This window comes from Ictalurus punctatus, chromosome 18 (assembly GCF_001660625.3).
Source record: "Ictalurus punctatus breed USDA103 chromosome 18, Coco_2.0, whole genome shotgun sequence".
NCBI classification, from domain to species: Eukaryota; Metazoa; Chordata; class Actinopteri; order Siluriformes; family Ictaluridae; genus Ictalurus; species Ictalurus punctatus.
In genome coordinates, this window is record NC_030433.2 from 4,260,732 (window position 1) to 4,325,000 (window position 64,269).

The window sequence follows — 64,269 nt, forward strand, 5'->3', positions numbered from 1 at the left end:
AAGAAGAAGAAGAAAAAGAAGTGGAATTAGAAGAAGAAGAAGAAGAAGAAGAAGAAGAAGAAGAAGAAGAAGAAGAAGAAGAAGAAGAAGAAAAAGAAGTATTAGAAGAAAAGAAGAAGAAAAAGAAGAATTTGACGAAAAAGAAGAATTTAAGAAAAAGAAGAAGAAAAAGAAGAATTATAAGAAAAAGAAGAATTATAAGAAGAAGAAGAAGAAGAAGAAAAAGAAGAATTTGACGAAAAAGAAGAATTTAAGAAAAAGAAGAAGAAAAAGAAGAATTATAAGAAAAAGAAGAATTATAAGAAGAAGAAGAAGAAGAAGAAGAAGAAAAAGAAGAATTAGAAGAAAAGAAGAAGAAGAAGTATTATAAGAAAAGAAGAAGAAGCAGAAGAATTATAAGAAAAGAAGAAGAATTAGAAGAAGAATTAGAAGAAAAAGAAGACGAAGAAAAAGAAAAAGAAGATGAACAATAACAACAACAACAACAATATCAACAACAACACCAACAAAGCTGAGAACAACAACAACAACAACAATCTGCTTTAGGCATAGCAGTTTCTGGGCGTGGTTTATGAATTATTCATTAATGCGTAAGGTGGGCGGGGTTTGTGTATCCGGAAGTGAAATGTTGGCGTTACGCTATTCCCCTACACCCGTATTCTGACGAATCCCGGCTACTGCGTTTAGGATCAGTTAGGAGCATTCCGCCTACGATGCGATGCTTGGGTAACAGCTGATTGGCTGATACAGAGCAACTGGTCAGCTGACAGGTTGCGTAAACGACCAATCCTAGAGAAGGAGGCAGGATTTCACGGAATACGGGTTGACTAAAAAAAAAGAACGCGCTGACGTTGAGTCACCTCTGACCAGTACACCCAGCATAACCGTTAGATAGCTAACAACAAACTGAAATGACACCGGATATTTCCGACTGATTAAATGCGTTTTCCCAGTTACCATTTCAGCTTAAACCTCGGATATATATTGTGTCAGAAGACCGTGTTGCCAAAATGATGGAAGAAATGGACAGATTTCAGGTCCCACCAGTGAACTCGGAGATGCAGCCGCTGGTGAGTAGCATTTCCACTAACGCACCGGCGCATAAACAGCAGTAAAACAGCCTGGCTCGCTGAGTTCTTTACAAAGCCTAGGACAGAATCATAAATAGTCCAGGAACATTGGCGATAGAGGCTAGCAAGAAATCCCAGTATTCTGGGGGGGAAAAAAAGAAAAAAGACTGGACTGGTCAATAGGCTGAGAATGATATGAGTATTGCAGGACTGATTTTATTGTTTACAAATGATAACCTAACGCCAATTCTTCCCCAGCTGTGTCTCGTCTACCTCCGTGTCCCATCGATATTACATGTACAAACATTACACACATTTAAAATCTCTATTAAGTGTCCTTCACAACATTCTAAATAACTTAAAACCTTTATGAAACCTAAAAACAACATCTACAGCATGTTTTCTTGTCTACTATTATACCAGCCCACTATAACTACACTTTACCTCCAAACAGAATCATTAAAACACATGAAACATCTTATTTTATGACTAACGTGTGACATCTCATGCGCGAACCATCCTCCTCCATGAGTCAGCCATTATAGGTAATTAATGAAAAAAACTTAGATTTTAGTCTGACAACATTCCCCCCTGGGAAATATTTGGAATATTCCACAAGTCACATGATCATCAGGAAGTAGTGAGGTCAGAATTTTCTGTCGATCCTGAGAAGAAGAAAATCAAGTTCTGATCTGGTGATATTGATTGATGAGGTCACGCAGTAGTTGATTTAATTAGTTTTTAAATGGTTTGCATTTCTTACTTGTACAAATAACCTGCAGAATACTTAGTACAGGACTTGACGACAAATGTATAATATAACGTGGTCAGGGCAGTATAATGTGGCTGAGAAAACCCATTCGGAAAACTGATTTCCGGTCCTTAATGCTTGTTTGTGTTTACGGTAATCATTTCGTAGACACTCTACTCTATGGGCCACTGTCGAGCCTTGCTACGGCAGCACGTATGCTAAAATTGGAACGATACAGAGAAGATTAGCACGGCCCCTGCGCAAGGACGGCACGCAAAATCGTGTAGGTCCTGGGGGTAGAGCTTTGTGAACGTGGGCAGGAATGGAGGTTGGGGGTTGGTCGGCTGAAGGGGTTTTAAAAAAAAAAAACGTTCAAATGTCTAACCTACCTATGTAACTGTTAAACCTAAGAGCTAAGCTTGAAAAAAAATTGATTGACTAATCGTATCTAATGCACCTTTAATTACATTATTAGAACTAGAGGTGGACCGATCGATCGGTTTTGCTGATTAATCTGCACCGACATCTGAATCGCTGGATCTATCACTTATCGGCAAAAATCCACTGATAGTTTTCCCCGGTTAGATCCGTTGCAGGAGCAGTTGAGAAGGGTCTGCTGTCATTAGGCTATGTAGCATGATAGCGGCCTCTAGAGGCGAAATAAAAACTATCACTGTCCAGTTTTGTTGTGTTATTTGAAGTGTTTTTGATTCATTTTGCATGTCTCTATTTTTATTTGTTTTTTTTTGGAGGGTTACTTTTTGGTTCAGTTTATATATATATATATATATATATATATATATATATATATATATATATAATCATTAAAAAAAAGTACAGTAGATTTTCATGATACAGTCAGTACTGTTTATTTTTGTAATAAAGTTCAGCAATATTTTACTTTGAGTGTTATGTTTTCATTGTTTTCAATCGGTTGATTAATCGGTTATCCGCAGGTACTGCCCAACTTGGTTATCGGTATCGGTACATTACTCGATCATTCGACTTCTAATTGTCGAATGAATGTCCCGAAGGTTCTAGTTGCTAGTAAACCACAGTTACTAAGTCTGTTGGTGTTGATTAATTGTCTATAACAGCAGCTCTGACATGAGTTCCAGCTGCAAAGCAACACACCTTCTAATTGTCATTATAATATGCTTTCATTTCTGTGCTGCATTCAGCTTACCTTGGAAGTGGGAAATCGAAGCTCAGAATTGTATCAATTTCAAGCTACAAATTGGGGGAAAAACATGTTCATCTCTTGTAAGCAACAAGCACAACATACGTTGTACGTGATAACAATAACTTGTACGTAATAACTTCTTTTGCGGACATTTCACAACAGTAAAAGTAACTATAAACAGATAAAAAGTATGATCTATCACTAGAGCGCGTTGTCCACTAATCGTAGGGTTGGTGGTTGGATTCCTGGCGCACATGACTCCACATGCTGAAGTGTCCTTGGGAAAGACACTGACCCCCAAATTGCTCCCGATGGCAAGTTAGCGCCTTGCATGGCAGCTCTGCTACCATTGGTGTGTGAGTGTGTGTGTGAATGGGTGAATGAGACACAGTGTAAAGCGCTTTGGATAAAAGCGCTATATAAGTGCGCCATTTACCATTTATTCGTGGTGTTTGCGTAATTTCCACTGAAACAGGAAGTCAAGGCATGGCTCCTCCTTCTTTTAAAAATAGCCAATCTTGTTTAGCTTACTTCACAGCCTGGGCTAAGTCATACTTGACAGTTAGTACCGTGTATATTTATAATGTTGGGGGCGGGACACTTCAGATTCTAGCGAGCATTTGATTGGACAGAAAATCTGATGAGAAGCTGAAGTGCAGAATGATGTCATCAAAATTGTTGATCCGTACCGGTGGTAGAGAAAGACTGTACATTTTGAAAGCATATATCTTCCAAATGCGAATTTTGTCATTGTTTTTTTAACCTATTCATACTAAAAGCCACAAAACTTTTTTTTTGTTTTCCCGGGCACTTTAATAAGTTATAATTGGTTGGTGTTGGCAAATTGCTGTAGTATAAAAGCAATGAAACGTGTTAACAAAAAAACAAAAAGTCCTTTCCTCAGTGAGATAAAACGCCCCAAATGGATAATAAGCTAGCACAGTCGGTCCAGCTCTGAGCTTTCGATCGTGTAAGCGTTTCCTGGCTGAGATACGTTAAGAAGGATTTTTCACTCGGTTAATAGGCTTATCCTATGCTGAAGTGGGAAATAGAAATTCTTAATTACAGATGAAAGTAATTACGTTTTCTAACAGCTGACTTACAGAGAGTCATTTCTCAGACTACTGCAAAATTTTATTCACACTATTGAGCACGCTGAAACTGACAGGGCGAAATAATACACCGGATGAATTTGCAAATAGATTTCACGTTTGCCGAATATGGATGAAGACGAGTAGTCTGGCTGGAATTGGACTAATCTACATGAGGAGAACGACCGGCAGCAAATATATTTCACAGCTTACAATTGTGAAATTGGAAACGTTCGGGCTGTAACCATATAGCGTACCATATCTTGTCATTTGATACATCTGCGTATCGAGCGGTACGCTTACCAGTCCGCAGGCTAAAGTAGGTTATTTGTTGTAACATACCTCTTATTGTAATAAGTGGTAATAAACACTTAATAAACACTTCAGCTTGCTTAAACCCACATGCCCAAAGTACTGTTTCATTAGACATCTTTCGTTTTTGTTGCATTCTAATGCACAGGTTTTGTTTCGTTATATGCTGTTTTTAATCCATTGAAAATGGAAACCATTTCCAGTTTTGTTGTTGTTGTTTTTTCATCATTTCGAGACACCACCGTAAATTTTGTGTATCGTAGCAGCCTGGTGCAATATGTCCCCAATGATCGAGAGAATTAAACTCCCCATGAAGTCAAAATGGAAGTTTTTAGTTGGCTTTTAGTATGAACATGTTAGCCTTAAGTTTCTCTGTAAGCTAGTGCGCTCTAAAAACAATGACCAAATTCGCATTTAGACTCAAGTACAAAATTTACACTCTCTGTCTATGACTAATACGGATCAACAGTTTCGATGACATCGTTCGGCATTTCAGGTTCTCATCCGATTTTCTGTCTAATCAAATACTCTCTAGAATCTGACGTGTCCCGCCGCCCAACACGATAAAAATCACCTTACCGACGTGGTCGGCGTTGAGCGAGAGAACTCATGTCAGCGAGCATGGGTCGTGAATGCGTCTTTGGCTGTTCGAACGTGCGTTTTATTCCGTTTTCCAACTGTAAGTTGGTTAAGAAGGAAATGGCTTGAATTCATTCACTTTCAATTTTTTTGTCGCATACGACTTAGCCTGGGCCGTGAGGTAAGCTGAACACTATTGGCTATGTAAACAGGGGGAGGGGCTACTTGATATGTCCTGCCCTGACTTCCTGTTTCAGTGGAAATTTCATCAACACATCGAATAACACTGCGCATTTCAAGGCACTTCACAGGGACTTGAAGTCCTAAAGAAGTATAATGTAATGGTGTTTTTTTTTTCCAAATAATATAAAAAGTCTGACATAGACTGATTAAGTCTGATTAGTGAGCTAGCATGCTCAAGAAAGACCAGAGACTAGGCTTAATCTATAAATCATATTCTTATGCATGGAGACAAAACTATCTTTTATTACTTTTATATACATTTTATACATATATAGCAGTTAAAGGATAGCCAATAGGGTATTCAGATTATTATTTTTTTCTTCAGTAATTGACCTAAAAGCTAAGCAGACTAAACACAGTGTGTTATGTCTGATCCAATACGCATCCACTTCACTCCATCTTCAGACTTCCACTTCCATAGTGATCAATCTTGCACTTGACATGAGTGTGTGTAGTGTGTTGAGCTCAGCTTCGACATTTGCTCATTGAACTGGAGCTGGGATGAGATGACACAGCCTGGGGTGATATTGTGCCTCTTTTTCATCCTGTCCTGCTATTCAGAGCGCCAGCTGTTACCCAGCGCTACACTTTTCTCATGCTAATTCCAGATTTAAGGCTATTGTGCGTAGACCTTAAAATGGGTTGTGCCTCAATGGTCGGAATTATTGTTATCTATCTTTAGACCACAGCGCTGTTGAATTCTAAAATCTGATTGGACAGAAGGTGTTCATTTGTTTTCTAGAACAGCATGGCACCGAGGGTAGTTCTGGCTGTAAGCGGTCCCTCCAGGATTTAGCAATTTTGCAATAGATAGCACTAAATCAAGCAAACGTGTGGACGTGAGGCCGAAACATAGAGGAAAAAGACGTTTTCAAATTTATCCAGATTAATGTAGACATAGCCTTAATGATGACCTGTGGTTTGTGTACCAGGTCTCATGATTTGGTGGAGTGCCAAGCCAGCCCCAGGTCTACTCACCCTGTGTGTGTGTGTGTGTGTGTGTGTGTGTGTGTGTGTGTGTGTGTGTGTGTGTGTGGAATGAATTGTACGGCCAATTAAACCTGTAGGCGAGCTGGAATAACTATTCATTCTTCTGATGTTGTATTTTGGTTGGATCTTTTTGTCATCTGTGTTGTCGAAGGAAAGCTGTCTGTGTAGGGAACTGCACTACTTTTCTTTAGTGGGGCATCTTGTAAAAGTGCGAGTATTTTCTAATTAAAGAAAATTGTTGACTTGAGACGGGCACTTTGTGCTTCATTGTTTACGTGTTTCCATCTTTCATCACGTTCGATTTCGGAAGTGTTGCGTTTTTGCAGCTCGAAGAAGAAGAAAAAAAAAAACCCATCTGGAAACAGAACTAGTTTCTATGTGAGAGATTTTCTGGTGTCAGATTTAATGTGCTGACTTTTTTTCTTCATGTCAAGCTTACACGCAGCGTGATCTTTTTCACATTCATCAGTCCAGCTGAATTATTTATCATTCCATGTGTTGCCTGTATAAGCCTGTACAACCATCTTTTACTAAAAGAACATACAGTAGACATTTTGTGCACTTGGTGTATAATAATGACATTTACAGGCTTTTCCCAGTGTCCCAGTGTTCCCTGAATCATCGCCCATGGATGTGTTCTGAAGCAGTGTGGAAGTTGGCCCAGCTTCGTCATGAGTCCAAAAGGAGTGCCCAGGCAGGACGGGTTCCAATAGGACCACCCACCACTGCCATGCGTGTACATGTTCCTCAAAAACAGAGCTTGTTCCTATCCGATCATCTGGTTCTTCCCCAGAGGTTCAGACGGAACCAGATGATCGAATGTTGTTGCAAAAATGAATTAACTATTAAGCTGGATAACAGCATTTGTTCATTGTTACAACAATAATGAGAATATGTCAAAAGATCCAGCGTTCCAATAATCCTGATAAACCACCACACAAATAATAATACTAATAATCATTTTTAACCACTATTACAGTATAAGCTTTTTGATATATGCAAAGGTGGAATTTGGGGAAGCAGAATATTGTCCTAATCTGAATCGGGGCAGTCGGACTGCTGCGTGTATATGACTCAGTACTACGTATATTGACTCAGTACTAAGTGGAATACGGACAAATTCCAATTAATATCGGAATATTGATGCGCATGTAAATGTAGTCATTGAGCATCTAATCGGTTTTTCAATTTGAGAGAAGGGTTGTTCGAGTTTCACAGTTAGTCGCGGTGTATGATCGAATGATTACCTCACCGACAGCTTTTTCAAAATTGAAATGAATTTCCATCTAATACACATTATTATTATTATTATTATTATTATAATTTTTATTTTTATTTATTTTTTTTTTTTACCGGTTCAAGTTGCTTACACCAGTAGTTCTCATCATGTTTTATCCAGCTGCGACTCGCCAAAAATGTTCACAACCTCCTCCCTCTGGACTTCTCCTACAGCAACCTTCATTTCTCAGTGAGGAGGGTAAAATACATACCACGAAACCGTGGTCTGATATGATTCTGTGAAAATATCAAACCGTGACCCCCCTATTTGAAAGTGACGAACAACGAACGGTATTAAAGTGTCCTTCTGGTCATGTGACCTCTCTTTACCTCAGCTGTATTTGTACGAGCCTCTTCACTAGCTCGGGGTTTTCAAGACAAGGTCGCACATTGAATTTGTAATAATGCCCAGCTTTGTTTCAGTTCTGTGTTCCACTTAGGAACCTTAGTCAGAAAGTAAACATGGTCTGACAGCTACAACGGATAGCGTGGCTGTATGCTGTGAGCACCCTGCTCTGCTCTGATTGGTCTGTGACATTTACCCACGGTGCCTCGTGGCCTCCTGTAATAAGGCCAGGCTTGTGCTCATAATAAGAGCTCTGTTGGCAGCGAATATTAGTCTCCCTCTCTCGCTTTCCCGCTAACAGACACCTTCTGTTCTCTTCTCAGTTTCCACGAAGGGCCCAGACCTTACAAAGTGAACAAAACGCTGGCATGGTCTTACGGAGGAAATACTAGGTGGTAGCTATGGCATCAGGAAACCTCCCATCTTTCTCTCTCTCTCTCTCTTTCTCTCTTTTTTGTTGTTGTTGAGAAAAGCAGGTTTAGAAATGGAAAGTGAAGGTGCACTGTATTTAGCAGCAAGTATTTACATCTTCATAGCATTCTCCTATGAAGCTACATATTATGTTTAAGGAACATCTTACTTAAAAGCTTTGCCAGAACTAGTACTGCTCCTTTAAGATAGACGGTTTATGCAGCTGTTCATAAAGTTGACCAAGGTTGAAGTTTTTTTAATTTTTTAATTAGGTTTCAGAGCAAACCGGAATGCCAGCCAGTATAGTGTGTTTTCATCAATAAAAGTAACCACATCGCATTTTATTATTATTGTGTCTACATTAGATCGCCCTCTTTAAATAAAGTCCTTTGTTTGTCTAAACATGGGCACGTTTTGTCTGGTGAGATCATCTGATATTGCTAACCACAAGTTTCCAAATCCTGAATGTTACAAGCTGATTGGCTTTGATTGGAGCAATGTAGGGATAGAGGTCGGAGGGAAAGATTGTCATCAGCATTTATTCGTACTCATAAAAATGCTCCAATACCAACGTCTGATACAACGTGATGGTATATGACGTAAGTGTAGTGTACGTTGCTATGCTAAAAAACACACAATACAAAATTACAACTATCTGGATGTCAGTCAAAACAAAGACTGCAAACTGTGGCCTGTTAAAATATCAAGAAAAGGATCTACCACTCTGTAAAACCGGATAAGTTCATTTAGCTCAAAAAATGTGAGGAAACTAATTACCTCAAACTTTTTAAGTTGATGAATCAATTTCTTTAAGCCAAATACACTTAAATATAACAAAAATTCAACTCAGTCGTGTTATATTTAAGTGTATTTGGCTTAAAGAAATTGATTTATCAACTTAAAAAGTTTGAGGTAAGTAGTTTCCTCACATTTTTTGAGTTAAATGAACTCCGGTTTTACAGTGTACTAGAATCTCTCTATGTTATAAGTAACTTGATAAAACATTTTAAGCATAAAACTCAGCTCATTGCTATAGGCCTGTCAGGATCACTGTGTTTGTTTGAAGATATATTGTCCCAGAAATAATTGCCATAAATGATATTATTGTCATTTTAAGACCATTTTCTGCCATTGATATAAAGATAATATTATGGCATAACAATGCAAGTACACCCTTTCGAAGAGCAATGACTTCTGAGGAAAATATCCTTTAAATTTAGTCATTTGTCCTTTTAGTTGACGAGAAAGTGCAAAAGTTAAACCAAATATTCGCACGTTTTATATATTAACTTAAACATGTATCAGAAAGAACATGCGAAAACTCCCCTCGTTGTGAACCCGATCTCCTGAAATAATAGAATTACAATGAGTACGCTATTGTAATACAATATTGTGATTGTTATGCTTAAATAATTAATTATTAATTATTGCCCGTGTGTTGTTATGAAAAGTTACTTAAGTTCTTTAAGTTCGTTACTTAAGTTCACTTGTGCGTTCGCGTCATTTTGTGAAGTAGCAAGTTGTAATATTATATGTATGTAGTGTATATGTCTGATAATAATATCATATGTGTATCGGACGCATTTGGGTGATTAATTAATTAATGAGTTAATTAACCCGCTAGTAAAGCGCTTCAGTTTACTGGTTGTCAATGCACTGTTTAGCTTCAGCTCACTCAGCTCAATCCCTGACATTATTGACTATGATGGGATTATTTGAAACACTAGAATTCTTATTTTTAGATTTTTCTTTTTCAAAAAACATTGTTAGTATTAGCAATCATTTAGTTTAAAGGAGAACTTCGATACAAGAGAGTAGGATGAAAGGAGATCTTTGGTCTGACACTCAAGAAGCGACAGAAGTTTTTGTGAGAAGGTGTTTGTTGGAATCAAATGAAAAATATAAGAAATTAAATGCCATTCAACATATAGTTCATACAGTATATAATACTTAGGGCTTGTGTAAATTGGCTAATCTTTCATCAAACTGAAGATGTCCAAAGAACAACAGGAAGAACCGAATATGTTCTTAATCAGTAGGCTGTGTAGAAATGTCTTCTACATTTCTCTTAGACCTTAATCACTGAGTGGCTAAACTGGGACAGGCTCTGAGAGGAAGATTAAAATGGGTTCTGAAGACTGCTGAGTCATGCAGTGCGAGTGGACTAACACCAGCTTAACCGACACTCACCCCAGCTAGACACTCTCTGGAGGCTATTTAGTGTTTGTGCACTGCCTTTCTGTTGCTATTTCTTTCTTTCTACTCATGATAAATGTATAGACCGTTTGGAGCTTAGCAAGTGAGGGTAAAATAAATAACCTTCATCAAAGCATGTGCATGTCTCGTTTACTAACAAGCATCACTCTGAAAGGCTGGGCAAAACAATTTCACGCAATTGCAATTTCGCTAATTCAAGTAGTTTTCCGGAAAAAAAAATAGCACAAAAAAATTCAGAAATTGCATCGCAAATCTTTTTTAAAAAACCTCTGCAGAATCAAGCAAAAAAACCCAAACAAAACTCTGTACTGACTGTTAGCAAGGGCTAGCAATAAAAGTATATTGACGTCATAATTACGATAATTACAAATGTGCTGTTTTTAATGGCAATCCACACAGCAGCTTAACATATTTACAACACCTCATTATAATTAAAAGCAAGTTTTTGTTTGTATAGAAATGCACACAAGTAATTACAGGTTTTTTTGTTGGTTCGATCGAAATGCACAAAACAAGTATTTGGAAAAGAGGTCTTCTATTATATTCATGATTACTTAACTGTTATTATTGTTTCAGTTTTTCTTGTTTATACCATGATGTCACTGTAAATAACTCAACAACGATTCGAACAAAAGCTCGTAAGTACCGGAAGTACAATGACGTGATTTCACTGAGCCATGACTAGCTAGCAAATTAAATTAGGTGTCTGAGAGATTACATTAAATTAGCTATCTAAATTTAGCGATCAAGTGAACAAAAATATAAACATCACTGACATTAGATACAGCGCTTGATGCCTTCGTGATAGCAATATAGCGTATTGAATATTTCCGTATTGTATAATTGATTAGAATAACATGACTAGTTACATCTGTATTGCCATTTAGAGAAAATAAAAAGCATTTATCTACTTCCTTTTAACGTTTAACGTTGTTCTTGTGTGTTTCTGTGCGTCAAGGATCCAGCAGCGACATCCACGTTAGAGGCTGACTCTGAAACTAGAGAGGCCGAGTCCGTGCCCATCAACTACAAGCCCTCTCCGCTGCAAGTGAAGATCGGTGAGTTGTCTTTGTGTTAAGCCACTGACGTGTAAAGTTGTTCAGGTCAGAGTGCTCTGGACACGATATAGTACAGTTCAGCTATTAGTCAAATGACTACAAAGCTATTTTTTATTAGTTGATGGCACACATACTGTGTGTGAAGCAAGAGCACTAATTCCTAATCAACTATGACGTACAAGCAGTATCTGCTGCTGTACATGTTATCCATTGTTTTCTGTTTTGGGTTGCGATTTGTGGTTTTATGGATTGTGCAAAGGGTCAGTGGACATGTCTTTCCAAAGCCTAGTTGACCAATAGTCTTACGGTGTAGGTCCACCCAGGTGTGGACTAAAATAGTCATATAGAGCAACAAAATAGAAGCAAGCGTAAATAATTGTCGATAATCTTATCAGTCCTAGCTATTATTAAAATTTCAGTGTATTAATACCTTATTTAATGTCCTATTGCCTTCAGTTTATTTTTTTTGACTATGATTAAGGAAGTCACCAAACTGAAAATATAATACCGCATAATGTGTATAATATCTCCTGGTTTTAATGTTAACATTTATTTAAACATAATGCCACAAGCACAGACAGATGAAAAATCGTCTTCCTCTTATTGCGAAATAGGTAACCAGCCACTTTAATAGGAACACTCGTACACTTGCTCTTTCATTCAAGAAATTATTAGAACTTTCGTTCAGTTTCGGTGCTCACTACAGCCTCAGATTCCTGTTCTTGGAGGACAGGAGAGGAACCCAGTGTGGTCTCTGGCAAGGTTTGATGTGTTGTGCGTTCTGAGATGCTTTTCTGCTCACCATGGTTGTAAAGAGTGGTTATTCAAGGTACTGTACGTACTGTGCTGTATTCAATGGTAAATGGCAGTTCTCTTTTGAACTGCCAAAACAAAAATCTAGAGACTGCTGTTCGTGAAAATCCCAGGAGGTCAGCAGTTTCTGAAATACTTAAACCAAACTATCTGGCGCCAAAAACCCACGTCACTAAGATCTTTGACGTGAACATGAACCGAAGCGCTTGGCCTGTAGCTGCATGCTTTTTGTTCATTATAGTGCTGTCACATGATTGGCTGATTGGATAATTTCCTGAATGCGCAGGTGCTATTACAGCTATTATGGCTTTTAAAGTGGCCAGTGAGTGTATATTCTTATAGTTCTTCTTATGAATTTAGGTCATAAATGCATATTGTATTTTTTATACTATTTTATCATCATGATTGTTGAAAATCTGCCTTGCGATACCGGCTACTTGCTTATCGCTACTTAAAGTCTAGGCTCTGATGTATTTTCTCTCTGACTGCAGAGAAACAGAGAGAGTTGGCCAGGAAGGGCTCGGCGAAGAACGGAACGGTGGGCAGCCCAGTCAATCAGCAGCCCAAGAAAAACAATGTTATGGCTAGAACACGGTAAGGCAACACGGCTGTTTATTATACCCAGGGAGAAAATACCATGGAGCCATGGTCCTGTTGTACATCATAACTATAGAGCTGAAACAACAAGCAGCTCTACTGAAGTGTGAGAACAGACAGTGTGAGCGCTAACGAAAGGCAGAGAGAAGACAAGTCCTCGTCGCACTTCTACTGGGAGTTAAAAAAATGAGAACACACTGGTGTCGATCAATAGATAAGTCTCCTCAGAGAGTGGACGGACTGCAGATTAGGCCAAGCCTTTGTTCTATGGAGGGAAAGAGGAGTGTGTCTTCTTCCTGCAGGCCTTCTCTTACTCCTATAGAAGATCAACTAATGATGTGTATTGCTTTGTTCACTTTTTTGCTATCGATTACATCAGCTATGTTTCGATAGCTCTCGTATTATTTCTCTCCACTCAGAATTCCAGTTTGTCTGTAGGGAATGGCTATTTCAGTACTTAGTTCTTTAGACGAGAGAAATGTTGCTCGTTGCTGTAAAACTAGAGATACAGGACTAATCAGCAAGCCCAGGTGGACCTCCTGTCACAATTAAAGAAAGCAAAAAAAGAAAAACAGCTCTGCTACTCGATACATTGCGTCATGGTGTATGTAGATTTTTCATCCACTGCTTTTCTGGAGTATATAATACTTGAAATGGTCACAAATAGCCTATATAGCCGAAAACGGCCAAAATTGACACACGGTTTCAGAGTTAAAATGCAGAGAAAGTTCAGATTTCAAGTTTATACATTTGTCACATAGTCCATGCTCGATTTTGCTACGGCTTTTTTCAAAATCGGAGAATTGCAGTGACACGAAATTGTTTTGCACGGTTTTTCGCAGTGATGTTTGTTGGTAAACGAGACCTCTTACCTGTACTCGTGTTCGACGTATGTGAATTGAACAGGGCTTCGGCTGAATCATCACATGATGCGTCTTGGCCCAAATCTGTGGTGATTTTGAAAAATTGCAAGGTCCTCCTAATATCGCGGCGCTTGCTTGATTTTGCGTTCATTTCTTCGATCGCAAAAACGAGAAAAATCCTGAAGGGAGAGCATTGTATGAAAATGTGCTTGGACGAACGAGTGTATTGGAATTTTAGCATTTTACTAATCACTTGTTAGTTGATGTGTTTCAAACGTAAACAGCTAAAGACCATTGCAAAACTATCGCAATTTCGCCAGTTCAAGTAGTTTTCAATAGTCTTCAGCAACCCCCAAAATATTTTTGTGAAATCCTGTACAGACTGTTTCATGCTGAAATATGTGAATCTTTTTTTCTGCTTTGATTGAACAAAACTGTTTTCTTTACCTCTTGTTTCTGCCGCAGGTTGGTCGTTCCTAATAAAGGTTACTCGTCTTTAGACCAGAGTCCTGACGAGAAGCCCCTGGTAGCACTGGATACAGACAGGTACTGTAATTTTGAGCATTTCAGTGTCATTTTCACTAAAAGTATAGTAAACAATAAAGACGTGCTTCGCTACAGGAGCTTAGCTGTAATCTCTTCAGTTGATAGTTTATTCTATTCAAGACTCTTGCTTAAGAATAATAATTAAAAAAAGACTAACTGTAGCAGATTTCACACCCGCGTGAGAAATTTCCATCCATAAAAGCAGGGTAATTAATCCGTATAACCCATCTATGGTCTCGTTGCACTTGGGAATCTATATAATTGGTTTTGGCCAAAGTCTTTTCTGAACTGCTTTCAACTTCAAAGAGGCTCTGCTAATTATGTTCATATTAAAAAAAAGATTTTTTTTTTTTTTAAATGTGTTGGAGAGACATGCTGACTGCATCTCAGTCTCGTCTTTAACGGTCCTTATTAATCAATAGAAAGCCTATCAATAGGAAGTGCTCTGCTTTCAGTGGAAGTCCAAAGGGCTTTAAATAGCATTACGTATCAAACGATTGATACTCCAGTCTGAAAACATGGTAACACAGTACGTCTGTATGATTTGTTGGAGTTATTATTTTGCCTGCAGTCAGCACGTAACACATATTTGGACCTCATTGATAAATCCTCATATACCGACGTGCTGTTGAATTCTCGATTCTGATTGGACATAAGGCTTGACTAACATTCTAGTCCGACCAATCAGACCAAACAGAATTGAGAATTCACATAAACATTAAATATCTGGCGTAATTGCTGGTGATGTTTTGTTGATTATTTTCCTGTAATAGCACACCATGTCAGGTTCTCAGCTGCCAACAATGGTCTCCCTGTGACGTCATGTCTTTGATGTCAGGCCATTGGCTCATGCATTAGATCACTCATCTCCGCTCTCTCTCTCACTCTCTCAGTGCTCCATCTCTTATTGTCACTGCGTACGTTAACGTAGTCCAAGCTTATCTTATTCATTAAAAGCAGGCTGTAATTAGCAGAAGCGTCGATAGACGGATCAGGGTTGTCTCTGCTGGATACCACTGTAAATCAATCCCACTAAAATGCCACATAATTGCATCTTGATTACTCCTAACGGAATCAGTGTAAACGTGCTCTTAATTGTTGACAGTGGAAATAAAAATTCTACACACCTCTGCTAAAATAGCAGGTTGAAAAAACAAAATGAAAACCAAGATAAATCATAAGAGAAACTTACAGTTACCTGGTTGCACAAGTGTGCACACCCCTTCACTAATAGTTTGTTAAAGCACCTTTTATTTGTAATACAGCACTCTGGGCTTTTGGTTAATTGTCTACCAAATTAGCATAGCTTAATCTGGCAATTTTATTCCAGTCATCCTTGCAGAAACGTCCCAGATCTATCAAATTGCGATGGGATCTCCTGTGCACAGCCCTCTTCAAGTCATTTCACAGGGTTCCGATAGAATCTAGATCTGAGCTCTGACAGGGCCATTCCATAAACGTTGATTATCTTCTTCTTCTGAAGACATTCCTTCGTTGCCTTGGATTGTGCTTTGGATCATCATTGTACTGGAAGATGAAATTTTTCTTCATCGTCAGCTGTCTAACAGAGACCTGCAGGTTTTGTGGCAAAATATATGTATTTCGAACTATCCATGATGCCCCCGAGCTTGAATAGTGCCCCAATCCCAGCTGAAAAGAAGCAGCCGCATAGCACAATACCGCCGCCACCATGCTTCACTGTGGTTATGGAGATCTTGGGTGGAATTTTTATATCCACTCTATTCCAAAGCAATTATTATCATTATCTTTATCATTTTAGTCAGTAGTTCTCAGTTCCAGTCGGACGGCCCTCAGTTTTTGGATGGCCTTGCTTGATCATAAAATAACAATTAAGCCATCTCAATTGTGCTGTTCTATGAAAAGAATAGACTTCATGATAGGAACAGTAACTTTGCCTTGTGTCGGGCCACATCACATCACTCCGTTATTGATCATTTTCATATAATCGCACACCTCTTCATGTTTTATTCCTTACATGTTGTGCTATAACTATTCATTGGAGTGCCTTTTATACGGTATGTTGGCCTCTAATTGTCATTTATTTCCTTATTTTTCAGCGATGATGATTTCGACATGTCTAGATACTCGTCGTCAGGATACTCCTCCGCCGAGGTGAGATCTATGAGGGACCAGGTACCTGTGCACTACAGCAGCATCTTTTAGTCATCACCGTTGATCCACACCATTTTGACCTCTACGTGTCTGCTCATCATCACCCCTTTCAGTACTACCCTGGAATTTCAGAAGTCCTTTCAAATATGCATTCCCATTATTCCCATTATATATTCTTCCTTAAACCACAGCATTGCTGAAAATTTTTATACTGATTGATCAGAAGGTATTGATTAATCCTTCTATAACAGCAGCTCTGGCAGTAAATCCAGCTGCGAGTCAAATCACAGGTTTATATGAATAATTAATTTATTATATTAATGCACTCGTTCTAACAACGTATGCTCCACATAAATAGATTAGAAATGGTAATTGTTTTTAGGGTGGTTTTTCTTCGAGGAGACATTTATTTAGGATTTTTGGAAGGAGTCTCCAGTGTCAGTTGGAGGTAACCATCATACCACTCCATTATTTATTATTTTCTTATCACAGCACATCCGGTGGAGTTTATTCCTTAACTTTTGTGAGCTATGAAATAAAACAGATTGACATCATTTTTAATCAGCGATCGACTGACTAACACCAGCTCTCCTGCTTTTACGTCCTCTTCAGCAAATCAATCAAGACCTGAACATCCAGCTCCTGAAAGACGGCTACCGTCTGGATGAAATCCCGGATGACGAAGATCTCGATCTGATTCCTCCTAAATCAGTCAACCCTACATGCATGTGCTGCCAGGCGACCTCTTCTTCAGCCTGTCAGATCCAGTAACCCTGTCTTCATCATCCCCTCTTTCCCAGACCCCCTGTACTGTGAGTTTAACTCACCGCTCGACTTTAATCCTCGAGTAATTACTAAAATAATTAAAACGGTTATCCTACAACTAATATAGGGGGAAAAATATCAGAAGGAAATGCAGAAATAATGATAAGTCATTGGTTCCTCCTATGGTAGGACATAGTGTTGGTATCATCACCAGAGGGCGTTAGATTTAGTTAGGTAAGTGTATTGTATGTACTGTATATGATGCGTTGACATGAAAATGAATGCATTTAAAAGGCAGAAAGGAGTAACATGATTATTTGTAAACATTTCACACAAAGTTATTCTGTAAAATCTAAAAAAAGCCTCTGTTACAGCTTTTTGTTTCTGTTTTTGCTTGTCTTGATGCACAATGGTGTTCAGATATTGGTACAGTTGCGTGAAAATATAAGTACGACCCATGGAAATTGTTGGCTTTTTATTTTGACATGTTTGGACAAGCAAACATTTGATCATTTTTGAAACAGTGCCTATTAATAAAGTTGAACTAGGAAAATGAGCTTTTTCAATCATTTATTCAACAGAAATATCAATAGATGTGATATTCTTCTGTGGATAAAGTAAGTACACCCTTGGCCTCAGAAGCCAGTACTGCCCCTGTTAGCAGAAATAACTAATGTCAATGTACAGGTGTTGTAACTTCTTGTAGGCGTTTTGCATAATTGTCCACCAGTCTCTGACATCGGCTTGCTGGAATTTTTGACCACTCTTCCATGTAATATTCTTTCAGTTGCAAGATGTTTGAGGGTTTTCCTGCACGTTCTGCCCATTTCAAATCCCCCTGCAACATTTCAATGGGATTCAAATCTAGGCTTTGAGTAGGCCATTCCGTAACCCTCCATTTCGTCTTTTTGAGCCGTTCCTTGGTGGATTTGCTCGTGTGCTTTGGATCATTATTCTGTTGAAAGGTCCACTTTTGGTTCAACTTCAACTTTCGGACTCACATAATCTTCAAGCACTCTTTGATATGATGCAGAATTCATAGTTGAATAAATTAATGCAAGCTGTCCATTCCCTGAGGCAGCAAAGCAACCCCAAACCATAACATTTCCACCACCGTGCTTCACAGTTTGTATGAGGTGCTTCTCCTGAAAAGCTGTCTTTGGTCTGCGCCAAACATGTCTGCTGTTACTGTGGCCAATCAACTCTACCTTTGATTCTTCTGTCCAGAGTACATTATTCCAAAAGGCCTGGTCTTTACCTATATGCTCATTGGCAAACCGTGTTCTTGCAAAGGCTTATTCATGGCATGTCTTCCATGCAGGTAAAATTTGTGCATTTTCTTTCTAATGGTAGACGCATGCACTTTGACACCAACAGTTGCAAGACTCATTAGCAGATCCTGTGATGAAATTTTTGGGGATCGTGGAGACTTCTTTTTGCATCAGATGCTCTGCTCTTGGGCTGAATTAGCCGAGACGGCCAGTCCTGTACAAATTGCCAGTCGTTTGAATTCTGAGCCATTTGTAGATTATTTTCCTTACAGTATTTCAAATCATTTGGAGATCTTTTTAAAAACCCTTGCCAGACTCTTAGGCATCCACAGCCTTTTTTCTGAAAGCTTTATAGAACTATTTAGATCTTGGCATGATGACACCACACACCTCAATAGCTAAGAGAACACCAGACACTAGATATGAGAGGGGTTCCACCTGCACTGCTTAAGCAGGTTCTAATCACTGGCATCTTGAACACCTGATTCTAATTTTATGGATTTGAAGGTCTGATAAATGTAGGGGTGTACTTACTTTTTCCATGTGACTGATCTGTTTTTTAGTTCATTTAAATTGTGAAAATTACTACAAAATGTCAATTTTATGTCATTTGATAGACTGTATGAACTTTATTAATAGACACCGTTTCAAAGAGGATCATATGTTTGCTTGTCCAAATATGTAAAAAAAACAAAAAAAAAAGCCAACAATTTCCATGGGGTGTACTTATTTTTCCACATGACTGTATGTGAGGAACAAAATGCTGTTCTCTGTCTTAGGTAAATTTATTTACGATCCGTTCATTCGTATCCCAAATTGCACTAACTGGATACTTCAATACCCGTACAGGATTTCACAGAGTTTTTTTTTTGTGTGCTTTTTTTTTTTTTTCTTTTCAGAAAACTACTTCAATTGGTGAAACTGCAATCGCACAAAATTGTTTCGCACGGTCTTTCGCAGTGATGTTTGTTGGTAAACGAGACCTTTTCGCGGTACTCATGTTTGACACACGTGAATCGAAGGGGGCTTTCGCTGAATGCGCGTTGTGATGACGTCACATGACACGTCTCGGCCCAAATCTGCAGAAAGTTCGCGGTAATTTTGAAAAATTGCAAGCTCCTCCGAATATCACGGAATTTGCTTGATTTTGTGTTCATTTCTGCCATCGTGAAATCCTGGAGGGACTGTTTAATAGGAACACCTTTGCTGCTGTTCATTCCAGCAGTTATTGAATCACGTAATAATGGCGCAATGCATAGAATCATGCCGGTCAAGAGTTTTAGTTAATGTTCACATCAAACATCAGAATGGAGAAATTGTGGAATGTGATCTCAGAGTTTTCACAGAATGTCTCTACAGTTTACACAGCATGGGCTGGAAAAGCTAAAAACATCCAGCTCTATGGGCAGAAACGCTTTGTTGGTTATAGAAGTCAGAGGAGAATGGCCAGACTTATTCGAACTGACAGGAACTCTGCGTTAACTCACCACTCTTTACAACCGTGGTGAACAGAAAAGCATCTCACGACGCACAATCGAACATCACCTGGTCTATTTGTCCAGTTTCATTTTCAAGAACTGCCACCTCTCTGATCTCTACACAAAGAAATACCACTTACTAGATGTTTTTTTGTGTTCACACCATTCTGTGTATACTCTAGAGTCTGTTGTGTGTGAAAATCCCAGACTCGGACCAGTCCATCGGGCAGAACCAAGTCACTGAGATCACATTTTTCTCTGTACGAACATTTTTAATGTATGAACATTAACCGAAGCGATAGGTGTGGTACATTAAAACGATATCAAATGCTTTTGCGAGGTTTTCATCTACCAGAGTAAGGACAATAGAGTTCTGCCAGTGTTTCCATGGTCGAGCTTGAAGAGTCATTTCATTGAAATTGCAACAGCACACAAATTAATTAACTATTTAAGATCTTCATTCATTCACTGTTCAGACTTGACAGATGCTTTGGATAGAAATACGTGCCGTTGTTTTTTAATTTTTTTTTTTTTTCATCAATTATTGTTTTTTTAGATGCTGTTGATAGTTTTTTTTTTTAGATGCTTGTTACTTACATAATCTGTTTACCGCTGCATGAGGGCGATGATGTGAAATGAAGGGAATGAGAAATGGATTTTCAAGACTTGCCGTACTACCATAATTACTTAGCATTTCTTACTACAAAATGTATCTGTGTAGGACAATATAAATAGCACTGTGTCAGGGTTCATTGCACAAGTACATACCGTATCATGCTACTCGAACTAAACGACAAAACGTTTTTGCGTGCCATAAGCACATTACCACAAGTTTAGAATGAGACAGTATTCAGAGGTGCCAATATTTCCGGTTTAGCCATAGTATTTATGATTTTTGACTCTAGAGCAATGCCGAAGACACTACACGTTTCTGCTTTTTTTTTTTCCTTTTTTTTTTTGATTAAAGTAGCGTTCAGACCAAACACTAATAAAAAGCCAATTCACTGAAGGGGAAAGGACGTGGGACATCATTTTTTTTTTTTTACATTTGCTTCTTTTGCTTAGCTCTGATTGTATGTGAGTGAACTTTGACCCATGAATTCACATGCCTCAAGTTTGTGAGCCAACAGAAAACAAATGGCCCTGACTTTTCCCTTTTCGCTAAGATTTTCTTGGTACCAGTGTTGGCATCTCTGCAGTATGAATTTATTACTTCTTACCATGTGACAGGTTTTCATTCGACCGGCTTTCTTTTTTGTAACCTTTGTCAAAATATGTTTTCACAAGCATGTAATTCATTTGCTTTTAGCCAAAGACTAGTGAATTATTATTTCAATACGTTTGGACTGTGATCTGGACCACGACAGTGTGACCGAAAAACACTTTTTGCGACAAGATAAAATTTAGTGCCACTATATAACACAATATAAGCAGGAATTGATACTTCTTTAAGATTTGAAATGCAGTACAGTTGATGTACACAGTAATACATACATATACATATATATATATATATATATATATATATATATATATATATATATATATATTCATTACATAGTAATATGTAATTGTACCCTGATGATGCTGTTATTCACAAGCACTCAAGCTTTTCTAAAAAATGACGTACTGCTTTAGAGTAACATATGAAGGGAAATAACTATAGACTTTTATACATACTATTTAACTTATGTGGACTTGGTATGCTAATTAAACGACCGGAACGGTTCTTCAGCAAAGATCAGAATGATGAGTTACTAATAAGACGAGCGAGTAGTAAATAGGTTGAACATAAACTCATTGAAGTGCCCGTTTAAGGTTTAAGGTTTACACTCAAATCTGCTTTCAGTATCTACTTAGGTACTGTGTTATCTATCAAATCCAATGTAAATCCTACATTTCAAAACTAGAAATGGTCAACTCCATAGTTCTGAATTGTGTATTTATTCTTAGCAGTAATTAGAAATTAGAAGAAAAAAAAAATCAACATTTTTCTCTCTACACCTGAATTTGTGTTACCTGTATTTTGGAATTGCTTTGGATGTAAATCAAGCACTCCTCTTTGTTTTTGATCCGTGATCCATCGTCACGTTCCTCTCCTGGTCTGCTGAATTACCCGAGTATGCTGAGTATGCCTTAAGTCAGTGTCTGTAGAACATATTATTTATTACGTGGGGTTTGTTTTAATTTATTGAAACAAATGCGAAAGTATGCATTTTTAACATAGATATATTGATTTTTTTGTTTGTTTGTTTTTTTTTATCCTGATCAATATCATGACTGTAAAAATGTGAAGTTTCCATACCAGTATTTAACAATGTTGTAGTGTACCATTTCAATAAATATATCTGGAACATAACCGTTGCAGTCCTTCTGTGTGTTTGTTGGGCACAATTTACACTGTGTGTATCTGTATCTGCTTAGTGCTCCAAATATCTGGAGCTGCATTTGGATTTAAACCTGAAGTGGGTGTGGTCTAAAACAGAAGGTTTCGTGTGTGTGTGTGTGTGTGTGTGTGTGTGTGTGTGTGTGTGTGTGTGCGTGTGTGTATTTATACAGGAACCAAATATACCACTATGCCCCAGGAAACACTGTGGGGGGGGAAACCCCAGATGTAAAAATGGTAGGCCCTGACAGTTCCTCAACCTCAGCTATATCACTCGAGTTTATAATTGGTTTCTACTAGAAATGTGCGCAGGGTTGTTTTTTTTAACAGTTTGTACCTGCCTACGATTTTTCTAACAAAGGTAGTTGCTACTATTTAACAAAATAGAAACTAACCAGTACCCTAATTTAATCCACCATGACCCTGACCAGGTGGTTACTAAGGATGCTGTAAATGCATCATGCATTGCCGCAAGTTTTTTGGTCTTCCTTGTCCTACAAGCTTCGCATACTGTACATGTCAGCATAAAAGTAAAAATCTCTTCTTTTTTTTTTGCATCCTGAGAGATCCCAGTCCTGATGCAGACCTCGAGTCACATTCCAGATCCCTCATGAACCTTCCTGTCAAGCTTTCTTAAACAAAACAATTCACCTCCTGTTTGGATCTGTATTTGTATGTGTTTAGAACACATTATCTATTCATTCCAAATAATGTATTTGTATTCGGTTACATCCCTAGCATTTGTGTGGGTGTTAATGCACCTTGTCTGGTCTGAAATAAGAAAAGATAATAACTACAAGTTGTCCCTGGTGTATGGCAGATAAAGTGCACTACTCCATGGTAATTGCTTGCAGTATTATTTGCCATTATTTGGTATGCCATGTTAACCAGTGTTCCAGGAGAGAGTGTTTACTGAAGATGGATCCATGACTTGGTATGACTTGGTATTAGGATCTGTGCTAGTGATAAGCCAGGAAGTGGTAAATCTCGCACTCGTGTAGAAGGAGGCCAGGGATTGGTGGTCTGGTCTGATTAGCCGTACTTCATCCGTCCTGGAACAGATGGTGCAGACGGCTTACCTTCAGGCCTTGACGAACCGTCTTAAAAATCATTTTGCTCATGCTGCGGAAAGGGTCCGAAGACCACCTCGGGATTCAGGTAAGATTTCAAACTTTAGGGTCACAAGGGTCTTTAAGGTTTCATGTACTTCTGAAAAGCTTTTGGGATGCATTGATCCTATATGGATGGAACATAACCACTGAGCTTCAACACTAGTGCATTTTGAACTTTCACTCTTGGTTTGTTAGACCTACAGTATATCCGTATATATTATAGTATATACAGTATGTATTACATTATACAGTATATATTATATTGTAGATTTGCTTGGTATACAAGATGACAGAAACGTGTAGCAGAAGCATGACCTACAGAAGCTTGAGAATTGTGGTTCTGCTGCTGCTCTCTGCACACTTTCTACATGCTTCGGCTCTTCCTGCTGCATCGTCGTACGAGTTCACAGCCTACAGGATGCAGCAGTACAATCTGCAACAGGAAAAACGCGGTACCATCATCTCATTTTGATAAGGGTTTTTTTTGTTCCCAAGAAAATTTTCTCCACTAATTTTTAACCCCCAAATGTTAGATTACACCTTAAATTTTGACTTGCTTTAACTTAACCTACGACTGGTAAATAATGTTCTATCCAAGTTGATATGCCTGAATTCCCACAAACTTTCTGTGATTATGATGAATAATTTAATATGAGTAGTTTAGCAAATTTCCCAAAGTATCCAGCATTTTACTACAGTATGTTTCATGAACAGGTTGCCATGGTGCCATGGTTGTTGCAGAGGCACGTTCACCAGACCATTCGAGTCTGACTCGTCGCTGCGTGATCATGAAGCTGTCTGATTTTACAGTAGACCGCTTTCTAGAGTCTAAGAGGCAGAAGGCAGCGGCAGTGCTCATACTGATACCTCAGAACATCTCTACCATATCTGAAGACGTCATCCAGGTGGTTACCAGCGAAGTATCTTTGCATACTAATAGCCTAAAGTGCACATTTTATGTGCACTTTCTATTTCTCTTTTATGACCAAGACAGTATATCCGCTTTATTTATTTCCTCAACGCAAAACTCTAGTTTTCAAAGCCAGTGATATCACAAGCAATCGATTTAGCTCATGACATGAAATGATGAATGGGCAGATTCCTTGTTCATGTTTGGAACAAATTACTTGTTGATTGTTTTGACATGCGAAATGCTTCTCCCTTTGTTACTCGTGCTGTTAGCTAGATAATGCCAGCATATGCTAATGTAAACTTGCTCACTTGTAAGTCCTACAGCTACAGCTAGGCTACTCTTGATAACCCTGTAGTATAAACTCAGTAGTATGAACGAATCCTCTTGCTGCAGCAGCCACATTTCATTGCTCATTACTGTTCATAATTACAGCACATTACTGTTGAGTTCTCAAATCTGATTGGTCAGGAGTTACGGAATCATTTTCTATAATAGCAGATGCTCCACATACTCTAAAACTAATAAGAAATGGGATTTAACAAATGCACAATCATTGATGTGTTGAAGCTGTCTGTAAGGACAATTTCAGAAATGTTTTATTAAACATTTATGGAAGGAGTCTCCAGTGTTAGTGCTTTGAAAAGCCAACATGGAGAGTCTACAGGACAGAGCACTTCCGGTTTCATGGAAACGTATTCTGCTTTTTGTTGCCATACTTCAAGAGCGAGAACAAAGAACGGAAGAATTGTTTATAGCTGTGATGTCCATCCATCCATCCATCCATCTTCTATACCGCTTATCCTCGAACCCCCGACCATGGAGGTGTGAGGCTAACCACTAAGCCACTGTGCGCCCTAGCTGTGATCATTAATGATCATTGATGTTTCACAATATTCAGTGTAACTATACATAGTTAAATATTATGATGTGTTTCTTAATGAATAAATAAAAATAAATGTTGGCAAATTGCTGTGGTATAAAACTTCAGGATGTGCTATTATAAGATCAACTTGGGGTGGTTTGCTTTGCGTTGGGCTACTTTACACCACACCATTGTTGATTATTTTCCTATAAATGTCTCTCATCTGTTGAGCTACTGGTTTAATAAGAAAACTCTCATCTCCAGGGTTTCATGGTTACAGAGTCCGAGGCTCTGAAGATAGACACCCTCATGCCTGTTTACATGGTCCCTGAGGATGAGCAGCTTCTATATATGTATGCAGAAGTGAAGCACGCCACAGCCACCAAATCTGCCTCCATCCTGATTAGAGGTGAGGGCAGATGAGCTTCATTCTGTTGTGTATGTTGAAAATTAGTAAGTCAAGGCTATTGAACTTTATTAGTTTGAGACTTTATTAGTTCACCAGCATATAACTATTTCATGGTAGTCCAATCCATGTCTTTTTCATATCCTGTCTGCTAAACTTTTTTAAGGCATGGTTTGTTCCAGTTTGACATTCATCTGAGGTCAAGGAGATAGTTCTAGAAAGTGAAAGAAAATAATGGCTTACAATTGCAAATGTTGTCTGTTGGTGTATAGGTAGTCTAGTTCTTTTGCTGGCAGAGACAATTTTGCAACATGTTTTACTCACTGGTTTAAGTTCAATCTTGATGGAGTATGTGCGTGATGTTACAGGAGCCTGAATTTAAATTTTTCAATCTTGTGTCATTAGTCAATGCTGGTTAAGTTGGATGGTCCTCAGAGCCAGAGTTTGGATCAACTTGGGTCTTCTTTTTTCAATGTTCATCAGTTTGAAAATGTTCTTGGGTTAGGTCTTGTCTTTTTCATACTGTATACTGGCTGGCTCGCCAATTTTGCTACGAACTAAAAAGCTGTGGAGGAGTGGTTTCTTTATTTACAGCACAAAATTATCATACTCCCACAAACAGTATATGTTTGACCTGTGTATTCATGAAGACCAATCCCATTTAGAACAAATGTCTGGAAAAGGATTATCTGCTCTGATTAGACCAAATGAAACTTTCTGGCTATGTTTGGCAGAAACCCAACACTGCTCATGACCCAGAGAACACCTATCCCTGCGGTGTAGCATGGTGGTAGTAGCATCAATTTATGGGGATGCCTTTCATCATATGGGACTGGGAAACTAGACAGGGTTGTTGGAGCCAAATACAAGGCAATCCTAGAAAAAAAAAAATGTTTCTGTCTTCAGGACAATGACCCTAAGACAAAAGGTACTGTATAAGGGAGTGGTTCAACAGCCAACAATCTGAAAGTGTTAGAATGACTCAGTCAAAGTATATGGCGTGAACAGAATTCATTAACCTTACACTCACTTTTAAATTGCAAGAAATACTCCACAATTTAACAAAACTGGTGAACCCTTTCAGAAGAGTGATGCAACATTTCCAGTCTGAATGATTTACTGCCACTAGAGATTGCAGGATGACCTGGATGACTGTTTCGGATCTTGTATTGAATAAATGTAGTAATCTTATCCAGTTTGCATCCCACTGAGACTCTAATGTTGTGTTGTTTTTGGTGTTCTAGTTCTCCACAGTATGGTCACAACCACTGCCTTTCAGATATTGGTGAACAACAACTCCCCCATCAAGGCCATCACTGACAACTCTATTATTACATTAGAGGTGAGCTTGATGGACTGCCTTAACGAGGAAAACCACCAATTTGAATATTGACATTTGAATTGTCAGAATGAGAGAAATTTCTCTATTCCAAGGGTGTGCTTCCTGGAGTTGGTGAGGACCCGCCCACAATTGTTATCACCGCCTATTATGACTCGTTTGGCCTTGCACCAGTAAGCCATGATTACTAATAAAACTAAATTCACACACTATCAAGTCATTATACTATAGTAATACATGGGTAACAGGGTTTATATATATATATATATATATATATATATATATATATATATATATATATATATATATATATATATATATATATGGCCAGCATTCTCTTTCAATGTTAAGTTGCTAAAGTTGTTAATGTTAGTTACTTTTAAAGATAAATCATTCAGCATTCATCTACATCTGTGATTAATGTATCTTTAAACCATCGTACTGTTAAATTCTCAAATCTGATTGGTCAGAGGGTGTCGATTAATTTCCTCAGAGCTGCTGTTATATCACAAGTCAAGTTTTATATTAATGCGCTCCTTCGAATATGTTATTGTTTTTACACTAACAGCTAATTCGCATGGACTTGTATAATGGACACCCCACATAACTTAAGTGTTATGAAAAGATAAATGGATTTAACAAAGGAAAATATATAATCATTGACATAGTGTAGGTTTCTGTAAAAAGATGTTGATTTGACATTTATGGATAGTGTTGCCAGTGTCAACAGTAAGTTTTCCACTAGCCTCTAGTAGCTTGTAAGGTTGCTACTGGAGGACTTTCCCATGAATGTTGTTACAAAGAGAGAAGAGACTATTTGCAGGAAGCTTCAAATAGTATAAAACGTATAATATCACTACTATTTTATACGTTTTTCTTCAATAACACGGTTTTTAATCCATTATTATTCACCTTTCATTATGTAGACTACCATAAAAGTGCTAGTGAATGGATTGTTACTATAGAAACGATAACCCATTAGAACAAGTGCATTAGTATAAACCTGTGATTTGCTTTGCAGCCATAAGAACTGTCAGAGCTGCTGTTATAGAAAACCCGACTTCAACAGCGCTGTGGTTTAAAGTCAGACGACCAGTGGTCAAGATATAGGTATATTTGGTTTAGTTCATGCATGTAAAGTCTGTATGTTTCCCAGTGGCTGTCATATGGAGCAGACTCGAATGGCAGTGGCGTCACCATACTGCTAGAACTGGCTAGACTCTTTCAACGACTTCACAGCGATCCTCGCAACAAGGCTCCGTAAGTTCCGGTTCCATTACTAGTCTGGAGGAAGCTACAATACGGTAGAAGTTTTTAGTACACAGTGCCTGAGGAGCATTTCATCCAGCCATCAGCATAAACTAAAAAACAAAAACAAAACTAAAAACCAACCTACTATATGCTGTGCAAATATATTATAATGATAATGAGTCTTTATTGATCACATATACATAGTCAAATTATTTTCTTCGCATACCCCAGCATGTCAAGAAGCTGGGGTCAGAGAGCAGGGTCAGCCATGATACAGCACCCCTGGAGCAGAGAGGGTTAAGGGCCTTGCTCAAGGGCCCAACAGTGGCAGCTTGGCAGTGCTGTGGATTGAACCCCCGACCTTCCGATCAGTAACCCACAGCCTTAACCGTCAAGCCACCACTGCCACACTGTAATATAACATGTCCTACATGTTAATGACTAAGATCTCAAATAATTAGAAAACAGTATCATTAACACTTTGATCAATATGTCATGTTGATTTATATATTTACTTTCATATTTTATATATATATATATATATATATATATATATATATATATATATATATATATATATATTACCACTTACCTTGTTCTGTCATTGTGTTGTTTATAGGTTTCACCTCCTTTTCTCTCTAACTGGTGGAGGGAAATATAATTTCATCGGCACCAAACGCTGGCTGGCTGAAAACATGGACCATGCAGGTTAGTGACCTGGTAGGATGATAACTGCTGAGTTTGGCCATTGTGGGAAGTTAACTGAATGATTATTAAATAGAATTGGCATTGTGGGATGCTCTTTTTGATGCACTCCCTACTGATTCAACCCCAGTAGATTTCTCTTCATCGTGAGGCTGGTGCACAACCAACCAATTTGCTTAAAGTTTGTAACTAAGAAGAATGCCCGATGAAAACCGTTCAACAACCAGCATTAGAATAAAAACTATTGACTTTTACGACACAAAGCATTTCATTTGGTTTGTAGCTATGTTTAAACAGTATGCTTCGTGGTGATGCATCACACCTCGATGATGTAACTCTATCACAAGCTACTCGTTCTGAATCCCACCTCCTGCTGCACTACATACGTCGGCCAAACTGTGACCTGGTTGAAAATAGAAAGAATTTTACTAGACGGATTAATTAACATAATTAAGATCATGAACTCTACAGCTAGCTCAACGTGAAAATAGCGCCATATATTTTTACTTGTGATACGAGGACAGAAGACTTTTAGAGCTCATTCGCCTATGACTTATTGTCACCATATTGGTGATAATGCGCTACAACAAAAAAATGTTATCTGGAAAGAATAAGGACTATGGCTACACAGTCGTCTCCTCCCTGGGAATTCATATATTCGTTCATATCCCTTAGTCTGTATTAATGCATTTAACTAGCTAACTAGCTCCTATATGTTACTACAATTTTTACCATGGCCAGTTAGGTGTGCAAGCAATCAAAACATTTAATTGGGTATCACACTGCTCACTGGAGTTTTCACTTTGCTTGGTTGGCTAGCTAATAAATTTACGATTTGCCAACATTGGTTTCCCTCCATTATACAGAATCCAGTCTTTTGCATGATAATGTGGCCTTCGTCCTCTGTTTGGACTCTCTTGGCTCTGGTGACGAACTGTTCCTCCATGTATCTCGACCCCCAAAACCAGAGACGCCTCATTTTAGCTTCGTCCAGCAACTAGAAGAAGTGAGACCAAATCTAGTACAAACCATCATTTAAAAAAAAAAAAATCCATACACTTACTGAATATAACGCAACATGCATGCATCCCACATTTGTTTTCGTCTTGCAGGTGATCTCATCCAGGTTTCCATGGGTAAGGTTTGCAACCGTCCACAAGAAGATCAACCTGCAAGAGTCTTCTCTAGCATGGGAGCATGAGCGCTATGGAATGAGACACATCCCAGGATTCACTCTGTCTCACTTGCAAGACCCTAGATCAGAGCGTCGGGGCTCCATCCTTGACACCATGTAAACAGAAATCAACATATCAATCGGAATCAAAAGTAATAGTACTTTAATTAAAAAAAACAACAACAACAATCTATTATATTTGCTGTTTTATTTGTACATGTAGGTCTCAGGTGGACATCAGAAAACTGAAACGTAATGCAGTCATTGTTGCTGAGGCCTTGGTGAGGTACATGTATAACCTGTCAGACAAGGTGAGGGAAAATATTACTGCAACTTTTCTACGCCTTATATGCTGTCAACTTGTAGCTGAAATACTCAAGCTGCTCACTTAAATGGTATTCTCTTTTATTTTATGGTACAGGGTTCTCCAAAAGAATTGCAAGTTTTCCGGGGCAGTTTGGTATGACTTATTGACCTTTTGTTGTTTGATGTAATCTTTTTCTATTAGAAAATTAAAATGTTTATTATTGAGGTTTTCAGTCATTAACCCTGATTGATATTGTGCGAAGAAACATTTAAATAAAGTGTGACTTCAAAAACATCTATTTTATATTAATTCTCTCGTTCTAATGTTTCTATAGTAACTATTTGAAGGGCATGGTGGCCTAGTGGTTAGCATGTTTGCCTTGCACCACCCAGTGTGCATGGAATTTGCATATTCTCCCCTTCCTTCAGGGGTTTCCTCTGGGTACTCTGGTTTCCTCGCCCAGTCCAAAGACATATGTAGTAGGCTGAAGTGTGAGTGTGTGATTGCGCCCTGCAATGGGTTGGCACATCGTCCAGGGTGCCCCCTGCCTTGTGCCCTGAGTTCCTTGTTATAGAGCCTGGAGCCTTCCGACGACCCTCTGTAGAATAAGCGGTATAGAAAATGAATGGATGGAGAGTACCTATTTGGAAGGAGTATCCAGTGTCAGTGCTTTCTTTCCCAGACAGAACTCATGGGAAAGTCTTCAGGACAGAGAACCTTGCTGTTCAGGAGGGTGTGTCTGTGTGTGTTGCAGGATGTCCTGGACAGTCGTTTATCTGCTCTGATGACCATGTTGACTTCTGTGCCGCGAGCCACTCAGCTGATGGACAGAGAGCCGCAGCACACTCTGCTCATCGATAGCCTGGAGCAGGAGTTCAGACGGCACCTTCAACAGGTCTACAGACACACTTTCCGTCAGGACCACAGGTACACACACACACACACACACACACACACACAAAATACATCTATTTAGATGAACACAAATGATCATTTACCACATAATAGCAGTAAATAGTACAGTGTAGTACATACAGGGGTGGACAAATCAGTAGTCCGGGTGCTGTCTAAACAACGATGAAACCAATTTGAAGCAAAGCTGTCATGCAACTCATAACATATCGAGAGAAAATAAACACACTTGCCAGACTTGAATAATATCTTCTATGTGCGATGCAAGGACAGAACATCGCTTCTCATAGCAATGTTTATTATATATATATATATATATATATATATATATATATATATATATATATATATATATATATATATATATATAATAAACTTATATATTTAAGTGGTATTTCATTATAAAAAGTCTGTATGAGTTTCCAGAAGGAATTTCTTTCAATATCAATGGAGAACAGTCATTTAAAAATGGCGTACAGATTTGGCAATATTTTTTAAATTGAATGAAATGATTATTCTTTGGAGAGCCAGCAGAAGGATCTGCTGTCTGCGTGAGCTATATGGAGCAGTGGTACAGTATATGAAAGCATATACAGGTACCTTTGTGTTTCTGTAGAGCTCAGTAAGGTAGTGTTTAAAGCTAACTCTAAAGAGTGCATCTCCTATTTGTATGATGTTAATGAACTTCCAGGTCTCACGTGCAGGGTTGTCCGGATCTACGTATAATCTCTATGTATTGCAGGAACTGCAAATCAGAAAAGTGTGCTACTGTTACCAACGAAAAGACTGAAAAAAGCAGAAAATGGGTCTAGCTAGTATTTCTCTGCCTGAATAGTTTGAGCTAGTTTCAACTCTTTTTGTGTGGGTTTTGAGATGTGCTATAGTTTAGGTGGGAATTTTGCAGAAACCTGCTGAAATTTTGCCAAATAAAAGCCTTGTGCTTATTATATTACATTAGCTATCGCTTTTTTGCCTATTCGTTTAGTTCTCTAGGCTACCAAAACATGAGATCTGTGACTAAAATCATACTGAAAAGTGTATTATGTGTTAATATGTGAATTAATGCATTTGATTTTGTTTCCCTTCAATCTTTTCCTTGTCAGGGATCCTGACATTACATTCTTCGATCAAATGAAGCAGCCAATGATGATGTACAGGTTAGATTTGCGTAAGCCTTATTTATCTCTTACCACTTCCAATAAGAAAACCTAAGCCTCATGAAAAAATTGTACTTCCTCCGTTAGGGTGAAGCCGGCTGCGTTTGATCTCTTCCTGGGTGGCTGTATTGCCGGATATTTAGGATTAGTGTACTACGCAATCCAGGTTTGTTCCACAGTTCGTGACGGGCCTGAAACACATATACACTACATGTGATCATTTCATGAACATAAATCATTGCATTATTGTATATTTGCAGAACTTTGGAAATGTCTATGCAAGACTCAAAGCTGTCATGAAAAACAAACAGCAGTGAGACGGAGTAGGACCAGTGCTGAAGCGTGTGTTAAAAAAAACAACTGTTTTAGAAATGAAGGAGTGTTAAATGGTCCTACAAGGCATTGGCATTTATGTTGTGTTGTACTGTATTTCACTTGTTTGTGTACTTTTATAAAAAAAAAAAAAAAAGAATGGTCCTTTTTAGCTAATATCATTGCATTTATTCCATTATTCAGTGCTTTCACCTGTCACATCGTTGTGAATTTCCCAGAGCATCTACATCTATGTTGATTGTGGAGATGGTTCTAATGCTGAATAACGTTTCATAATGCTTAATAATGGCTACAATGATCATCACAATTATTTACAACACTTATTCAGCCAATTTAAGAAGAAACTATTATATGATTTTTAATGTATTCTCATTGTGCATTAAAAATGCTACATTCTTTCAAATGTTTTCTCACACTGTAAGGTAGGTTCACCAAGCATAAACTACCTTACAGTTAAGCCAGGTAGCATGTTGCTAGCACATAGAAGTTAAATCTTCTAAACAGACTTTGTAAAGGCAAAAATAATAGTGAAAACGAGAGGAAGTCGTTCAGGATATGAACATTCTCCTCGGATGTGTCGAGAAATGACTGAGAAGAGACTCCACACAACCCAAAATGAATAATTATACTGTCGTTAATTGTAAGTAGCATTGAATGCAAGACTGCCAGATTGAGTGGGATCTGTCATATTGGAAAATAAAGCACAATGAGTTCATATTTTCGTACTTGACTATAAATAAATGAATATAAACAAATATAACATTCCACTACAGTATGCATTCAAATGGACAGTTAAAAACAAACAAACAGACAAACAAAAAACATATGAATGAACAGTTTAATCAAACATTTTATTGAAACATTTTAGAGCAGTGGGTTTCCTCCCACATCCCCAAAACATGCCCGTAGGTGACTTGAGTGTGACTAGACTCCCATTCTCCAGGGTGTATTCCCATATTACGCCCTCTTGGTGTTCCCAGGATAGGATCCAGATCCACAAGCTCACCATTAGTCCATCATGATTAAATCATAATCATGATTTTAAAAAATCCACTTAATTCTGCAGTCTTATTTTTGAACAGAATTGCAGGCAATACAGTTTGGTAGTAGATTTGCTGGTTGTCTAGGTCCAGTGTGACTACAAGTTTCCATCCCAGCCAAATAAAAGACACCACATAATCAACAAATGAAACACGGAACCGTGTTGGAGTCTTGTTTCTGAATCAAATTTCTTTTTCTAGAAGAATCACTTGTTAAGTGCTGGAAGACTTGCATTAAACGAAATGGAGATTATGTCGAAAAAATGATACACTTTTGTGAGACCTATTTGCAGTAAACAATGAAAGAAACAAACAAACAAAAAAACCCATTAAGGATTTAATTTGACTCATCCTCATATTTTATGCTTTCAATAGAGGTGTATACGAATTGATTCATATCTGAAATGTGAAGGATACGATCATACAAGATCCAGTGTAGACATGCATTCTTTATTTCTTGGACTAAATGATGGTTAATTATAGTTAAGTATGATCTATTATTTATCAGCGTTGGCCTCAGTACAAAAGCCACACATAAGGCCCCATCCTGCTTGGCTTAAGCTAAACAGGCTCCAGTTACCTACAGCTGCTTTAAACCTCTCATCATGTGGGCAAAACAAGTGAAGCCACACTGGGACATTGTTTGGGAAGATCAGGTGCCAACTTGGCTAAGCAAAGGTCTCATTCTCATTTCCTTTGCTCTATTGGTACCGAGACTTCCTGCTGCTGAGTAAACCACTGACAGGATGTGGAGACAGGCCAGTGTTTATACTGATTGCATATGCAGGTTCCCTTTTCATTCCTCTAGCGACCATTTCACATAGAAACACAGTTCAGTTCTGATGTCCCATCACATTTACTGTTGAAATTTAAATACACTGTGTTATACAGTGATCAGAGCCATATCCAGCAAGGCGTAGTGTTTGCATGTGTGTCTTGTGTTAGAAATAATTGACACGTTTATTTTTATTTTTTTTTCATGAACCTTTTCATGCATAAATTAGTATACAATATTAAGATTTATTTTTAAATGGCGATAAAAGTCATAATACATAGGTGAGTGAAGTTAGTATCCATGAAGTGGAAGTAACATGGTGTAAAATATATTGTAAGGCTAACATAAAAAAACCAAACAAACAAACAAACAAACAAACAAAAACCCTTTGAAGCCCAAAATGACAGAAAAATGTGTATATATGTATGTAACTATACTGTATATAGGTTTAGTTCTGAATTTGTATGATGTCTTATTTACAAATGAATGAAAGAAAGAAAGCTAATAAGGTTTGTTGCAGACATTTATTTATTTATTTTTTTTAATTTAAACAACCAATCAAAAACACCCCTTCAAAATGATTGACACGTGCTCTGTCACCATCAACAATGTAGATTCGGGAATGTTGTGAGCAACATTTAATAGAGTAAGAAAATATTACTGTTAAAATTTAATAATAAAATATATGGATTATATAAGTGTGGAGTGGTATGGAGGTGATTTACATCCTGTGTTTCTAAAAACATAATAGTGGATATCACAACCCTCCATTATCAAAGTGTATATTTATAACTGTTTAATATGTTTGACATTAATAATTAGAAAAAAATAAAACTGCAAAATATTATTGTATTATTCTTCTCTCTCTCTCTCTCTCTCTCTCTCTCTCTCTCTCTCTCTCTCTCTTTTCAGTTGCATTGCCCCCTGCTGGATGGCTGCCCAAACCACAGCCAACAAAGGATCACCAATCACCAATCTCACCCTTTCTTGATAGTGTACCTCCCTATTCAACAAAGATTTTACTAGCTATAACACTTTAATAATTTTTGATAATGATGTCATTTAAGTAACAACTTCTGAAATCAAGATATAAGTATGCCCAATCATGCCAAATCATTCAGTGTTTGGTGCGATTTTTTGTAGTTTGCAACATCTGCTTTGTCGTGCTTTTGTGCTTTTGCATCAAACTGGCAAAGATGAGATTATTTTAAATCTGTAAATTTCAAGCAGGATATTACATCATCAACCCCGATTTCATGCCTGTAAGGCTGCTGTAAAAGTGTGCAGCTTTCACTGGATTGCTCCTTACAGCCTGCTGCACTAGTCTTTTTATTCTGTGTTTAACTGATGGTCATTTCATACAAATATATATATATATATATATATATATATATATATATATATATATATATATATATATATATATATATATATATATATATATATATAAAAATAAATGAAAGTAGTCTCTATTGGGGAGGAATTGCATTAAAGCACATTTGAACAAGGATAACGAATGTGTCTTAAAGTGGACTTAAAGTGGATTTAAAGTTTTTGATTGGAGTTTAAAGATTGTTGATTGGATTTTTATTTTATTTTACTTTATTGTTCAGTCGTAACTGAAAATCGGACTTTGGTCTCGCCACATGTGCACAAAAACAGACTTTACATAAATTCACAACAACACAAAATAACGTGTTGTATAATAAAACGTCATTATCATAACACCATGCCACAATTTACTTCAATAAAAATAGTATTATAAAAACCTTAAAAAGGGTTTAGCCAGTATGAATTTATATCCCAGTTGATCAGCTGTTGATGATAGTTATTACATGTACCACAAAGGACTTTTTGTACCTTAATAATAATAATAATAATAATAATAATAATAATAATAATAATAATAATAATAAATAAATAAATAAATAAATACACAGTATATAAATAAGTTCCCAAACTTTTCCAGGAACTTTATCCAGTAGGACAGACATCCAGATAGCTAGATAGCTAGCAAGCTAGATAAATAGCTAGCTAGCTAGCTAGCTGGATAGACGGATAGATAGATAGACAGATAGACAGATAGATAGACAGCTAGCTATATATATATATATATATATATATATATATATATATATATATATATATATATATAGAGAGAGAGAGAGAGAGAGAGAGAGAGAGAGAGAGATAGATAGATAGATAGATAGATAGATTGATTGATTGATTGATTGATTGATTGATTGATTGATTGATTGATAGATAGACAGACAGACAGACAGATAGACTAAATAAATAAATAAACCAAAATAAATAAATAAACCAAATTAAATAAATAAACCAAAATAAATAAATACATAAGTGAACTACTTCCTGACGCTGCTCTCTCTGAACACTACATTTCCCAGACTGCCACAGAGAACAGATTTCCTGAAACTGAAGGCTCCTCGCGCCGCGCCGCTCAGCTCAGGCTTAAGCCCCGCCCACCTCTGAAAACACCCGCTCGTCTTTCCCCCCTCTCTGAGCAGCGGTTGGACGCCTCGGAAGTCAATTTAGGAAGTTCGGAGCACTCGTGTCGGTAGGTAGAATAAAACAAATACGTGTTCTGACATGTGTTATGTAATAATCTGTTTGTACGCAGAGTGTAGTTACGTGTTCTAACTGCAGCTGTACATTCACACAGTGCGCTGTTTGTGTTGAATAACGGTCCTGAAGGAAGATTAGTGCTGGGACCATGAGCTGGACATGAGCTGGACGTGAGCTGGACATGAGCTGGACATGAGCTCAGATCTTCAGGCTTGCTGAGGTTTTTGGAGGAATTATGTACGTCCTGATCGTATTCTTATAACCTCTATGCTGTCCTCTTTCCTCTTGAACTGTCCTTTAGAGGACTTGGCTAATAAATGTTTACAGATCTAGCTTTGGAGTTGTGTAAAAGCAGCCTGCAGTGTCACTGCAGTAAAACCACACAGCTTTTCTAACCTCCTTACTTTCACATAGCTGAGCTTATTTTAGAGCTTCTGTCGACATGTAGGTATGCAGATAGCTTCTGCCTAGGAAAGAAGTCTGAACTGGACTGGGATAATGCTGGGAAATCTTGTCTTTAAAATATACGGTACAGTTGGCATCGGTTATTAACCCCTGCACTTCATTCTTCTCAGATCGCTGTTTGATCTTCTGAACAAACAAACAAACAAACAAAGTAAGCGTGCTACCAGTTTTGCTTATTTTCCTTTGAAACATTTCATAATATGTAACAAGAAATGCATCATCGTGTTCTTTTGAGACTTTGTAAACTCATTTATCGAAATTCTGTTGTATTTTTTTCATAGTTAGATGCTCAACAGGGGATTTTAAATCACACACACACACACACACACACACACACACATATATACACACACACAGTACCTATACAGTACCTATGGGCCTGCCTATTTAAGCTGGTGGGATGCTGTACAGATCAAAACATTGTTGTTACAGTTGAGGTCATAAGTTTACATACGTCAGTCCTGCCCTGTATAAGCTATTTCACATAACAGATGTTTACATACAGTCCACAATTTACACAAATGAACCCGTTCAAAAGTTTGCACACGCTTGATTCTTAATACCGTGTGTCGTTATCTGGATGATCAACTACTCTGTATTTTTATGTTTTGTGATAATTGTTCATGAGTCCCCTGTTACTCCTGAGCAGTGAGACTGCCCACTGTTCTTCAGAAAATTCCTCCAGGTCCTGCACATTCTTTGCTTTTCCGGCATATTCTGTATATTTGAACCCTTTCCAACAGCGGCTTTATGATGTCGGGATCCATCTTTTCACACCGAGGACAACCGAGGGACTCACTCACGACTATTATAAAAGATGCAAACGTTCATTGATTCTCAAGAAGGCAATACGACACATTATGAGCCAGGGGGGTGTAAACTTTTGAACAGGATGATCGGTGTAAATTGTTAGTATTTTGTCTTCTGGGAGTCATGTAAACATCGTCTGAAAGGCAGGACTAAATGAAAATAAAGATCTTTAAACAAAATAATAACAATTTACACTGATCATCCTGTTCAAAAGTTTACACCCCCCTGGCTCTTAATGTATCGTGTTTACCTTCTTTTGTGCAATTGAAATTTCGCCAGTTCAAATAGTTTTCGCCAAAAAAGCACAAAAACTCTGCAAATTACATCACAAACTTTACGGGACGTAAAAAAATTGCACCATTGCCATTTTAGCGAACAAGCCCGAAGCATAAGTGCCGTTTTGGTTATAATGAGAAAGTATTTGTGCAAGTAGCACATTTGTGAAATTATTTGTGAATGACAAAACTTTTAGCTAAACTTAGATACTTTTTTTCTTACCTTTGTATGTTTGTATGTTAACGCCAATTTACTATTTACTGTATCTATTAACAACACAATTTTACTCAACTCAAATCTAAAATTCTTGGGCAGGTTTTTAGGTTAGGTTTTTAACACCTTGAAAATTACTCCATCATTAATCAACCTTTGGACAATTTTAAAAGGAGCAGAGAGGACTGGCGTGTTCTCTTTTATATAGTCCAAGTCTTGTAAAAGGACCTGTTTGTCAAGGACCAAGGTTTGCCAAGGGCTATTCACGTTGTACTCTAATCACTTTGTACCTTTGGAACAATTCACACACTGACACATTTAAAGGACTTGGCTTTGAGCGGAGGGGTTCATTATGTGCCTCTGCTTTCCCTTAAACTGAGATACGGAAATGGTTTGGCGTGTTTTAACTAAAATCTGAAACGCAATATAAGAGAGAAATACAATACCTGACTTTGAGTTAATAAATCGCACTAATTCTTTATATAAGTTATTATAAGGGGTAAAACTAAATCCTGACATTTTGCTTTTCTTTCACAGATTTGTGAAAGGATAATGACAGAAGCAAAGAAGAATACTGGGCTAAGAAAACGTTGCTCAAGATTAGATGCCTTGAGCAATCTCTAACCACTCTGGGAACTTTAACTGTAATGCGACATAAACATGTTGCAAACAAAAGTGTCGTACTAGTCGTTTAGTTTCCATGAGAATTGATAGCCACCAGTAGACACTCACACTTGTGAAGAAAAGAGAAGAAACACAATGTACCAAGTAGTACCTGGAGGAGCTGGGGGCACTATCACGGAAGGGGTGCCCCTTAAAAAAACAAACAAGCAAAGTCGTCCACTAGTAGGTGCTGGAGTTCTGGGTCTGGTCCTGGTTATCGCTGCTGTAGCAGCGTGGTGTTACTATATCGCCTCCCTCCGCAAAGCCGATCTCTTAAAGACAGAGTTGTTGGACCTTAATAAGGATGGCTTTCTCATCCGCAACCAAGCTGGCGGGATTGTGTTCAAGATGGCTTTCAGGTGGGTGGAAATGATAAAGCATGTATACTCAATATATTTTTGATTTTATTTTATTTTTAAAGTATATGAGATGAATACATTGGTCTTAAACATTGATAAAAGAAGGGAATAAGAAAGTAACTGTTGGTGCATATAAATTTCAGATCTGGAACCCTTGATTTGGACTCATGTTCTAAGGAGGATGTGATTCTGCGGTGCTCACGCTCCTATGCTGGCAAAGTGAATTTCTTCATAATGACTGTGAAGCCCAAGGAGACTGTAATGTGCTACCGTGTGAGGTGGGAGGAGCTGGAGTCGGACCGACCTGTAATGCACGCCATGTCTTACAACGGCTCTCACTGGTATGGTGGTTCCGAATCTGCTGTCCAGCACTGGCCCATTGCCATCTCGGGTCAGCAAGCGCCCAAGCCCTTTGTTACCAGTGATGTTTATTCAAACCGCAATGACTTCGGTGGCATTTTGGAACGCTACTGGCTCTCGTCCAATGCCACTGCCATCAAGATCAATGATTCAGTGCCCTTTCACTTGGGCTGGAATGACACCGAGAAGTCATTGTATTTTGAGGCACGATATCAGGACAGTCCATATAAACCCCTTCCTGGAATGCCACCATATGCTGAGCTTAGCTATCGCGTGTGCGTGGGCCCTGATGTGACCTCGATCCACAAGGTCATGGTCCGCAGGTACTTCCCCAAACCCAACAAAGTACCCTTAGAAGCAATGTTCCGATATCCTATATGGTCCACCTGGGCTTTACATAAAACTGACATTAACCAGGATAGACTTTTGAAATATGCAGAAAACATACGAAAACATGGCTTTAACTGCAGTCAAATAGAACTGGACGACCGGTACACCAGCCGGTATGGTGAGTTTGATTTCGATCCTGAAAAGTTTCCTAATGCATCTTTAATGTTCCAAAGGTTAAAGGCTGATGGCTTTCTGTTGTCATTATGGACACATCCCTTTGTGAACTACGAATCATCCAACTTTGGCCTGTGCGTCCAGAAAGGTCTTTTTGTGATGGAGCCCACTGGACAACTTCCTGCTTTAGTGCGATGGTGGAATGGCATTGGTGGCATTCTGGACTTTACCAACCCAGATGCTCGCAACTGGTTTACCTCCCATCTGCGAGCATTGCGTTCCAAATACGGTGTGTCATCCTTCAAGTTGGATGCGGGTGAAACAAACTTCCTGCCCTGGCATTTCCGGACGCAGGTCCATCTTCCAGATCCTAGCACATTCACGCGCCGGTACACAGAAATGGCCCTGCCATTCAACGAACGAGCAGAGCTACGTTCAGGCTATGGCTCACAGAACATCTCCTGCTTCTTCCGCCTCATTGATCGTGATTCGGTTTGGGGCTACGAGCTTGGTCTCAAGTCCATCATCCCTACCGTCCTCACCATCAGCATCCTCGGCTACCAGTTTATCCTGCCTGACATGATCGGGGGCAATGCGTACAACAACCGAACTTATGGGAACGGAAAGCTCCCTGACCGTGAGCTTTACATACGCTGGCTTGAGCTTTCTGCCTTCATGCCAGCCATGCAGTTCTCCATCCCACCATGGGCATACGATGATGAGGTGGTAGCCATCGCTCGGCGCTTCACAGCACTCCATGAGACATTGGTGGCCCCCAGAGTTCTGGAGCTGGCAGGGGAGGTGCTAAATACCGGTGACCCCATCATCCGTCCTTTGTGGTGGATAGCCACTGGTGATGAGACGGCCTACAGAGTGGACTCGCAGTTTCTCATAGGAGATGACCTTATGGTGGCGCCAGTGCTGGAGCCTGGCAAGCAGGAACGGGATATCTACCTCCCGACTGGCCACTGGAGAAGCTACAAGGGCGAGCGCTATGATAATAAAGAACCTATGCATCTCACAGATTACGCTGTGGATCTCGATGAGATTGCATATTTTCTTTGGGTTCAGTGATGCTATTACAATTGTTACTATTTTTTTTTTCAGGGGATGAGCATTATATGCTTTGCATAATCGCATATTCAGGGCTGTTGTGTGTTTCACTTAAAGCAACTAAAGCTTGACGCATTAAGACAACACACTTGTGATGTAGAAGCAAACATTTACTGTGCTGTTTTAACCAATAATGTAATAATTTGTGTTCCGTTTTGGCTGTGCAGTTGCAGAAGCTAGATGTGCGTACAGTGCTCATACTCACTCATGCTTCCAACCACTTTATCCAGGTCAGGGTTTGCAGTTCATCCTGAGCCTTTCCTAGGAATACTGGGGAATACACCCTGGATGGGATAGCAGTCACAAAGCACACACACACATTCGCATACTCATTCAGGGGCAATGTAGCATATCCAGTAACTCTAATGGTATGTTTGGGAGGTGGGAGGAAACCAGAGATCCCAGAAGGGACCTATGGGGAGAACATGCGGAAATCCGCACAGTCAGAAACTTGAGCTCAGGATCGAACTGCTGTTCCATCATGTCATCCCATACTCATGTGCCTTACGTTTTGTTTTGAACGTACATATAACAACACGCCAGGTTCGCAAGCTTAAAGACTAAACCAAATACTAGCTAGAGCTAGAGCACACTTTGAATGGTAAACATGGTATGAACCATTATGACAATTCTCACTTGTTGGCAATAATTAATACTTGTCTACAGCTACCAACTATTGCATAAGCTCAGATTGTTTTATATATTTGAGCGCATGTAAGTCTAAAGTTGGATGGTAATAGCTCAAATGAAAGGGAATGAATTGGTTTACTGTGAAAATAAATGTGTCCTTATCTTAAGGCACTGTCAATGTGGTACACACAACAAGCGTGTACTCCTCCAGATCGTATGGTGTTTAACACATTTTTGTATGTGCTTGAAATTTTGGTCAAAGCTAAGCTATTGTGGTTATATGCATGTCTGCAAGGTTATACCAATTTAATAAGCAGTTATACTGTAGCATTCGTGGTGTCTTAAAAGCACACACTAGCACCTTTTGAACATGGGAGAAAATATGTATTCTTTTTTATATACTAAAGCTGTATGCTGTTTCATACTCTATTTTTAGAATGCGTCCTAAACATTACTAGTATAGCAAACAGTTTTACTTTATTCCGTGTAGGTTCAATATCGCACCCTAGCAATCACAGAAATTAACGCAAAATTAACCAGTATCCGCAGGAGATTACTACGGGTTTACATTTTTGGCATTCGGTAGACATTCTTATCCAGAGCGACTTACGTTTATCTCATTTATACAGCTGAGAAGTCGAGGGTTAAGGGCCTTGCTCAAGGGCCCAGTAGTGGCAGCTTGGCAGTGCTGGGATTTGAACTCATTTCCTTTGGAGCAATAGTCCAATGTCTTAACCAATATGTCACTAAAATATTACTTCCCAGATTTGGGCCAAGACACGTCATTTGGTGTCATCACAAAGCACACGTGTCGCACGTGAGTACAGCTAAAGCGTCTTATTATTATAATTATCCGTCCATATAGGATGTTTTGAAGGTTTTTAAAAAAATTATTTTTCATTGTCGTGGCCAAAAATACTTGAATTGGCGAAATTGCAATTGCATGTAATTTTATCTTTCGAAGTGTTGTTTGTTGGGAAGCAAGACCTTTTAGCTGTACTCATATTTGATGCACGTGAACTGAAGAGGGCTTTGGCTGAATGCACGTCGTATGACGTCACATGACGCGTCTTTACCCAAATCTGCGGAAATTCTGAAAAATTGCAAGCTCCCCTGAATATTGCGGAGCTTGCTTGATTTTGCATTAATGTCTGCGACCGCAAAATCCCGGAGGGACTAAATTGTCTTTATTAAATAATATTTTCCAATGTTGAGACTAGACTATATACTATATATACCTAAACCTACGTAGTGTTAAACAGGGATGATTAGTCATGGAATGTTTTTGTTGTTGTTTTGTTTTCACCAGCTATTTTTTTCCCCAGTCACGTAGCGTTCTCACCTAGCTAGCATTTGCTAGAGTGTTGGCTGCTGCTATCAATGCACTCCTCAAGATTTATTTCATGTTCACGTTTTACCAGGTTTCTTGTATTGTAGGAACATGCTGCACTAGTTTCCTCTTGATATTTTCACAGTGCAGTGCAGAGCAGCTTGCTTTGCTTTGATTGCCATCATTAATCGTGACATGCGTCCATTTCCTGTTCATTTTCTAACACCACAGTGAACACTAAGCTTATGTCACATAGTATCACGTGAAAATAAGCACAGGATCGAACCAGGATGCATCCCTGATAATCCCCTTGAGACATAGAATAAGCTGCCATGACATTGCCAAATACTACACTGGCGAAAATAATGGAATCACTACTGTTTTTTTTCTTGTTTTTTTTAAAATTTCGTACTAAATAAACAAATCACAGATATGACACAACATGATTTTTGTTTAATAGCTGAACATTCTGGAACATTGAAACACATCAAACAAATTAAATGAAATTAAATGAATGGCATATTTTTTCCAGATCAAATAGATGAAAAACGTGAAATCATTCAATATTGAGGAATAAATTATGGAATCATCAACACCCCCCCGATGGACTTCACTAATGAAAAACAATATTCTCCATCAAGCTGGTTCCAACTTTCTTGGATAGCAAATCAGCTTTGCAGGCTCGAGCCTTGTCATGGACCAATTTTTTTGCGTTTCCACCATAAACGTTGAATCGGATTGAGATCTGGACAGTTTGCTGGCCATGTCATTGAGTTGATGACATGACGAAAGTTCCAGCATCGTCTCCTTGGCCAATGCAGATTCGTGATTCATCACTGAAGATCACTTCCATCCAATCATTCACACTCCATGACTGCTTCTCTTTAGCCCACTGTGACCTTGTTTTCTTCTTTTTAGCTGTTAGTGCTGGTTTTCATGTGGCTTTTCTGTACGTAAATCCCATTCCGTTCAGACGATTTCCTACAGTTCTGTCACAAACCTTGACTCCTGTTTCCGCCCATTTGTTTTTCGTTTGTTTTGCTGTGCGTTTTCGCTTTGAGTTTTCTACCCTGACGCGTTGACGTCTTCCTTGGTCTACCCGTATGTTTTCCTTGTATTACCTTCCCATTTTGTTTATACTTGCACCACATTTTAGACACAGCTGAAAGGAAACAACCAACATCTTTCGCTTCACTCCGTGTCAGATTTCCTTCTTGAAGGAGTTTTATAATCATTTCCATTGTTTCAATTGACAACTCTGTTGTTGGGGCCATGTTTCCTTTCAGTTTGCCAAGTTCAACAGCTCACTAATGTCTGTAAGGACTCTCTTTTAACTGCAGGTGAATTTGCATTGTTAGACTTGTGCTGGTATTTGTTTTAGAAATGCAAACTACAAGGTGATTCCATAATTTTGTTCCTCGCGATTCCATATTTTTTTCCTCTACTTGATCTGGGAAAAAAATGCCATTCATTAAAATCATTTCATTTCATTTGTTTGAGGTATGTTTCACGAAGCCAGACTGTTCAGCTATTAAACAAAAATTGTTTTGTGTCTTATCCGTGATTTGTTTATTTGCTACTAAGTAAAAAATTCGGGTGAAGTGCAGTGATTCCATAATGTTTGCCAGGGGTAGTATGTAACACCATCCAGTCTTATTTCTCCTGCCATATTTATATTTCACATTACATATTCATGTTGTACATGAGGTTTGTATGCAGTGTTAAATGGTTGTAGTTTTTATAAATACACTAGAATAAATATTCTTGAAGACTGCTTCTATGAGCCACTATATAAGGGATGAGATCTCAGTGTTTACCGTACATATAGTGGGAGAATAAGCAATATGCGCCAAAATGTGTGTGTGTGTGTGTGTGTGTGTGTGTGTGTGTGTGTGTGTGTGTGTGTGTGTGTTTGCACGTGTACGTGTACGTACGTGGAGCTTTCGTATGAAGATTTTCTGTATATAAAACAGGACTATTTTTGGTGCATGGTATTATTTCAGGGTAGTGCAGCTTAAGGTACATTTTAGGAAAATCCATTTTCTATGCACCAGTATGTGTTGATCAATTATGATATGATATGTGCAAGACATTTTTCACTAGATACATGCATGGTTGATTAACAGAGTTTATGCTGATCGTGCACGTTTAGAAATGGATCCAGGTTTCTGCATTGCAAAACAATGAAGCAGCGAAGCTCCAATGAAGCAAGAACATTATTTACACACTCTGTACCCCGCTTATCTTGTTAACACTGACATGACACCTGGCCCGTATATAGCTCCCGGAACATTGATTGTAAAATGCTGATGCGCAGGAAAGTTACTAGAGCAAAACCGGTCTTAGTGTCTCTCTCTCTCTCTCTCTCTCTCTCTCTCTCTTAGTGGTCTAAGTCTCTCTCTCCCTCTCTCACACACACTCCATGTCTCAATAATTATAAAAACACCACAGTTACTGCTGATGCTTAAATCTAACTACAGTGTGACTCACATGGAGATTTTCTGTGAAAGCTCAGCTTCAGTGTGTCTCATGGCTGTAGAAAGTGTTTATCACCACTAGGAGGCAGTGTGTACCTTTTCTTCATAATCCAGTCATAAAGAGTTTACTTCTTTTCCTTTGTCTCTATTCCCTACAGCTGTATTTACATCAATATGGTTTTTTTTAACAAGCTATTTCAAGCTGTTAACAGTTCTGACCTCTTCAAAATACAATACAGTATAAGGTTGCTATTAATCAAACCTGAGCCATCACTGCTATAAGCATGTGCTAGTCCTTATTACTTCTGTTTTTGCGGCTAAAATGGTGCATACACTGCTACCTAAAGCAATATATATATATATATATATATATATATATATATATATATATATATATATATATATATATATATATATATATATATATATCTCCTGCAAACAAAGTGAACCTATTTGAAAGTGCGAGAGTTGAATATTGTTGTATATCACTCGTGTGACTATGATGTATTCATTTTTGTGAAAGTTCAGAAGGATCGAAGCACCAGTGTTTCGTCCAGGTCAGTTTCCCAGCACTGACTTCTGTTCTGTTAAGAACTCATTGCCACTATACTATGTGTCTGCTTGGTGGACAATAAAGGACACGATTATTAAGAAATTGTGTGAGGCGCTTGTCTAAATGAACGATTACGTAAGGAATAATACACTTATTCCAGAGTGCTGTTAGAGGGATCAACGTAGGGTTAAAATGATTTTTGTGCTGTTTTTTTTTTTTTTTTTTTTTTGCTGCCTAAAAGGCAAACAGTTCATTTAAACGTCATTCCATTAACTTAAAAGTTAGGCGCCGATAATTGGCTGTTCCTCATGAGGAGGCTTTAATTATGAAAGTGCTGTTAAAGTCAACAGAAAGGACGATTAAGTTGTGAATCACAATTATGTGTGTTAATATAAATCATGCAAAGGTGACAGGACTAGCAGTGATGATAACGTTATTATATACCGTACGGTATATTACTGAATATTATAAGTATTATCACATCCCTCCAGTGTTTACTGTAGCAACTTGAATATTATTCAGTAGTGCATCTTAATGCAAGCAATTATTAAATAAGTAATAATGCATGCCAGGGTGGCGTGATCCATCATTTCCTGTACTGCTTATCTTACACGGGCACGGGGAGACCTGGAGCCTATCCCAGGGAGCTCGGGGCGTGACGTGGGGGATACCCTGGACAATTTGGAAATGCCAGTCAACGTACAATACATGTCTTTGGACTGGGGGAGGAAACGGGAGTACCCGGAGGAAACCCCGGAAGCACGGGGAGAACATGCAAACTCCACACACACAGGGCACAGGCGGGATTCAAGCCCCACAACCCCAGGGGTGCGAGGCTAACGTGCTAACCACTAAGCCACCCTAAATAAATAAATAACAGAAAACAGTGCAATAATGCAAACTTTTTCATACAGTAATCATTGTCAGAGCTGCAGTTATGGAAAATGATTCACCTTTCGATTTGAGAATTGAAAAAATATTCAGTAAAATGTCAGTACTGTGAAACTAATATGTAAGATGTGTTGTAACGAGGGTCTGGACCCACCAACAGAACTTGGGAGCTTGCTTGACCCCCCCCCCCCCCCCCCCCCTTCTCTCTCAATTTTTGATGAACTATGCTATTGTGCAAAGCGCTACAGAAGTGTAGTAAAAGTTGTGCAGACTCTCAGAGCAGAGCGAAGTGGCGAACTTCGCAGTGTGTCATTTTTATCTAAAGATTACGCTGCAACTCTCAGCTAACTTCAGACAAAGCCTTCGGATCACGCTCCGTTACGGGTCCCTGGACTCATTGAACCTCCAACCTTCTCTGGCCCCTGACAGGAATAGTAATTATTGCAAAAGAGGTTAAGCTTGATCAAAGTTGGAATCGGCCTTTGGTCCGGCATTGAATTAAGTCTCCTGTGAGCGGTGTCTTCTGGGGTTTTTTTCAGGCCCTGCTCATCACTGCTGGATAATGCCATAGGGCTGAAGTAATTTACAGGTTATATGGAGGTTAGCTCTGGATCAATAAATCATTTAGTTGAGTTTGGGTCAGAGGAGGGGCAGCGGCGGATGGCGGGGGGGAGGGCAAAGAGCGAGGCTGGATTGTGAGCAAAATGTCCACACCTCACACTGAACAATTACAAAACACGCCTCCTGGACAAAGGGCCAGCGCTGTGCTTGTTAGCCGTATTTGTGCTAGTTAGTTTCATTCCTGTTTTGCGACTGCATTGTGATTGCAGATGTACTTGCAGCATCTGTGTTGTCTCGGCTTTCTTTTAAACGTTTCATGGTAAGCAGGTCACTAAATGTGCCAAGGAGTGGGTTTACTTTGCCTGTCGATGACATCTCCCCTCGGCATCGATCCGTCCTCGCAGCCCACACGGAAGACACACACATTCATCGATTAGCTGTCTGAATTCCATTGCTTAGAAATCAATGCTATTTGTAGCTTTGCTGCTCTGCAATGATATTGTGTATTATTGAAAGACCGGACTAACCGACGGCTTTCTAATCATGTTTGAAATGACGGCTTACGTATTTTGCTCGGATTAGAGGAGTCTGTTTAACGCGAGCGAGTTGATGCGTACACTTCTCTTCACCTTTGCTCTGCTGAGGGGAATTTTGCGACTTCACGATGTTTTAAATGCATGCTATACAACAGTGCTGTTGAATTCTCGAATTCTTACTATACTGACTCGATAGTAAGAGCTTTTTTCCGAGGGATATACATGGCAGCCATGTTGCGTAATCGAAAAAAAAAAAATCTAATAAACGAATTTATAAAGAAGTAAAAACCAACAAAACCAGGAATAAAATAATTTCCAAAGACACTTTTATGATCGTAGAATCGATTTCGCTTCATGAAAATATAACGTAATATAAACTATTCGTGTACATTAGTGTAATCGAACATAAATCCTGATTTCTCTTGCTCTCGAGACTCTCTTTTTTTTTTTTTTAAGGTATAAGGTTTAATCCTTTTATACTCTTGTGTATTCCTATACAAGTACAATCTATTTACTTCTGGAAAAAACAAAACAAAACAAAAAAAACATCTTCGATTGTCCACTTTTTGTGAGTCTGTGCCTACTGTAGCTCCAGATTCCTATTCTTGGATGGCAGAAGTGAAACCCATTGTGGTCCTCTGCTGTTGTAGCCCATCTACCTCAAGGTTTGATGTGTTGTGCTTTTCTGCTCATCACGGTTGTAAAGAGTGGTTATTTGAGTTATCATAGCCTTCTTTTCAGCTCAAACCAGCCTGGCTATTCTCCTCTGCTCTCTATCATCATGGGTTTTTCCACCTACAGAACTACAGCATCAGGATTATATATATATATATATATATATATATATATATATATATATATATATATATATATATATATATATATATTCACATGCTGATCTTGGATCTTGGACAACACTGAACTGAATTGAAGCTCTTTAGACAAAAAAAAAAAAAAAAAAAAAAACTCAGCGGAATCCTGTGCTGACTGGTATCTGCATGATTTTACGCATTGTGCTGTGCCACATGATTGGCTGATTAGATAACTGCATGAATGATCAGGTGTACAGGAGGTCCTATTAAAGTGGCATGTGAGTGGAAGTGATAGTATTTAGAAAAAGTGAACATTCACATGACAATAAAAAAAAACAAACATGTAAAATGCTGAATATCTTTTCAAATAATTTAAGAATGAAATGGATAAAAAAACAAACAAACATTAAGATAAAGTTAAAAGGAATTTTTTTGAGTTTTAGATTCACATCTTTCATTTCAAGCGACTATCCAGACTATGAGAAATAATAACCATGACAGTCTTGATAACTAGTTTATAGTAATCTCCAGCAAAACAATACAATTATTGACCCCCTGGACTTAACTTAGAGAACGATGGGCCTGTATTAATCTTGAAACTAGAAGCAAGGCAACAAGACAAACATCCTTTAGAGGGCAGTGCAGCTTCACGTTGACCACGCTGGAAGCGTGGACCTCAGCCCAGATGTGATCAACGGAAAAATATAGGAATGCATACTCTGAGCAACAAGGAGGACACAAACCTGGCAGATCCCCCCCCACCTTCCAGCTCTCCCTCCTGTGCTGCCGGATGCCCACCTGTGTGCCCATCTGCACCAGAGAAATGCCAGTTGTTGTGTATGTTTGCCAGGCTGAATCAAGACCTGCATCCCAGGTGTGTGTGTATCTTCGTGTGTGTATGTGGCCATCACTTGCTGACAGCTCTCTCGGGAATGCACTAGCTCTCCCCAGTGAGGACACAGTGGGTACAGGGCTCCAAAAGTCCGCTTGTCATAATGCAGTGTGTGAGCAGGAATGAAAACAGATTGTCACTTTGGCGTCCGATCTATCATCTCTTTAATGATGAAGCATCCTGATCCTGCTTTGTATTAATCAAAATATAGGTTGCTATTTGTTTAAGAAAGCTCATATTAGACACTAAAATAAGGCTTGTTCAGTATCATAGCTTTTGAGTTTTCAAATCAGAAGGTTTGGGCTCATAGGCGTGGATTTGTTTTGGCTCATAGGCGTGGATTTGTTTTCTATAGCTGTGGATTTGTTGGCGTAGATTCATTTTGCATCGCTATGGATTCATTTTATACAGGCGTGGACTCATTTTCTACAGGTGTGGATTCATTTTGTATATGCGTTAATTTGTTTTCTAAAGGCATAGATAGATATTCTATAGGCATTGATTCATTTTCTATAGGTGTGGATTTGTTTTCTATAGGCATTGTTTCATTTTCTATAGGCGTGATTTGTTTTCTATAGGCACTGAATCATTTTCTATAGGCGTGGAGTCATTTTCTATAGGCATTGATTCATTATCTACAGGCGTGGATTTGTTTTCTAAAGGCATTGATTCATTTTCTACAGGCGTGGATTCATTTTGTATATGCATTAGATTGTTTTCTAAAGTCATATATTAATATTCTATAGGCACTGATTCATTTTCTAAAGGCGTGGAGTCATTTTCTAGAGGCACTGATTCATTTTCTATAGGTGTGGAGTCATTTTATAGAGGCACTGATTCATTTTCTGTAGGCGTTGATTTCATTTCTATAGGCATTGATTCATTTTCTACAGGCGTGGATTCATTTTGTATAGGCATTGATTCTTTTTCTATAGGCGTGGAGTCATTTTCTATATGCATTGATTCATTATCTACAGGCGTGGATTTGTTTTCTAAAGGCATTGATTCATTTTCTACAGGCGTGGATTCATTTTGTATATGCATTAGATTGTTTTCTAAAGTCATAGATTAATATTCTATAGGCACTGATTCATTTTCTATAGGCGTGGAGTCATTTTCTAGAGGCACTGATTCATTTTCTATAGGCGTGGAGTCATTTTATAGAGGCACTGATTCATTTTCTGTAGGCGTGGATTTCATTTCTATAGGCACTGATTCATTTTCTACAGGTGTGGATTCATTTTCTATAGGCACTGATTCATTTTCTATAGGCGTGGAGTCATTTTTTATAGGCGTGGATTTGTTTTCTAATGTATTCAATTTAATAGGTTATTGTTTCATTAGTACCAGCACATTCCCAGGAACTTGTATGGCAGATGATCCACATAATCTAAAAAAAACTGATATTAAAAAAAGTGTGGTTAATTAAGGAAGAAAAACACATAGTTGTTTGTTATTGTAAATCTTTTTGTTTTTCTGTTAGGAGATGTACCATTTATAGAAGGAGTCTCCAGTGTCAGTGAACTTCACATCTTATCAGACTTCCTCATGTTACAACTTTAGGTTCTAAGTAGCATCAAGTGACCACAGTTTATGGCTTGAAGAGCTAAGAAAAGCAGAAAAGTCACTAATACTTTCCATACTTTAAAACAGAATTTAAAATTAGGGACTAATTAGGGACTAAATCGTGCTAAACGGCATTCAACAAGTTCAACTGTGTCCCATATTCTAAAGTCAAGATCAATTATAATATGTTGTTCAATTGATACCTAGAACTAAAGGTACAATTACGTCTAATAGAATGTAAATTTAGATTATTATTTCATGCTCAATAGTTTGTATAATAATGTTGTTGTTTTTTTAAGTGTGAATAAAGTCTTACCAGAATATGCAGTTCTCGTTTTTTTATTTTTTTTTATTTTTTTTTAATTTGATTTCTAATCAAGTCTTGGCCTTTATCAGGAACGTTCCTCAGAAAAGGTCTCACAAAATGCACAAGCATGAATACTTTAGTTTACTTGGATTACAGTCTCAATAAACCACACTTCTTTGTATAAGTTTTTAAAAATCTGTTTTGATCAAAAGCCCTGAAACAAATGAACAATCTACAGTATTAGTAACTCCCTGCCAGTTGTTGCAATCCCAACTGGGCCTTCAAAGCTATTCATATGAGCTGCGCAGTAGGAATTCACAACCGGGAGGAAGCAATTTGTTGCAGACCAGAGACAAGAGACAAGGTTAAGTGCAGTGTGAGATGGAAAGGATGAGAAAGCGATCTGTTTTGATGTTTTTTTGTTTCCCCGCTCATCACTGAACTACAGCCTTGTGTATTTTTTCAAGTCCAGATACGAAGAAAAATATATTGTTCATCTTCTTGGGACTGAATGATGTCATCTGAAAACTGTATTTATATGTTTTTTTAAAAAAAATTATACTGCAAATGCTTGCAAAGCATGATGTTTTTTCAGACTCGGAGCAACCCATGGCCCTGGCTTGAAATTCCATTGATTCACATTAATGCATTCATTGCTACATCTTCAGTTATTGCTTTATCACGGTCAGGGTTGCAGTAGATCCAGAGCTTATCCCGGGAATACTGGGTGGGAATACAACCTGTATGGGATCCAAGTGAAACTTGATGTAATGAAACTATGAAACTTCACAGTAATCCAAGCCCAGGTTCAAATCAGGGACCCCTGATTGAGCTGTCAGGTGGCATTACCAACCTGCTGCCCTATTCACATTAACAGGTGGGACGTTTTTCATCAATGATACCTCAATACATTAATATGTCTTAGTCACATCGCAATGAAGAATAATGGAAACAAAACCTACTGGACTGTAAGGACATAATATACAGTATGACTACTCTAAAAGGCCATTTAATAAAATTACTCATTAAATGATGATCACTGTTCCTCAGGAACATCCGTGAACCCTTTAAATCAATTTTGTGGAATCAGTCCACTTACAATGGATAAAGTGGATAAGAATCGTCCATGCAATTCTGCAAGATGGCTTTTTATGAATATTAGTTTTATGCATCTGACAGGAATGAGTTGAAGTCAAACATGGTCTCTTGGTTATACAAGTTGCTGCCATAATAGGAGACTCATTGATCCGATCTCACTTTATATCTCCTTTTTAATTGATAGCCATGTGCCACAAGGAGATATTAAAATGGGGGGTAATTAATGAACTTGGTAATGGTCCGAAATGCTGCTGGAAACCACTCGGTTATGAAGACACAGCTGGTCTAATGGACTGACCCAGAGCAACGTCATATCGCAGAGACCATTTCTACCAGCGATGGGGTCTTAGCAGCTTGAAGCACTATTCGACCTTCACCGTGTCATGTTTTATGTATTTAGACAAACTCAAACTGTGAGGCCACAGCAGTGAGGCAAGTCTTGCAAGGAACATCTGGAAAATCAGAGGACACATACAAATGAAAAATAATTTCTACAGCCAGTATTTTGAAATTCAGTCAGGCTCAGTTATGAACTCTTCAGAGTCATCTCCAATTATTTGCACCCAAATCCATGCCTTTATTATTTTGCTTTTTCTGGAGTGACCTCCCATCTGCTAGTGTCGAGCCATGTCTGAGCGGAGTGTGTCTGTCTTTGCTGAGTAACAAATGAACCTGACACACCAGAGACTGTGGGCCTGCACCTGCTTAGCTTTTTCACCCGCCTGTCTCCCACAGTGCCAGACTGACAAAGCTCAAGCCTCGGCGGGCTCCAGACGATGCCTTTCTGTCTGAGCGCTACGCCGCAAGGCACGTGCTACTTATTTGGGCTATGGCGGCATCTGTCAGCGCTGGGGTTGGTACAGCCCTTGGGGGGATGATAGACTTGCTTATAAATAACCCTGAAACGAATAAAAAAAAGAGATAAATAAGCAGGGCTCTGTTGCTGAGGAGACACAAGACCAGAGGACTGGTCAGGATAAGCTGATTTTTTTTGTTTTTGTTTTAGAGATGTGGTATGAGGACAGCGCCATACCTAAACATGAGGCCATAATTGAAACAGTGCGCTGTGGTATTGCGGCCTTGGGGTGATTGATGCTGCTTTAGAACACTGGGTACTTGGGATTTACCTGAGGAAGCGACAGACATGGGAGAGGCTGCTTAGGTGACTCATCTGGGTTTGACTGAAAATTGGCACCATCCATCAAACACCAGATTTAACGAGCACCAAAACCATGCAGCCCAGCGAAGATTTCCTATTTAAGGCGGTGAAGTGGGAAAGGGGCAGAGACTAGTGAGGGTCTATCAATCAGGCAGTTGGCTCCTTTATTTAGCAAGCGGAGGGACAGACTCAGGGGCCTCACACAGCGGGTTCTGGCTTGTTGGACATGCCTTACTCCTGTGATTGGAGGTATAGAGAGAGGGAGGGAAGGACTGAGAGAGGAGAGAAAAGAGCAAGAGGTGTTAGGGCTCGGCCATGTCCCTTGATAAGCTAGCATGCTTCATCTTTCTTGTGCGTAGACCTGGAACTATGGCTTGATGGGATTTTCAGCCCCATGGCCTCCATGGCTCTCAGGTGTTCTGTGAGAGATGTGAGGCCAGCCAAGTGCACTGCAACAGGGCCATTTCACTTTCTCATACTGCTTTAGCACAGTGATGGTACTGCTTCAGTTGTCTTATGTAGTGATGAGACTGAGACAGGACTTAATGGTCCTGCATATATATGAACTGTCATGAAAGCCTATAATGTTCATAATGGTGATGCATGGATCTCCGGTTTGACGCATCCACTGAACCACAAGATTGATTGTCTTTTTTGGTGATGGTTTGCTTTGATTAAAGTTTTATTAACGACCATTACATCATGTATCCTGTATCCACGGATATTCAACAGGCTTCATTCTTATCTCCAAAAAAGGACTCCTCAGGTCACTGAACAAAGAAGCAACCTCCTTGCATCTCCTTTTTCTTGTTCAGTCTCCCCTCGCATTTTTCTCTCATATAGATTTTCCCACCACTATCCGGTCTGGTAAAATGCCGCCCACAAGGACACAGGGATGTAAACATTGTTTTGTTAGCCTGGCCAGATATGGGGAGAAGGAGGGCTAGCGAAAGGAGACTGAGAGTCCAGCATACACACAGACACACAAAATCAATGCTGATCAATGTTTTATATTACTGAGATGCTCCTATTCCAGACCTGAATCACCTGAAGTAAAAAAAAAAAAAAAAAAACACCTCCCAATCACCTCTGGTATAAGAGGGCATCATCCCCCTCTGGTATTCTAGCCAGGGTTCAATAAGCCACTCTGCTCTCAATCAGAGAAAGAAAAGATGATAATGATTGGGGAAGAACATGCATGGACTGGAGGGACCGAGAGACAGTAACCGGAGTAAAAGGTTTCTGAATCACAGCATCAATATTTAATATTGTAATGAAAGATTTCATTTCTGTAGATATATTACTTGTACTGGCCATGCATCCTGCTTCTACTTAAAAAGGAGAACCGGGACTCATAACAGAACCTAGTGTGTGATTGTGATTTGGGAGGTAGATATATACAAACATCCATTACATAGATATTGCTGTAGTATATTACAACACATGAAGATAAAATATACCATCATATGAGGTTGATGTGGTTCTCTGTAAATGATTACATAATTATATATATATTTTTTACCACCCCAATTCCAAAAAAGTTGGTACGCTGGGTAAAATGTAAATAAAGCCAGAATGCAATGATTTTCAAGTCTCCTAAACCCAAATGTTATTCACAATAGAACATAGAAAACATATCAAATGTTTAAACTGAGGAAATGTACCATTTTAAGAAAATAAATGGGTCATTTTGAATTTGATGGCCGCAACACGTCTCAAAAAAGTTGGGACGGGGCAGCAAAAGGCTGGAAAAGTAAGTGTTACTAAAAAGAAACAGCTGGTTGAACATTTTGCAACTAATTAGGTTAATTGGCAGCAGGTCAGTAACATGATTGGGTATAAAAAGAGCATCTTAGAGAGGCAGAGTCTCTCAGAAATAAAGATAGGATGGAATCTGGACGGAAGAATATGCTGCTCTAAAACCTTTATATACCTTTCAGCACTGATGGTGCCTTTCCAGATGTGCATGCTGCCCATTCCATAGGCACTAATACACCCCCATACCATCAGAGATGGAGGCTTTTGAACTGAGCACTGATAAAAGGCCGGATGGTCCCTCTCCTCTTTAGCTTAGAGGATGCGGCGTCCATGATTTCCAAAAAGAATTTCAAATTTCAATTCATATGACCACAGAACAGTTCTCCACTTTGCCTCAGTCCATTTTAAATGAGCTTTGGCCCAGAGAAGACGGTGGCGTTTCTGGATCATGTTCACATATGGCTTCTTCTATGCATGATAGGGCTTTAACAGCATTTGTGGAGGACACAGCGAACTGTATTCACAGACAATGAGTTCTGGAGGTGTTTCTGAGCCCATGCAGTAATTTCCATTACAGAATCATGCCTGTTTTTAATACAGTGCCACCTGAGGGCCTGAAGATCACGGGCATGCCATGTTGAAATTGAAAATTTTCACCCTTGTCCCTTGCGCACAAAGATTTCATCAGATTCTCTGAATCTTTTGATGATATTATGTACAGTAGATGACGAGATATTCATAGTCTTCGCAATTTTACGTTGAGGAACATTATTCTGAAATTGTTCCACAAATTGTAGAAGCAGTTTCTCACAGATTGGTGAACCTCTGACCATCTTAACTTCTGAAAGACTCTCTAAGATACTCTTTTTATACCCAATCATGTTACTGACCTGTTCCCAATTAACCTCCAGCTATTTCTTTTTACTAACACTTACTTTTCCAGCCGTTCGTTGCCCCCGTCCCAACTTTTTTGAGACGTGTTGCAGCCATCGAATTCAAAATTACCTTTTTTTTTTTTCTTAAAACGGTACATTGCCACAGTTTAAACATTTGATATGTTTTCTATATTCTATTGTGAATAACATATGGGTTTATCAGATTTGCAAATCATTGCATTCTGTTTTTATTTACATTTTACACAGCATAACAACTTTTTTGGAATTGGAGTGGGAAAAGGATCTAAGATAATGGGTCTAATTTTCTCTTCGTGTACGTGTTAGAGATAAGGATGGTAAACACTACGGACCAATGCACCACCAAGACACTAAATTCAATACAACATGGTAAACAGGATTTTTTTTTTAAAGCATGACCAGCAAAACCCAGAGACAAGCCAATTTAATCCAGAATTTTGAACAGATCTGAGTGGATCAATACTTCAATCCCTTGGTTGCAGGGAGTGTTATTAAAGTGAAAACAATGGCAGGGGAAAAAATGATACGGGGAAAGAAAAAAGGCGAACTGTCAGAATACAGCCTGGCACATCGGCAATGGTGTCTGCTTTCTCTAATTAATTTTCACAGAAGTGGAGACAAAATGTGCCAGTTTTATTTCCTCTGCCAGCGCGAGGAGCTAATGAGTTTCCCACTGAGCAAAGCTGAAGATAACCAAGTAAGAGGGGAAAGAAAAACATGCATACTACCCCGATCTAATGTGCTTTTTTTTTTTTTTTTTTTTTAATGAATTCCATATCTGCTCAAGTCACACCATAATGGTGATTTTTATGGCTTTTTTTCCGAACTGCTGCAGTGGTAAATGTGTTGCAGATGGTACTCTAGAGATAAACCTTAACTTGCCTTTGAAAACAACAAAGAGTTTGGGGATGTTTGCTTTCATTCTTGCTTGCTGAATATTAGCAGTTGATGCTAAATTGTAATAAAAAAAAAATAACATCATACAATAGTATTTATGTGGTAGCATTACTAACAAGTAAGTCCAAGCAGGCAGGAAGATTGGACCTCCCCATGTTAAGAACATAAATGATAAAAGATTTAACGGTTAAATTGATATTTAAGAATCTTCTCAAATGTTTTGATTTATAAGCAATCACTTCAGTCATACCAGTGCATGTTCATTATGGTTGTAACACAATGATACTATCTGTATCTGTTGAGTGCTCCAAATATCCACATCTGTAGGAACCTTAAAACTGAGCCACCACTGATTATTTGAAGAGATCAACAAGTTTGAGAAACTATCCTATGCCTATTTTTGACAAAAAAGTGGGAATGGTAGATCAGAAAGTGTAGGGGTAAATCCAAAGCTTCACTCTTAATAGTGCCATTCTAGTAAGGCAGAATTTTATTGTTTTGCTTTATTACCCAATCCTTCACCTCTCTATTTTCATCCGAGCCTGAATGTCCTCCCTCGCTCATCCTTCCGAGAGAGAAAGTTGTCGTGCTTAGTCCTTGATTTATGTCCCTGGCTTTGTGTGCTTATACAATGGTTCAGTAACACTGGGGGATCGATGCAAGGCAGGATTTAACTGAGAACAGACCAGCTATGGATTCAGCACTGCATACTGAGTGACTACAACTGCATAAGAAACCACAGAGGTCTAGATCTGTGGTTAGGTTTGTATGCACTTGTGATAGCAATAATAATGTTGTAAATAATGTTGAAGGGAACTGGTAGTGTGTCTTGTGTGTGTTTATGTTACCAATTACCAGCACCACCACTGGGCATAAGTAGAATTACAGAGAATAGTATGAGGTAAAGGCTGATCTTATGGAGAAACTAGAGATCCTGATCCATTCTGCTCTCCAGACCTGCCTGATCCTTTCAGATGCCCTACCTCTGGATGGAGCTCTCATCTACTCCAATTACAGATGGACACTCTCACTGTGGTTGCTGAGACTACGGTTGCTTCTAAGGCCCCGGACTGCAATTACAACATGCAGTTTTGCACGCTGGTCTCCTTTGAATAGTGGACTAGTTCAACAAACAGACTTCATATTAAACCATAATGAACTTTCCTTTACTTTCACACTATCCGTTGCTACCCAGCTGAGGACGGGTTCCCTTCTGAGTCTGGTTCCTCTCAAGGTTTCTTCCTCATATCATCTTAGGGAGTTTTTCCTCACCACCATCACCACCGGCTCGCTCAATAGGGATAAACTCACACATTTAAAATCTGTATCCCGTGTTTATACGTATCTGTAAAGCTGCTTTGAGACAATATCCATTGTAAAAAGCGCTATACAAATAAAATTGAATTGAATTGAATTGGTGCTAATCCATCAGGGGCGGGAATCGAACCCCCAATTATTACAATAGCAGTTGTAATAAACATGAGTGTGGACGACTACATTTGGAAGAAAAACTAGAAGTAAATAGACTAAGCAAACATTATCCAATCAAAGTTCATGTTAAAAGTGCACGACGAGACCATTGGAAGAACTTTACGTTTTGTGCAGTTTGAACGAAAGAGCCGACTAACAGCAATTGCAGCTTTTCTGTGCACTATGCTTTCTGTTCAGAAAATACATCGCAACCCTGATCAGGATAATGCACTTACTTAAGATAAATAAATTATTCAAAGGAAATGCCTTGTCATTGGCAGTTTTGATCAATTTCATATGATAATAAAAGTTTGTTTTTGACAGCAGAATATCATGACTATAGTATCCATCAGCCCCAGCATGTCATGAGATCACGTGCACCTGAGTCACGTTATAATGAGCACTAATATTTAAGCTCTGTCATTTTAGCACTCTTTTATTGCATCTCAATTCGCCCTACTTATACTATGCACTAAAAGGATGTACTCATTTTGTGAGTGTGCAGCAAAAGAGTATGCAAGTACTGGGACATAATAACACAATCATGTAACGGAAGAGAACTTTGTTGCCTAGTTACGCACATTGTCACCGTAAACAAACTCCTCGTTGCATTTCAGCTTTTCTTCATTCATTATTCCTTATATAATTTATATACAGTAATTCTATATAATTATATAATATATATAATAATGCTTATATAATTATAATAATTACTATATAATTGAAATTACCATTCCCTTGATTTTATTTTTTTCCACATTTCATTTACACCTCTCTAAAATGCGTCCCTGAATTCGAAGAAGCAGATCGTCACAATAGTCCCCCTCCATCGCTCAACAAGTTGTGGGCAATATTAGCTGAAAAAAAAGTGTCCACGGATCCACACTTTGAAACTCTTCCTGAAATAGTAGACCATCCAGGTTTAGACCACCTCTGGGCTACTCATTTCAATATACTATGATTTGGGTCACACTAATAAGGATGTGTTGTAGGTGAATTGGGACGCAAAATTTGTCTGGCATTTGTCATGGTCACCTCATGTTCTTGTGTGTTTCCAAGGTTTGCCATGTTTGCCATCTATTAGTGTTTGCGTTGGAATTGCACTTATTAAAGCTTCATCTGCACTTGCATCTGCCTCTGACTCAATATCCTGACCAGGATGTTAATGCAATAGTATGTAGAAATTATTTTCGCTACACAACACAACGTTTTTCAAACAAAGTATAGTTGATTATGGGGAATTTAACATATCTATATATATGTAAAATGATATTAAATAATGAGAAATCTGGTTGATTTTGTCATTATTTATGAATTCATTCTGAAATATCATTCCTTAAAATAAGCACATCTCGTGAAATATGTTATTCGTATGGCATGCAGCATGAGCACTATTATTTTAAATCCAGGGTGACAAAAATAGGCCTCAGAGCTTGTCATCTCTCAACCCATCCACAAACGCAGCATTCTCAACAGGACAAGTCTGTAATGAGAACTGAGAATCCAGCAAATTATTCACAGCCTCTGATTCAGAGTCCTCAGTCGGAGGATTTTCACCCAATCAGATTAGGCTAGAGAACAATTGCCATCATTTTTTATATATCATTGAAACTGACAGGAAGTGCCCACGAATGTGCTTAATATAATGTCTTAATATAAGCTTAACTGCAACAGCCCTCAGTGCTTCACGGTGTATTCTTGTCATTTCCATTTTCCATTCATCATTGCCTGTCTGACACATTTTTCCCCCCGATCACACACACATTTTCCCCATTTGCTTTCCCTTTGTTTACTCCTGATGAAACTGAAGGGTAGCATTCACAGGAAGAGCCGAATGAGAGGATGCTAGAGCGCTGATTAAAAACTAACAGGAACCTTACGGGTGTCTACCCTAGCGAGCTCCTGGATCGAGCTCGTTACCATGAGTGCTCAGCAAGCTGCTCTAAATTTAACGGACGTTGCGCTGAAGTGGGTGGAGTTAGCACTGGGTACGAGGACTAAACAAATGTCAGAATGGCGCTAAGGCCCCACCTGCCCACTATTAATCTATATTACTGCACGGCATGCCTTTCAGAGGCTTATGAAATAATCACACATCTGTTCACAACAGCCTCTTTATACACACTTGGCATATCATTAAAGCAAGTCCTTTGAAATACATGTCAGGCTTTGGCATTCCGGAGTGCACATGTGCTGGAAACGATTCAAAATGATGCCAATCTGAAACAAATAGTGTGTATGTAGCGGGGTAACACGAATAGAAAAATCAGTTCTTCAAAAAAATGACAGCTAGCTATGCTGCACATGTCACCCTCGGCCAATGTGCCATATCGAAGCAATCGGCCCTGTGTGCTGGTGGCTGTCACTTAGCTCTGTGCATGACAGCTTGGCTTCTCTGTCCATGTGCCAGGCCTCTAGTCATCCCTCCCACTTTTCCCATTTCCTCTACCTCCATCTGTTTTGGGATCCTCTGAGACGACGCCTTGTTCCCCCTAAACCGTAGATACCCGGACTTCATTAGATAACAAACGCACCGCTCCGTGATTTCTGTCAACCTGCTGAATTACAATAATCCATTCATTCGTCCACAGTAACTGTTTTATCCTGGTCAGGATCGCTGTGGATCTGGAACTAATCCCAGGAACACTTGGGCGTGAGGCGGAAATACACCCTGGACGAAACTCCAGGCACACACATTCACACCTAGTGGCACTTTAGTATAGCCAATCCACCTCCCACAATGTTGCTAGTAAGGTAGGACACCGGAAAACAGGAGAACACGCACATGCACACAGGGACAACATATGAAATGGCACACAGACACTGACCTGAGCTCAGGATTGAAACGGGAACCCTGGAGCCATACTAATTTACAATTAAAATAATCACTATTAATAATGAATCAGACATTTTCAACAAAATATTCAACATCAATTAATTATCATAATACTAGCGAAACTTGACGTGACGCACATGGCCTCAAGCTAACTATAGCTATTGTAAATTACATCATACCACCATAGCATGCAAATTCCTAATCATAGTACTTAATCACAAATCCACAAACTATTCTTATGAAATATTAAATGTACTAGCAAACATTAAAAACACTAGCTAAGAACTAAAATAATAGGTTTTAGCAAAATAATAATAATAATAATAATAATAATAATAATAATAATAATAATAATAATAATAATAAAAATCAACTAACAGCTTCCGAACCGAGTTTTTTTTTTTTTTTTCTTCATGTAATGTCTTATTGGGCATTCAATCTTATGGGAAAAACACAATTCCCACCTACCACACAGGAGGAACATACAGGAACATGTGGGAATTTTGGTAGCTTTCTGAGAATAAAGCAACTTCTAACCTATCCAGAAAAAAGTCTTGAAACAGGAATTATAGTTCTGATCCATTTCAACTACTCCAAGTTCACGTTCATGTTAAACTTTAATACAGCTACAACATTTGTGAATGCTACATACAGTAATATTTGATACAAACCGCAAGCCACAACTTTTATCTCGCAACTACAACGGCACTGCATACTGTAATGTACATTGTAGAACATGATAGATCTATTAAGTTATGTGAACTTATTTCTTCTCTTTAACTCCAATTGTCATGACAAGTTTTGTATATTGAACTCAAGTTTTCAAAAATCGAACTTATTGAATTCCGTTCTCTTGACTTGTAAAACTTGTAAAACATAACCTTTTGAGTTGAAACAAAGGTAATGTTCAGGTTGAGATTACTCACTTTTTTAAGGTAGCAGGTGAACTTTCCTTTCTAACAAAGTGTAACACAGTGTAGCTATGTCCTATAGTGAAATGGACATAAGCGTTAAGCTTTATCGATTCATTTTGTAATTCGATAATCACTTTCAAAATGTCTGTGATGCTCCTGCACTGCACATTTCGAGGGAACCCTGACTTTCAAATTTTGCTTTTTGGGAAAAAGAGAAACATTTCAGGAAAGTCTGTAGTCAGAAATCTATGATCATGTGATCGGTCTTTCCAGGCCACCACATATAAACTGATAAATTTCATCTACAGTAGTCAAAACACCTCATGGGTTGACGATACTTTCTCAGGAGGAATGTTCAAGGATACTTTTAAAAAAAAAAATCCATGTTTGCCTCACACCTCCAGGGACGGGGGTTCGATTCCCACCGTGACCCTGTGTATGCGGAGTTAGCATGTTCTCCCCGTGCTGCGGGGGTTTCCTCCAGGTACTCTGGTTTCCTCCCCCAGTCCAAAGACATGCATGGTAGGCTGATTGGCAGTGTAGTGTATGAATGGGTGTGTGAGTGTGTATGTGAGTGTGCCCTGCGATGGATTGGCACCCTGTCCAGGGTGTACCCCGCTTTGTGCCCGATGCTTCCTGGGATATAGCGGTA

At 38.6% G+C, this 64,269-nt stretch overlaps 3 protein-coding genes and 1 non-coding gene across 7 annotated transcripts; all 4 read left to right on the forward strand.

Moving 5' to 3' along the window:
• The first annotated feature begins 431 nt into the window (after window positions 1-431).
• Window positions 432-22,074, forward strand: fam219aa (family with sequence similarity 219 member Aa). 2 transcript variants are annotated; one of them, XM_017491910.3, is made up of 6 exons: window positions 432-1,070; window positions 11,430-11,529; window positions 12,834-12,936; window positions 14,268-14,348; window positions 16,427-16,502; window positions 17,094-22,074. In XM_017491910.3, exons 1-6 carry the CDS (start codon window positions 1,011-1,013, stop codon window positions 17,250-17,252), a joined length of 579 nt encoding a protein of 192 aa, XP_017347399.1. In that variant the 5' UTR covers window positions 432-1,010; the 3' UTR covers window positions 17,253-22,074. The 2 variants fall into 2 exon arrangements, with proteins under 2 accessions (XP_017347399.1, XP_017347400.1); XM_017491911.3 differs by having other exon boundaries at window positions 526-1,070; window positions 16,427-16,481.
• LOC124629181 (U6 spliceosomal RNA) lies at window positions 2,020-2,129 on the forward strand. Its single transcript, XR_006984091.1, has one exon. It is a non-coding gene; the product is annotated as a U6 spliceosomal RNA (small nuclear RNA).
• Window positions 22,075-23,795: 1,721 nt separating the features above from the next.
• zgc:109965 (M28_nicalin_like domain-containing protein) lies at window positions 23,796-33,521 on the forward strand. Its single transcript, XM_017492096.3, has 15 exons — window positions 23,796-23,945; window positions 24,208-24,398; window positions 25,533-25,677; window positions 26,919-27,016; window positions 27,109-27,186; window positions 28,170-28,273; window positions 28,884-28,972; window positions 29,836-29,975; window positions 30,082-30,260; window positions 30,367-30,454; window positions 30,565-30,603; window positions 31,205-31,377; window positions 32,466-32,519; window positions 32,607-32,685; window positions 32,780-33,521. Exons 1-15 carry the CDS (start codon window positions 23,804-23,806, stop codon window positions 32,834-32,836), a joined length of 1,656 nt encoding a protein of 551 aa, XP_017347585.2. The 5' UTR covers window positions 23,796-23,803; the 3' UTR covers window positions 32,837-33,521.
• Window positions 33,522-37,152: 3,631 nt separating this feature from the next.
• myorg (myogenesis regulating glycosidase (putative)) lies at window positions 37,153-47,108 on the forward strand. 3 transcript variants are annotated; one of them, XM_017493431.3, is made up of 5 exons: window positions 37,153-37,245; window positions 37,351-37,490; window positions 37,829-37,869; window positions 39,555-40,039; window positions 40,183-47,108. In XM_017493431.3, the coding sequence occupies exons 4-5, from the start codon at window positions 39,777-39,779 to the stop codon at window positions 41,975-41,977; spliced, it is 2,058 nt and encodes a 685-aa protein (XP_017348920.1). In that variant the 5' UTR covers window positions 37,153-37,245; window positions 37,351-37,490; window positions 37,829-37,869; window positions 39,555-39,776; the 3' UTR covers window positions 41,978-47,108. The 3 variants fall into 3 exon arrangements, with proteins under 3 accessions (XP_017348920.1, XP_017348918.1, XP_053543843.1); XM_017493429.3 differs by lacking the exon at window positions 37,829-37,869; XM_053687868.1 differs by lacking the exon at window positions 37,153-37,245 and having other exon boundaries at window positions 37,252-37,490.
• The last annotated feature ends 17,161 nt before the right edge of the window (window positions 47,109-64,269 follow it).

Bases quoted from the DNA above. Each gene is read 5' to 3' on its own strand.
- fam219aa (XM_017491910.3), top strand. From the start codon at position 1,011: ATGATGGAAGAAATGGACAGATTTCAGGTCCCACCAGTGAACTCGGAG. The intron at 1,071-11,429 runs GTGAGTAGCATT...CTGTGCGTCAAG, and splicing joins ACTCGGAGATGCAGCCGCTG to GATCCAGCAGCGACATCCAC. The intron at 16,503-17,093 runs GTACCTGTGCAC...CGTCCTCTTCAG, and splicing joins TGAGATCTATGAGGGACCAG to CAAATCAATCAAGACCTGAA.
- myorg (XM_017493431.3), top strand. From the start codon at position 39,777: ATGTACCAAGTAGTACCTGGAGGAGCTGGGGGCACTATCACGGAAGGG. The intron at 40,040-40,182 runs GTGGGTGGAAAT...TATAAATTTCAG, and splicing joins GTGTTCAAGATGGCTTTCAG to ATCTGGAACCCTTGATTTGG.
- zgc:109965 (XM_017492096.3), top strand. From the start codon at position 23,804: ATGACCTACAGAAGCTTGAGAATTGTGGTTCTGCTGCTGCTCTCTGCA. The intron at 29,976-30,081 runs GTGAGACCAAAT...TTCGTCTTGCAG, and splicing joins TCGTCCAGCAACTAGAAGAA to GTGATCTCATCCAGGTTTCC. The intron at 31,378-32,465 runs GTACACACACAC...TTTCCTTGTCAG, and splicing joins ACTTTCCGTCAGGACCACAG to GGATCCTGACATTACATTCT.